Source organism: Stegodyphus dumicola, chromosome 10 (genome assembly GCF_044657685.1).
Source record: "Stegodyphus dumicola isolate Sdum_Otavi_A_Nest chromosome 10, ASM4465768v1".
NCBI lineage: Eukaryota > Metazoa > Arthropoda > Arachnida > Araneae > Eresidae > Stegodyphus > Stegodyphus dumicola.
The window spans coordinates 148,104,382-148,176,470 of NC_140777.1; the positions used below are offsets into that span (position 1 = coordinate 148,104,382).

Here is a 72,089-nt window from a genome sequence, read left to right on the forward strand (position 1 = left end):
CTTCAATTTTCCAAAGGGGAAACTTTCTTTTCAATTGCTCCTGCCTCCTAATGGCTTTCCCTTGTGATTGTCGTTGTTCCACCTCTGGAGCTTGTGCGTGCAGTGCCTGCCGTGCCGGACCCTGCAAAAGATCTTTAAATATTTGCATTTTATTACGGTCGTAGTATGGTTTTATTTGGTCAATGTTTGCGGAGCATGTTTCACCATTCCTGGCTTTTAATACCACTACAGCGTGAGTTATTTTTTCTATGACATATGGTCCTTCAAATCGTGGAAAAAATTTGGCGGTTTTATCTTCTGGTGCTGAAGAAAGTGAATGCTTAATTTTTAATACTTCATCTCCTACTTTAGAAGTTACTCCCCGTCGTTTCATATCATAATAGAGCTTCTGTTTTCTTTGTGCTACTTCAGTGTTCTTTTTTGCTTCTTTAATTAATTTTTCTATATCACCCATTTTAAATTCTGGGGCTTTTTGATGAACATAAAATAATTTATCTAACGGCGTTATAATCTTTCTGCCTAAAAATAACTCAGCAGGAGTTTTGTCCGTTGTATCATGTTTTGCGGTCCTAAGGGCGAACGCAAATTCATTGACATAGTTATCCCAGCTTTTATGAAAATTTTTAACATAACTACGGATAATTTTCACTATATTTCTATTGACCCGTTCCGCTATATTTGATTGCGGCCGATACAGGACCATTTTTAAATGACGTATGCTCAGTTTTTGGCACATGTCTTCAAATATATTACTTAAAAATTGAGGGCCATTATCCGATATAACTTTTAGGGGCGCCCCGTATTTTAAAATATATTTATTTAAAATAGAATCAGTAACTAATTTCGCGGAGGCTCGTTTTAAGGGAACAAATTCGGTCCACTTACTAAAATGATCAACCATAACAAGGAGATAGCGACTTTTATTTAACTGACTTTTTGGGAAAGGGCCCAATGAATCGATGCCAATTATTTCATTTGGAAAATCGGATTTAATACTATTTAGAAACACGGACGGGTGGAAATTAATATAATTAACTGCTTGACATGTTGGGCAGGACTGGACATACGCCCTTGTTAACTTTTGCAGTTCAGGAAAATAGACTGCGTCGCGTACGCATTGGATAGTTTTTCGAATACCAGCATGAGAAGCTAAAGGGCTGTCATGTAACTCCTGCAGGATATTTAATCTAAGACTAGCTGGGATAACAGGTCGAAATTCATTGTTGGAATTTGTAGTTTTTGTGTAAAATAATAGACCATCTATTAGTTCGTAATGGGCCGCCCTATTTCTTATCGCCACAATATCTTGGTGGCTAAAATTTTCAGGATCCTTTAAATACTCATAAATGTTTCCAAACTCAGGATACTTACCCAGTTCGGTTATTACAGTTTCTCGGGAATTTATTGTACATGCTGTGAGCATTGCCACCTTTACAGTGTTCTATACTAGTTTCATGGCACCAAAAAAATGTTACGGTTTCCTAAAGGTCTGGTACCTAAAAGGTTTCCTACTCTGTTGACATAACACTTAAAATTTTTCTAACAACAGTAATATACTAATATCAATAAGCCCTGTACATTTGCGTTGTGTTTTCGGATTAACCCTGAAATCAATTTGAGAATGAGACGGGTGAAAATCATGAGCATACACACAAAAAGAAATAAATAAACATTGATTGATCTCGAAAAGTGAGCCTATTTATTAAATTCTTCAAGAATTACTTAATCCATAATTTGTAGGCCATTTATATTCAATCAGAACTGTAACATATTGATGATTACACAATGCAGAATTAACTTAGCAAGCAAATATATTCAAGCTGAACTGTAAAATATTGCTTTCTACAAATGCATACCCCTACAGAGTAATACTACTTCTATCTTAGACTCAATAATATCAAACTATTATTTCTATTACATTCAGGTAAACATGATCAGATAAAACTTTGGATAAATTAACAATACACTCCCCGGGGAGAAAAAAAAATAATTAACAAGTTATACTTTTTAAAAAACATTTCACACAGAGTAATCAATACCAATGTAATTCAGGTTATTGCACATAGTAACTTTCTATTTTCAAAAGAATGATTTAACCGGGTAATATGTTAATTAAAATCAGGCTATTACAACCTACTAGCAAGTTAGTCCCTAAGAGGAGCAAAGAAGCTCAAATAATGACACCTTTACCAATCAATCTTCACCAGGAAAGAAATTCACAAGTTCAATTAAATAATTTAATGAAGAATATATTTCCTTAACCAATCTAACTAAGTTACATTCACTGTTTCAATTAAATAATTTAATTAAGCATATATATTTCCTTAGCCAATCTAATAATTTACTTTATGGACAAACAAAATGATTTCATTAGATTTAGGTTAATTTACTCAACTAAAATATTTTAATTCAACTAATTAAGTTATTTCAATCACTATTAACTATTTTAGTTGTTAGAATTACTACTAGAAATTACTATTATAATTTACTATTATAATTTACTATTATAATTTTTTTTTTACATCAGACCAACAAATAAAAGAAAACAAATAAAAAAACTTATCTGCGGAATCACTGGTTGCAAGTGAACAGGAGGAGGAGAAATGCCCTCATATTTAAACAATTATCAAGATGCCAAGGAGGACGGCTGCTGAGCGTAGTAGAAAATGAGAAGAGTTCATAGGTAGAAGAATTTTCAATAGAGTCCAGAAGTTACTTATTGATTTAGGATGCACTAAGGAGGTTCTCGTTACTCTGATAGTTGATTTCCAATCCAATATTGAAGTTAGCCGTGGTTTCAGTTAAGAGAAGCATTATGTAATAGCGACCCCGGAGCTAGCGATGCCGGAGACTCTTGCAGGGCGGAAAATAATTCTCAAAGACGTGAAACATCGAGGCAGATGAAAACTCTATTCATGGAGGAGAGACTAAAATTTCTTCTTAACGGCACCAGTACTAGGCATCAACCTTCGTTGCATTTTTCTATTTTAATTATCCTTGAGTAACTTACATATTCAAGCACTAAAATGATGAAACTATAATTTAGTCGAGGTCATGATGCGTATAACTAAGTCCCTCGTTCAAAACTCCAGGGAAAGAAGCCCGTAGATCCAAAGGCGGAAAAATGCATTTTCCAAAATAAAATTCAGCTGCCAGCGAGTACAGCGTCCGATGGTAAGTCAAAAGTGCAAAAATGTGACCTTGTCCCTCAAAACACCCCGTTAAAAGGGAGGACGCTGGACTGCCTAGTTGGCAAAACCCACTCTTCGCCGAAAGTTAAAATAGTTGCAACAACAGCATACCCTCATGTTATCAAACTCGCCAAATCCTCTACTTTGAAACCTCAACGGAAAATCTATGTCGCCAAACCCTCGCCAAAAAAAAAAACCACCTGTGACAGGGGAAAATAGGAATTTCAACAACCCTGCAAGGGTTCCAACGAAAGAACGCTGAAAACTCGCAAAAAGTGACTTTTCAACCGGAAAGAAGGCATTTCATCCCCCTTTAACTAAATCACAAGCAAACGAGGAAAAAATTACTAATTAAAGCTCATAACTGAAATGCTATTAAAGTTAGAGAAACGAAAGTTATGCCAAATTAAAGAACTAATTTTTCTTCAACTAATGATATTAAATACTAAGAAATCAAATTAATTTTTGACATGAAAAACTGAGTTTATTAAGTAGAAAGAAATACTTATCCATTGTTTGCGTGTACAAGATTGAAGACGCAGTTCGCGTAAACTCGGAAAGCCAAAATATATTACACTAGAATTAATAGGCCCAAAAAGAATATAACCAAACTTGTGTAGCTCAAATTTTGAATAATTACAAATTAAAATTTTGATTTTTATGAATCACTTAATTAAATTAAATTCGCTACACAACATCCCTCCGATGATCGGGAAAAAAATTTTTTTTGGCGAAGCAAAAAAAATTTTAGGACCCACAGACAATAGAAAAGTTTTACATAAGTTACTAAATACGAAGAGGAAAAAAAGAGTACATAATGGTACCACATATTAATCACCAAACTAATAATCAACTCAAAACTAGTTGTCACGGAGAGCAGTGATAAAAAAATTAAAATTCAATTACAAAGCACAAAGTTTAAATCAATTAAATTCAAAATCTAATTCCAATTCGAATAACCAATTAAACAGCAGCAGGAGTGAAGTGTCAAAAAAATCCATTTGCAGAACAAGTTAACAAAAGTACGGAAACCAAAAAAAAAATCACAAGTGAGTGAAAATTACACCTTAACAAATCAGTCAACCAGCAGTGATACGAAAAAAAAATCCTAAAAAATTACACACTGAACTGAACCAGAAGTTGAAACAAACGGAGAACACCCCTAGGAACGGAAAAGAGAACTTGACCAAAAAAAAATTAAGCCGGAAAAAAAACTAGAACGCATCTAGAAGCAACAGGGGAAAAAGAATTTAGACAAACTTACTTGGAAACAAGGAAATTAAAATTCGGACCAGCCGAAAAAATCCTTAGAAACAAAACACTATTGTGTCAAGAACACGAAACCGAAACTAAAAGAAATTCACCAAATGCAGACAACTCCTAGAGCAAACCAGTTGTAAAATGTGGAAGAAAACCTTTAACTATTCTTTCAAGAAAACAAAACTAACTCTTAAAAAAAAAATCAAATTCATAACCAATTCAAGCTCAAACCAAAAAAAAAAAATATCAAATTCTGAAAATAGCCAAAATGAATCCAACAAAACAGAACTGAAGCAGGTTAGACACAGAATTTACACGGAAACAAGAAGGTGCCCAACAAAAGGTTTGCCACAATTTTTAAAGAAAACAATGCTGCCCCAATGTTCTCAAAGTCTAGATCCTGGAGAGTAATTAAAGAAAATGAAGAGTATGCATTGCACTCTAAGTAGCAATCGTAAGTATGACAACTTCACAACAAAACTACAAAACTGCAGGCACAAAAATGCAAAAGCAGACAAGAGGGAAGTGTTTACACAGAAAAATCTCAACTCAAAAATCTCAAAATCCATAATCCCACAAAAATCAATTCTATACTTCTCCTTAAACCACTTCAAAACAAAACTCCTTGAAATACGCTAAGCCTCAAGAGCAATCACAAATTTTTCAGTAACCACACAGTATAACCAGAAACCAGAAAAGAAAAAGTTTTTGAAAGACAACCAACTTGAAAACAGAAACTCATTACAAAACTCAGTGGAGTTAATCACTCTTAAAAAACTTAAAATCAAATCACAATACTTCTCAAAACAACTTTCACTTTCACTAGTATCAAAGTTTAAATTTCCAAACACATTTCACATCCACTTTTAAAGTTACTACAACACTGCAACAAGTTCAACCAAAAGAAAAATTTTAATTCAAAATCAAAGAAATAAGCTATTAAGCTCAAAAATTGACAAACCAAAAAAAAAAAAAAAAAAAAAAACACTGTTAAAACCAATGTTAGACCACTCACAAATAACCTCACTATGAATCAACCTTTAAAACTACTTGAAAAGCCAAAACTATGAGTAAGAATAATAGCTTTTAACTACATTTCCAAAACTTCAAACAAAACCAACTCTACCTTTCCAAAAAAAAAAAAAAAAAAATCTTTGTTTTCCTAAAATTCACGATTCAAAAATTTGCTGTAAAATGCAAAACTCTCTAATTTACTGTTTTTTTTTTTACACATTTCTCAGACAGCAATAAATGTTCACGAAATTCACAAACTAAATAGAAATTCACTTACTCAAATTCAGAAAGTCAAACAAGAAACTTCACTCCGGCTGAAAATTAACTTCCAAAAAAAATAAAATTCAATCAATCCCTAAATAAACAATCACTGGTCCCGCGCAACTTTACAAATCTAACCAAAATTAACTTTAAGAAACAAGCATTTCAGATTTTTCAACATTTCAAAAATCCAAATTTTTAACTCAATTCAATTAGGTACTGATTCCATGGAAAACAAATCCAATAACACATCTCAAGAGGTTTTAAAAGAAAATTACTAAATCCTGAACAAAAAAATACTGCTCTGACACTAATTCAATTAATTAAAATTAAAATTCTTCAAAATAATCACTCAAAATGCAATACGCAAAAAAAAAAAAAAAAAAAAAAAAAAAATCAATTCATTAACACAAATGCAATTCTCACCAAAACTTAAAAGTGATGATAAATGGATATCAGTAATTGCAAGCACATAAATAGGGATGTATCCCAATGTGTGATTAACACGCGTGCCTTTTAACCTTATGTTGCAAACATACAGTTGCAAAAGTGTGAAACAGTAATCCTCGAAATCAATATGTAAACATGCAATACAAAATTTTGCACAAAAGAAAATACTTAACTAAACAGGTACTGCGTGAAAATGTTTGTGTTGGATACAATAGTTTTAAAGTCCAAATGTGTATCAGTAGTACATATCTGGTATGCAACCTCAAACAATAAGTATAAAATAAGCACAGTAATACGACCACTGTATAGGCCTGTCACTGTAACTAACTAACGAGTAGGGTTTCAGTAAAAAGCCTAGACATGTGGAAGAAAACTTTCACATAAATATGCAATAGTACACATGACAATCACCAGTCTCAAGTCAAAATTAAGTTCAACTATAAGCGCAAGCCAAAAATGATGCAAAAATAAACAGCACAACAAAAATTGTTAAGTGCTAAAATTTGGTTCGAAGGTTCACGGCACCAATAATGTTCTGTTACTAGTGTCATGGCACCAAAAAAATGTTATGGTTTCCTAAAGGTCTGGTACCTAAAAGGTTTCCTACCCTGTTGACATAACACTTAAAATTTTTCTAACAACAGTAATATACTAATATCAATAAGCCCTGTACATTTGCGTTGTGTTTTCGGATTAACCCTGAAATCAATTTGAGAATGAGACGGGTGAAAATCATGAGCATACACACAAAAAGAAATAAATAAACATTGATTGATCTCGAAAAGTGAGCCTATTTATTAAATTCTTCAAGAATTACTTAATCCATAATTTGTAGGCCATTTATATTCAATCAGAACTGTAACATATTGAAGATTACACAATGCAGAATTAACTTAGCAAGCAAATATATTCAAGCTGAACTGTAAAATATTGCTTTCTACAAATGCATACCCCTACAGAGTAATACTACTTCTATCTTAGACTCAATAATATCAAACTATTATTTCTATTACATTCAGGTAAACATGATCAGATAAAACTTTGGATAAATTAACAATACCCTCCCCGGGGAGAAAAAAAAATAATTAACAAGTTATACTTTTTAAAAAACATTTCACACAGAGTAATCAATACCAATGTAATTCAGGTTATTGCACATAGTAACTTTCTATTTTTAAAAGAATGATTTAACCGGGTAATATGTTAATTAAAATCAGGCTATTACAACCTACTAGCAAGTTAGTCCCTAAGAGGAGCAAAGAAGCTCAAATAATGACACCTTTACCAATCAATCTTCACCAGGAAAGAAATTCACAAGTTCAATTAAATAATTTAATGAAGAATATATTTCCTTAACCAATCTAACTAAGTTACATTCACTGTTTCAATTAAATAATTTAATTAAGCATATATATTTCCTTAGCCAATCTAATAATTTACTTTATGGGCAAACAAAATGATTTCATTAGATTTAGGTTAATTTACTCAACTACAATATTTTAATTCAACTAATTAAGTTATTTCAATTACTATTAACTATTTTAGTTGTTAGAATTACTATTAGAAATTACTATTATAATTTACTATTAGTATTTACTATTATATTTTTTTTTAATCAGACCAACAAATAAAAGAAAACAAATAAAAAAACTTATCTGCGGAATCACTGGCTGCAAGTGAACAGGAGGAGGAGAAATGCCCTCATATTTAAACAATTATCAAGATGCCAAGGAGGACGGCTGCTGAGCGTAGTAGAGAATGAGAAGAGTTCATAGGTAGAAGAATTTTCAATAGAGTCCAGAAGTTACTTATTGATTTAGGATGCACTAAGGAGGTTCTCGTTACTCTGATAGTTGATTTCCAATCCAATATTGAAGTTAGCCGTGGTTTCAGTTAAGTGAAGCATTATGTAGTAGCGACCCCGGAGCTAGCGATGCCGGATACTCTTGCAGGGCGGAAAATAATTCTCAAAGACGTGAAACATCGAGGCAGATGAAAACTCAAATTCATGGAGGAGAGACTAAAATTTCTTCTTAAGGCACCAGTACTAGGCATCAACCTTCGTTGCATTTTTCTATTTTAATTATCCTTGAGTAACTTACATATTCAAGCACTAAAATGATGAAACTATAATTTAGTCGAGATCATGATGCGTATAACTAAGTCCCTCGTTCAAAACTCCAGGGAAAGAAGCCCGTAGATCCAAAGGCGGAAAAATGCATTTTCCAAAATAAAATTCAGCTGCCAGCGAATACAGCGTCCGATGGTAAGTCAAAAGTGCAAAAATGTGACCTTGTCCCTCAAAACACCCCGTTAAAAGGGAGGACGCTGGACTGCCTAGTTGGCAAAACCCACTCTTCGCCGAAAGTTAAAATAGTTGCAACAACAGCATACCCTCATGTTATCAAACTCGCCAAATCCTCTACTTTGAAACCTCAACGGAAAATCTATGTCGCCAAACCCTCGCCAAAAAAAAAAAAAAAACCACCTGTGACAGGGGAAAATAGGAATTTCAACAACCCTGCAAGGGTCCCAACGAAAGAACGCTGAAAACTCGCAAAAAGTGACTTTTCAACCGGAAAGAAGGCATTTCATCCCCCTTTAACTAAATCACAAGCAAACGAGGAAAAAACTACTAATTAAAGCTCATAACTGAAATGCTATTAAAGTTAGAGAAACGAAAGTTATGCCAAATTAAAGAACTAATTTTTCTGCAACTAATGATATTAAATACTAAGAAATCAAATTAATTTTTGACATGAAAAACTGAGTTTATTACGTAGAAAGAAATACTTATCCATTGTTTGCGTGTACAAGATTGAAGACGCAGTTCGCGTAAACTCGGAAAGTCAAAATATATTACACTAGAATTAATAGGCCCAAAAAGAATATAACCAAACTTGTGTAGCTCAAATTTTGAATAATTACAAATTAAAATTTTGATTTTTATGAATCACTTAATTAAATTAAATTCGCTACACAACAACAGTATTACCTTCTTCATCTATTTTTATTCTGGATAGGGCATCTGCTCCGATATTTTCCTTTCCGGGGGTTTGCTTGATTACCAGATTATATTCTTGTAGCTTCAGTGCCCATCTTATTAACCTTGGGGATAAGTTTTTCTCTGAGTACAATCTAGTTACCGCCGCATGATCAGAATACACTGTTATTGGAGCTCTTCCAAAATAGACTCGGAACTTTTGCACTGCTAACAGAACTGCAAGTGCCTCTCTCTCAGTCGCGGAATAATTTCTTTGTGTTTGATTTAAAGTTCGACTAAAAATGCCACGGGCTGCTGATTTTGCGAAAGTACCGGTCCTACCGCATAATCCGAAGCATCCGCTGAAATTTCTAAATTCTCATCCTTTTCAGGAAATTTCAACACAGGGAATTGCGTTAATGCTTGCTTTAATTTTTCGAAAGCACTATTGGCTTCGGCTGTCCACGAGAATCTTGCCTTTTTCCTTTTTAATTTTAACAATGGTTCAGCAATAGCTGCAAAATCTTTTATAAAGGACCTATAATATGAACAAAGTCCTAGAAAAGAAGAGAGCTTCTTCGCCGTATTTGGCGGCGGATACTTTTGTACAGCGATTATTTTTGATTCGTCAGTCTCGATTCCTTTCTGAGATATTTTGTAACCTAAGTATTTTAATTCAGGGGCTGAAAATTTGCACTTTTCGACATTAACTTTTAGACCGGCCTCATTTAATAATGAAAACACCTGTCTTAAATCCTGTACATGTTGGTCCAGATTATCACTAGTAATAATGATATCGTCTAAATAGATAAATGTGGACTTTCCAAGAACAGGCCTTAGCACAATGTCCATACATCGCTGAAATGTTGCCGGTGCCCCTGAAAGGCCAAACGGCATACGCAGGAATGCATAAATGCCAGACTTGGTTATAAAAGCAGTCTTAGGCACGTTCTCCGGTCTAATCTCTATTTGAAAATAACCAGTCGTTAAGTCTAAAGTCGTCATATATTTGGTAGACGTTATGTTCCTTAGAATTTCTTCAATAATAGGTAACGGATATACCGGATATTTAGTTATGGGGTTTAATTTACGATAGTCAATCGCGAAACGCCACCTTTTTGGATGTGTTAATGGATAGTCATTGTTTTTCTTACATAAAACCACCAGGCTAGCATAACTACTTTCAGATGAGCGTTATGATCTTTTTACGTAGCATATCGCTAAGGTGCCATTCTATAATTTTTTCTTTATTCTTATCATACCGGTATGCTTTGTGGCGAACTGGCATTGAATCTCCGGTGTCAATACTATGGTTAGTAACTTGAGGAAATCCTGGAATATCACTAAATAACAAAGCAAATTCACTTACCACTTGTCGGATTCTTTGTTGCTCTTCCTTAGACAGGTGATCAAGGTTTAACATTGGCGGTTCCGTTTTTTCTTCTCGAACTGGTTTCATCGTCAGCTTAAGGGACGCTTCATTAAAATCCAGCGTTGCTTCTGCCTCTGAAAGAAAATCTATCCCTAAGATAATATGTGTTTGCAAATTCTTTACTATAAAAAACATAACCTTTACTTGTTCGTCCTTGATACGAACGTATAGCGCTAATTTACCTATGCACTTACATCTTTCTCCTTGCGCAGCTGACACTGTCGTGTTATCCGAATTATATATGCGATATTTACGAAAATACTTCCTAAAAAAATCTTCTGCCACACAGGAACACTGCGCGCCTGTATCCAGGAGTGCTGTGGCTGGGATGTTATTCACCAACACTTCAGTCTTTGGACGAGTCAAATTTTTCACCATTAGTGTATTTAACTTGAAGGAAGAGGGGTTTTCTTGGCCTTCGCATTTCCGCACCCTCCCGTCAGCAGAAATCCGTTTTAGTTTAAATCTTTTTTTCTTTCCATGCTTTCCTTCCTTTTCCACTGAGGGCGTGGGACATATGCCTGTTTACCTCCGTTAAACACCAGGCGTCCCCGTCCTCCGTCACCTGTCACCTGGCCTTGAGACTTTTTTCCTGGATTGCTATTGAACTGTCAACGTTCTCCGGCTGTTTTCGGATGCTCGTGTTTCCTTGCCCACTGATTCGCTTTGCTTCCGTAGCCGTGTGCTTGACTTTGCTGTGGTCTTGGCTCACCAAATTGGTTTCGTTGTTGATATTGGCGTCTTCTTTCAATGTCCGCCGTTCTTCTACTTTCAAACTGGATTGCTAGCTCAAATAACTTTTCCAGTGTAGTCGGATTCCTTAATTCAATAAAGTCTTGTACTTGGGGAAGTAACCTTCGCAAAATCACTTGAATTATCTCATCCGGACGGTTTCCATACAAGAGTTTGAAGACGTGAATTTTTCTTAAAATAAAGCTTGAGAGATTTTCAATTGGTTTCTGGTATATGCTGAAAAGTTCCTCTTCTAATTTCGCACGATCCCTTACGACAGGGAAGGCTTTTACTAAGGCAGTCTTGAAATTTTCGTAAGTATAGGTGGGACTTCCCGCTTGACCCAAGAGACTTTTGCCTATGCATTTGAACCAATTAAGCGCTTGGCCCATCAAAGCGCTGGTAGCTAAGGTGACTTTCTGGAACTCGTGCACGGGATACATCATGAAGTGGTCATCTAGTTTTTCCAAAAAACTGGTTACCGGTGAGTTTCCATTAAATGTTGCTTCTGGTTTCATCGCTGCGCGCATGGTCTGGACGATGTAACCAAATCCTTCCAGGGCGGCAGCTGGCATTTCTGGATTCTGAGCCGCTTCTGCAGGCAGCACAGGTTCTTCTTGAAACTCGGCCATGGTTATTCTTCTTCGTCGGGCACCACTATCAGGTTCAGTGTTCCGCCTTACTTGCTTGGGGAACATTAAATGACCTGACTCGGAACAGGGAGCTTACTAAATCTATGTTCAATAAATGTGGGAAGTAGACAAGATACACAGGAAGGGTATACGAAACCCTTTATTTTTCACTCTTTACAATAATTTCCGGACTTCGGAATACAGAGACCAACCACTTGTGGTCTGAACGTAAGAATATAAAAATATTAACTAAACTCTAACTTAACTTTGGAATAATAAACAAGGCCTACGTGGAAGATTGGCCGTATATTAACAGGAAGCCGTATGTAGTACAGAGAACTGTTAACACTACAATACGTTTAAAATTATTAAGGGGATTAAACCTCTGGCCTGGAAGGCAACCAGCAACCGAGTAAAACTGCTAAGGCAAGCGGCCTGCTTCTACTAACTCCTTCCTCTCTCTCGCTTGGCAAAAAGCCACAACTTAAGTACTTGGTACACAACTTAAGTACCAGACAAATTTGCATAAATAAGTTAAAGCTTTTAATTCTGGCCGGAAGTAGAAAATAAGAAGTGATAGTAAAGATTTAAAATAAAATAAACGTTAGTAAAACTTAAGATCCGTACTAGCATATTTTTAGAGGAAACAATGATGAATTATCAAGTTTAAATAATGGCCGTTTTAAGTTTAAATTTCAGCTTCTTTCAGGACAGCTTTCGGTTTTTTTATTAAAGAACGTATACAGTTTTTCAGAAATCTCAGAATTTCACACCTCCACACAGGTTAGCTTGATTTGAAAAAGAAGTTTCAGTTTTCATACAAACAATGTTTGAAAATTCCCTTTTTCTTAGATTTCGTCTCTAAACTTAAACCTTTCTGAATTTCCAATTAGCTAAAGAAATGAAAAAAAGGTACTTATGTGTCTGTATGACGCTCCTCCTATACTGAAAAATTAATGATTGTGTAAAGAGACAAAATACGGTCCAAACTCATTTTATAGCCCGTTAGTGATCTATTATAGCAAGATTGCAAACTTATAACCATGAGACACGTGACCATCCGGAATAATCATCATAAATAAATTCCACGCAAAATAATGAACAATGAAAAATCACTGTTGCTCATCTTATAAGGTATTTCTCCCGCCTTTTTAGCATGCCTTCGTAGTGTGGTGGTCTGCACGGTGGGCGCGTATTCCAGAGGTCTGTGGTTCGATTCCCAGAGAAGGCGTTGTTCATTTTTCATCTCGCCTGCTTCCAAAAAATGCCTAATGTCTCTACAGTGGCGCCCGAACTCAAAGAATGGAGGATGGTGATGATTCTCCGCACCCAGAATTTGGCGACTGGGTCCCCTAAACCCCAGTCGCCCATCAAAAGGGGGGTATATATGGTATTTCTCCCGCCCTCTTAGTGTGCATTCGCGGTGTAATCGTCTGCACGCTGGGTGCTTATTCAGAGGTCCGTGGTTCGATTCTCGGCGAAGGTGTTGTTCATTTTTCATACTTCCTGCTCTCAAAAACTGTACCTAATGTCTCTATGATCTATTCTTCAATCTTCGCAGAATGTGGTTTAGAAGTATGAAAAAGCCGCTCGACATTAGGCCTAGTTTTTTTAGATGACAACACGTGGTGAACGCACAAAATGGCAAAGGGAATTGTTAGCAGCATCTTTCTTTGATGAATGAAGATAATTGCCTCAGAATGAAGTTAATCGAAGACCGTTCTGTATTGTTTTTGAACTCACTGTTTTCCTGATTACACTAGTAAAAGTTACCAACTTGAAGACTTTCAATACACCATCACTACAGACATAGCGCGAAGAATCGTAGCCGGGAGAGTGACGCCGAAGCCTCCTCTTCCTTACAGCACGCCGTCGAAAAAGAAGGAAAAATCCTCTTCAGTGAGAATTCATGCACTCGGCGCTGAGAGAATTTAATAACTATTTATTGATCGCAGTGGGTTAATTAATTGAATAATGAAGTGTGAGTCCTTGCTTTCACATTTATGTTCATTTGTTTTGTATTTTGAGATAATCATTAACTGAAATTCAACTGTTTTTATTACACTTCAAATCAGGTCTCTTTTAGAACAGAAGAGAAACACGCCATTGTGACAAACAAAACTGCAATAACAACCTTGTATTTAGCGTACATATATCTACACTAAATACAAGGTTGTTATTGCAATTTTGATTGGAGGTCTCTTTTACTTTAGTTTGTCTTACAGGCATAAAATTAGAGATTTCAGTCATCTGGAGTTTGAGATTAATGTTGTAGAACTGCAAAATATAAAGTAAATATCCATTTTACGTTATGATTTGCAATTTCAGTTATGTTTTACAGTTTCAATGGAATTCTGTATAACTTGCAACTGTCTATTAACATCGTATTTGAAAGTTCATATTATAAATCACAGCATCTCCAATAACTCAACACTTCATAAAGTTAGGATTGGATTGGATTGGATTATTTAATTACGACAAAACACACGAGAGCTATCTGCCTAAAGGGAGGGATACCTTCGTGGATGACTTTCTAAGGGAAACTGGCTCGTATGCACGTTACACATAGGGAAAACCACGAAAACGCCCATGCAACCAGCCCGTTCGCGAGATTCGAACCTCGGATCGAACTACCAGTGTTCAGCGTCTTTACCGCTCGGCCGTTGGGGGGGTCATAAAGTTAGAACTGTAGCTTTATTTTATATCTCTGTAATTACTTTAACACTTTCGTTACAAAAGCGGGAACACTACTTCTCCAAAGCGAGAACACACTCTGGGTTTTTTTCCTTTCTGCACAGCACTGCCTTCTGGAGGCATTTTCTACATTTTGAAGTTCATATATCAGGGAGGTGAGACTAAACAGTATTCATGTAAAATAAGCCCTTACCTCACCAAAACACTTGAAGCAATTTTGGAAGCACTGGTACAATTCATTAAATATCTCAAATGAAATGCTGTCTAAAATTAAGAAATTCTTCCACCGATACCTGTAATGAATCAGTCAAACCTTTTCTTTTTCGAAACTACTGAGTAAATTTCAAAGTGGATAACTATGCTTGGAATTTCATACTGAACCATATTATATTTCTATTTTCGACATTTGCTTACTCACAGAATAACAGAAAAATAATTTGGAGTAACGATGAAGTAGTTCTTTTTTCCTGAAGAAAAGTATTGTTTTTCTCGGAAAACTCGTTTCTAGCAAAAGAGAATTTAAAAGGCTCAAAAAATTTAGTAGTTGCGTTTGATGTAATTTAGTACCGAGAACGAGGTAATGAAGCATAGCAATATTATAGCTTCTTCTGAACTAGCCTCTGTAAATTACTTCCATACTTTGTTGTAAATTATATCTCGCCTCTATTTTTTTAAAAAGTATTACTTTGAAAATGCTCTTCTACTAAAATAAGGATGACTAAGAATGTTTCAAGGTATTAAAGATTTGATCTCAGATTATTTAAAGTGTTAACTTTTCCACATGAAAAGAACAAATTCAACCTGAAAGCGATTATTTTTATAGTTAAGACATTTTTGGAGAGGTTTCAGGCCTTTCTGGTATAGTTATAATTTCTAAGAACATTTAATGTAATTTAGAAGCAATTTCAGTTTTGTGCTTAGATTTAGTTAAAAAGTTATGGAAATAGTTAAGGTAACAGACTGACGTTACAAACAAAAGTAAGCATTTTTGAGGATCTCCGACGTAATTTATGCCTTAAACCGGCATTCAAAAAAAGAAAATTACTCTTTCCTTTGTTGCGACCCCTGTAATACGAGTATATCACAGTTTCTTGATTTTTCTGATCTGTACATGAAGTGTACACTCTATTTATGAAAGTATTCCAAACTGCATTTATTTATTAGGGTATATCGATATATATACTGTAAGGTTATTTTAATTTTATTATCAGTTTTAATTTTGAGTTAAACTTCTTTCCTATCAAATCTTTAACTTCAACTTACGACTTCGGCCAGAACGTAGTTTTAGAATCACGTCTTAATACTTAATCTGGAGGAGCGGTATTTAAACCGCGAAGTTCTAATTGTTGAGTTAGAGAGAATCAGAGTTTTTGATTTGCACGCGTCTGCCTTTTTGGCTACCATCTCTCAAAGTTGTTATTACGCTCGGCCGCACTCAGGCCCTTGATAGCTTCGTAGTCAACTAGAGTTTTAAGTTGTGAACTCGCTTAGTTAGCTTCGGCTTCATCTATTAATTTTAGTTTAGTTCTTTATATCTTAAGTTCAAAGCCCGAGTGTTCGGCTTTATTGTAAAACTCCAAGACGGAGTTCTGTTAACATTTATCTGAATAATAAAGGGTTAGTTACTCTTCCATCTTGTTTCTTGTCACATGAACTCCGATTATTCGCTTAACAGTTCTTAAGATTCTTCACTTTTTACAATAACTGAGAAATACACAAGTGAGAATCCCACAACACATTCATAATTCATTCATCAAACATATATAAAATTTGCATGTCATTTATCAGATTTACCAAAAAAAAACTCAGCCATCTTTATTGGTATAAAAGTTAGTGCTGCTGTACCGTTCGTTCGATTCCGATCTGAATCCCGGAGAAGGCATAGATGTTTGGAAATGTACAGGATGATTCAAAAGGAACATCTCGATTGCAAAAGGCTATCACCATTTATCAGGAAGAATTGCACAGAATGTAAACAAGGAGTTCAAAATATTTTTTACATACTTTATAAATGCTCTATGTAATCCTTCTTGGTAACACGGACAGATGTTCAAAATGTATAGTCCATTTCACAAATGGTAATCACCATTTATGAAATGGACCATACATTTTGAAGCATATCTGTAGTCACCAACGCAAGTGCATTAGAAATGCCCATTCATTGTGTGGGGGAGTTATTTGAAAATTTATTTTTCCTTTCCCTACAATTTCTTTCTACGGGGTTTGGCGAAAGACCTTGTACATGTGCTTTCTTTTTCAAAAACAATTTTAGAACTTCAAATGCGCATTTCTAATGCTCTTGCATTAGTGACTCAAGGTAAGCTACAGAATGCATGGCGTGAAATGGACTACCATTTAAATTTTGTCACTGTTATCAAGGGGAGTCACATAGAACATTTATAAGGTATGTAAATAAATTTGCTCTTATTTCTATATTCTGTGGAGTTCTTATCGATAAATTCCTTTCAATTAATTACAGATGGATCCAGGTCAAATGTTGATGTTGGGATGGCATTTGTAATTGAAGATCACATAGAGGGCAGATGCTTGCACCATACTTTCTCGGTCCTAACATCTGAACTAACTGCAATATATTATGGTCTTTTGTACATCTCAAAGCTCTCCCACAAACAGTTCATAGTTTATATAGACTCGTATAGTGCTCTTAAATCGTTGGAAGCTTTTCCCAACACTCAGAATACTGTGGTAGTGGATGTTCTCCAGATTCATATAAAATTAACTTTTCGAGGATATGAAATCCTGTACTGCTGGGTTCCTGTGCATGCGGGAATAAAGGGAAACGAGCTCGCAGATATTGCAGCAAAATCTGCTGTTGAACTGTCCAGTCGCCTTATTCTTTTAGACACATCTGCCGTGTCATCAAGGGGAAGATTCGAAACAAATGGCAGCAAATTTGGGACGTTCAGCTTCACAACCAGTTGAGAAATGTAAAACCTAGAATTGAGCATTGGGATTTTGCTGGAAATCGTAAGGAGGAAGTTCTTTTGGCTCGCCTCAGAATTGGTCACACTAGAGGGACACATAACTACCTTTTGGAAGCTGACAATCAGCCTGTTTGTTCAAATTGTAATGCTTGTTTATCTGTCCGTTATATTACAATTGAGTGTCCATATTTTAATGGTCTTCGTCAGAAATATTTTAATAGCTGTGACCTACCTCTCGATCGTTTAATCGGAAGAGAGGGTAATTGTAATTTATTTTATTATTTAAAAGAGACTGGCTTTTACTACCTAATATAATTGTTTTGAAGATTGTGTCTTGGATTTTATTGTGTGCTTTTACCTTATTTTTATATGACTTCATTCTCTGGATTTGGTACATTTGTCCACCTGTTTTTATTTATTTATTATATTTTAATTTCGTGAATTTTGATCATCCCACCTTGTGTTTGGCGTTTCATAATCATCTTTGGTTTTGTGCCAAAAACCTCACTCTCACTCACTCACTCAACCTTTCAATTAATTAGTTATAGCCGTTGGTAATCTCCATTTTTTATTTTGAATCGCCCTGTATAGTGTTCGTGCGGTATGAAGCACTTTGAGTACACTTTAAACCTAAAGTCTTCTGGAGTGGCTGGTGGTAGGGGAGGAGGATTGGACGACTCTTCGGCCGTTCCATTAGGTGCTCAAAATCAAAACTGGAGCGAAACTGAGCAAAGAAGTACTGTCACCTACTGAGTCTATTCAAAGTTCATTCCGTCGACAGACGCAATCTTTCTCTCCTTATCAGGACAAAATTCGTAGATTTCATCTGATTAGATCAGATAGGTTGTCATAACAACAACCAATAAATCATATTTATCGATATATTCTATTTATGAGGACTGATTTTCTATGCACAGATTCCACTAATAATAAAGATCTCAAATTTATTTACAAATTTCTTTCGCAGAAAACATATTTATAGATGGCAATTCTAAATTGTTTTGCAAATTAGGAGGGGTGATAATACTCATCCAGATGAGCAATAATTACCATAGAACATAGGGTCGCATTCCCTTCTGACAGGCGGAAAAGAAGAATATTAGAATTCCAACCTGAACTTACTACAGTGTTGGGAGAGCGCATGAACGAGACCAAAATTTGCATAATCAGTTTAGTGAGAAACTCACAGAGAGTGCACAAAACGGATAAAACCGAAAAGTTGGCTTTCGAGTGTTAATTCGAGGTCAGATTTTAATGGCAAACACTCAAATGCACATCTTTGGTTGGCAAGGTCTCAACCTCGTCAACGATTGCAACAAGTTAATTACTCAAATTAATAACTGAAAACTATGTATTAGGGGGAAAAACTGCTACCTTGATTTCAAATATCAAGGTAGCAGTTTTTTTCTCGTTCGTTATCTTCTATCCTGTCCTTCTGGATTTATTGCGTTGCGCTCACTTTACTTGAAACGCTCTTCTATGGGACACGGAGTTCTGGCAGCTGGAACACAGCATGAACCTTTCATGCTAATCTAGGCATACAGAGGAAGTTGGAGTTAGTTGATAATATTCAGCCCTTAATTAGATAATTAACTTGTTGCAATCATTTGCGAGGTTGAGACCTTGTCAATCAATGATGTGCATTTGAGTGTTTGCCATCAAAATCTGAGCTCGAATTAACACTCAAATGCCAAGTTTTCGATTTTATCCGTTTTGTGCAGTCTCTGTGAGTTTTTTACTAAATTGTTTGTGCAACTTTTGGTCTCTTTCATTCGATTTCCCAACACTGTTGTAAGTTCAGGTTGAAATTCTAATACTCCTCTTTTTTATCTCTCTGGGTGGAATACGACCCTATGTTCTATGGTAATTATTGATCATCTGGATGAATACTATCCCCCCTCTAAATTTGTAAAAACAATTTAGAATCACCCTGTATATATATATATATATATATATATATATACATTTAAAAAGTGATATAAGTTTGTATATGAAAACATATGATGTACTGTAAAAAATTGTTTACAGTAAATATTAAAACCCTCTAAACAAGGCCGTATACATACGGCCTAGAATATCTTTTTATGATATCTGTAAGAACGTATATATACTACATATTAAAATATGTCAAAGAAATTAAGGCAATGTATCAAAAGTACACAAATACAGCAGAGTTTTTACATTAAAATCAAAAAAATAATTTGTTCTGATAGTAGTTTTGGGAAATTTGTGCATTCTTAGAGAAACCCTGGAGGGTTAAAATATTAAAAATGCAACTGAACTGAACTTTAAAATACTTTAGAATTTAAAAATTCTTTGAAATTTTAATATCTTAATTGAATGTAATTTTGGAAGCTTTTAAAATACGAAAAATTACTGAAGCTTTTAAAGTAATAATTCATTGCTAATGAATGCAATGTTATTATCAAAATTTAGATTTTAGTTCTAAAATTGCATTTAAAACGCAAATTTATGGCTCTTAAAATCCGAAAGGGTAATATGTTATTTAAAATGCTCAAATATTGTAAAGTATATCTAAGTTAACATATAAGAAAAAAAGTTTTGAACTGAAGTTCATATTTTAATATAAGATTTCAAATAAGTATAGGGATTTGTAAAGTAACCAAAACATTTACTGAACTATCTTTCCTCAAAATAGTACGAAATGAAATTTCTCAAAATTAAATTTACAGCGTAATTAAAAATAGAAATTATATACACTGTTGTTTAATATCATAAGTAGAAAAAAAATGTGTTCACGTTCTGCATCATTTGTATTATCTGCTACAAAGTAAACTTCTATCCATTCACTTCTGCTTTGTTTTACAAAACCAAAAATCATATTTACATACCTAATTATGGAATATGAGATGATAAAAATAGTCTAATAACTAGGTAATAATTTTTCAGCGAATTCTACGTACCAAAAAACGTAAATATTTATTTTTAAATATCTTGATTACTCCCAAATAATAGGCTAATCGAATTCGCCACCCCTTCTCAGGTAAGCACTGGAAGGTAAGGAAAAATGTGTCATAAATGTGTAATACGGTTTCAATTCCCAATGAATGATAAATCTATAATGGTAAAGATCCAGATATGCATAGACAGAAATGATTTCTTGGAGCAGTTTCTAGATAAAACTTGGTTATCCGAGGAAAATTATGAAATCTTCATCTAGCCATACCATTGAACGATAAAACTTCTTTAAACCCACTTTAACGATGGGCTCAATGATACTAAAAAGCCTTTCATTGCAAAAATTTCCATTTCACTTCATCATCTTTAATCTTTATTAATCAAGTAAATATGAAAGTAAATTTCTAGCGTAAAAAGAAACAAATACAAATGACGTTTTTAGAATGATGAAAAAATTACATTATACAAGAACATTTAATATTGACGTATAACTTCATTTAACTCATTTTATGGCGCAGTGGCTAGCGCATCGCGCAGCAGCACCACAGGTCCGGGGTTCGATTTCCGGGCTGAGCAAGGTCGAATCAGACTTTCATCCCTTGATTTCAATCACTTGGGTCGATAAAATAAGTATTAAGTTCACTTGGGGACTAAACACTGGGGGGGGGCTGACCACTTGTTCAGGGCATATGTCTACGCACCCCGGGGCTCATGGTCTAGAAAGCAGATTTTCGGGCACTGCAGATTTTTGGCCCATTAGGGCTGTACGACACTGAGTTTTTTTAACTGAGTTTTATTTTTGTTTACACCTTTTTTGAAAAGTAAGTATAAATTGAAATAAAACATATAGATCTTAAGAAATCTTAAAATAAGCTAATTAATACCTGCTACATGAAATAGAAATACCTTAATTTATAAATGAAAAGAAGCAGATCTGTGTTTTTTTACACAGGGAAGAACAAAAATTTGCGAAATTTTCGAACGGTGATTAATAAAGCAGAAACACGGGGGTGAAATATCTAGTGAAGCTAATGAATACAACAGAAAATGGCTTTCTTGAATTTCATGCCATAAAGTTACTTCTTTAAATTAACTGGCAAAAAAAGAACCAAAGTTTTTGCTACAGCAGCCTGTATCAGACGTTGTGCATGATACGAAGTTTTGCTGCATAAGAGCCCACCATCGGCGAGCGATAAAGTCGCTAAACACTGGTAGTTAGGTCCGAGGTTTGAATCCCGCAAACGGGCTGGCTGCATGGGAGGTTTCGTGGTTTTCTCTATGTGTAACGTGTATACGTTCCAGTTTCTCTTAGACAGCCCTCCAGAAAGCCATTCCTCCCTTAGGCAGATAGCCCTCGAGACCTTGCTATAACCACATAAGCCAAACCAAGCAATTGCCGAAGAATCTTGATAATTTTCCCTTTTATCCTAGCACATTTTTTTTTGCTGCTAGTTTCAAAATAGTAATCCTTACCTTTTTAAGTTATCTCACAAATACTACTGTTACATCTAGTATTGTTACTACAATTAATAGTAATAATAATAGCAATAAACAATAATGTAAGATTACACTCAATAAGAGCATAGTAGAGCACGACTTAACCATAACTAAACTACTTTATTTACTAATATGAAGTAAAATGAATGAAAAGGTGAATTAGGTGAACGTTATTATTAATATTATTTATATGTGGTAACCTCATAACTAAAGTTTCAGTGCAAACAGGATTCGATTCATGTAAGGAACATTTCTCACACATTATCTGTCTCTAACAGTTCTAGAGGCACGTCTGCCCTCATATGGTTAGCTCGATATAAGCATTTCAGCTTGGCTACAGGGAACTTGAGATTTTAAAGAAACACATCTTATTTCCCACCAACTCTTGGAGGATCTTCAAGCCGTCTGCTTGCCTCCGTTTCTTTCCATGTCTCGAAGCTGTCTGGGCGTTGTCTCGATTGCTCCGCGCTGTGCTAAGCTGCAATGACGTCACGCCTTGAACTCAATAATTTAACAGGAGGCAATCCTTGTGCTTACAAAACCAGCCAGCATTTATAGCTCAAAAGTAATGAACCCAAAAGTTAGATCTTAAGTTATCCCAAGGCTAAGCAGAAAGGATTAGCGCGTAAGTTCGCTCAAATCATTACCGGAGTGACAAGCACTACTGGTAAGAATAAAAAAAAACGCCGAAGATAGGCTTTCAATTGGTAACATGGCTTTCAGCAGTAGGAACACGCTTTGAATAAACATTCTGATTAAACTATCTTTAATCTCTTTTCTCCTCATTTGAATATGCGGGAATTAAAAATTGGCATTCCTGGAGGAAAACGGAAAGGGAGAAAGACAGAAAAGTTACTGAGCTTAAAATAACTAGTTAGTTAAAATAAATGAGTACTTTATACATTTTCTACCATTCCTTGAAATGATACGGTTGCCAAGTAATTGTTGCGCAGCCGCTATCTGTATTCGCGTTGTGTACTCTGCTGTCTGTTTTATTGACCCATTTGTTAATAATTTGTTGGGTTCAACATGTCCAGCTTGGATGTTGTCAGGCGAAAAAGCAGTTCGCTGGCTCTTCGCGCTTTTCCTTTTCAGAGCCGAACTAATTCTTTCAAATTACACATGTATGTGCTGATAGATTAGATTTTTACCAGCTGTAATTGAATCTATGCCAAAATGTTTTGTAAGCGACTCTACGCTGTTATTTCTTGCAATATGCCTTGGCCGCAAAGCATACTACTAAGATAATCATGATTATTAAATGGGAAGGATTGTGTATACCGTTTAGTGTTACTAACATCCCAGGCTTGGCACAATACGACTAGAAATTTCATTTTCTCTCCATTCAATTTCTATTATACAAACGCTATTGAAACAGTCTAAAAATATCCTTCAATTATCATCTATACATATGGAGAAGCAGTTTAGAAAGCGAATTTAGAGTGTTGGGGACATAGTTCAAAGACTTGTGTGTAGCCAGTATTTTGGAATGAATACTAGTAATGAGTACTAATTATTTTAAAACTAGAGGAAATACCAGGTGCTAGTTAAGTTACATTGAGAGTAATGCATCTATCAACAGAGAGAAAGATACCACCGTAATCTTTCTGTAATAAGGATGCAAAAAATACGATTCATAGTCACATATTTTTCACTCTGATGGACATGGAACCTAGATAAAAGGTTTCGATAGAAAAATAAGCTAATTTCTCTCTCATTATATCAGCAACAAAGGCAACAATAACAGTTTTTAATGATTTTCCTCTTTCTAGATAAATGGTCATAATGGCTCAATTATTATTAATATCGATATTTCACGTATATTCAATTTTAGTCAATTAAATGTGGCAAAACCTTATCATAATTAATAAGAAATCAATAACACGAACAAACAAAGAAGCGCACAAACAGACAGTCTTCTTTATATGTATAGATTTTGTAAAACTTACGAATTTTTGATTAACAAACTCTAAGATTTGAAAGCGTGCAGTAGCAACACTTTTCGAAATAAACTATTTTTGTCTCCGACGCGCGACACTGCCCACTCGGAAAAATGAGTGCGAAAGTTAGCGCTTTCAGAGGTTTTAATTAATATTTTGGCGAATTAAAGTGGTAGGGAGATAGGAATATCCGAAATAGCTTCCCACGAATTTTTGGAATCGCGAGTGATGTATTTAATATTTGGTAATGTTTTTAATTTCATCGTAAAACTTATAAGAATTTTTTTATTAACAAACTCTAGGATTTGAAAACGAGCAGTGGGCAACAACTTTCGAAATAAAGCAGATTTTCATTTCCAGCTTGCGAGATTGTTGCCACTCGGAAAAATTAGGGCGAAAAGTACCGTTTTTCCGAGTTTTTAAGTCATATCTCTGATTTTAGCTATTTGTTTTTAAAGTGTACGCCGACCTTTTCCGGGACGCAGAAAAGAATTGTAGAAAGTTTGGTGAAGATAGTTACAGTAGTGACTGGGGTATTAAGGAAAAAACACACAGACTTTCTTCTCTCTATATATAGATAGTACTTGTATTTATTTCAAATTGTTCTTTCAAAATGTTTTTCATACAGACACAAACTGAGGGCAAACTTTAAACTTCGTATGTACGATAGTCAAAATTCCATTTTGAGTATATTTTTTCCATAAAATGTTTATGATCTTAACCTTAATGGAATCCAATGTTAATTCTGTCGGACATCTACATATGTAATTGATATCTGTAATCTATATATTACCAGAAAAGCATTTATAATGCACACCTAAATCCGTTTATGATCGATATTAATAATAAATTTTGCTAACGTAGCAGAATTCGTGGACGGTATACAGCTCTTGGATCTGTTATTGGTCCCTACTGAGCTATAATTATATAACAAGTGGTCTACCTAAAATATGACAGTATCTGTATTATATGTGATGTATTTTCTTGAAGGATATGTTCTGTATAGTCGTAATTAAACTTTCTGACAACAATACATCCTGAAGAATGAATATGAGAATTTCGTATCCTAACAGTACAAAACGTGCTAACTTCCAATAAATATTTGCTGCAATCTGTAAGTTGTTCTTGAAAACACGTAGAGCAATACCTAAAATAATTATTACTTTTCTTAATTAACTAAATGACATTGTTGACTTAGTGGAAGACCTTCTGCCATCATTTTTTTCGTGGTGTTATTTTTGATGGAATAATATCGCAGGGAGTGCTCTTCAGTATCATTTCGAATCGTTATTTTGATCACTCTGCTACACATACATAATTTTTATGTCTTCCGTTTTCGGAAATTCTTGCAAATAGTAAGTCTCTCGAAATGCTTTTATTGATTCAGGTGTCAAGCCTAATCGAAAACACCTGGGCGAAAAAAAGGTGTCAATATATTAGTTTTTTAAATATTTTAATATTGCTTTCATTTTTCTAAACTGCAATGATTAGCACATTTTTACGGCATTACATTGCAGTTTGAATTTTCCATACTGCGAAAGTGATTTCATAAGTATTACTGAAGAGGAAGCTGCTTTTTTAAGAAGCAAACTAAACAGTATATAAATATTTAGTTACTAAGCATTAAAATTATCCGTATCATAGATATTGAAACATATTTTGTCTTTATTTTTAGTTTTCTTGGAAGAACTATAATGCCTTTAAGAGCTTGTTTTAAGTGGAAACGAATTGTAAATGGTAACATGTTAGTAGTTATGCATGAATGTTATAGTAAATGGTAACATGTTAGTAGTTATACTTCAGAAAAGGTCTCGATTCTGCCTAAAATATAATACTTTCATGATAGCTTTAAGAAAAACTGATAACCCATATTAGAACAATATAAGGATAAAACGTGAAACTTTCTTTTCTCAAATAGCTATTCTTTCTGTTGCAGGAAATACAAGAAGAATTTCTTATAGCACCTATCAATTAAGGTACGATGAATCAGTTGCCTGAAGCACGGCAGAATGTGATTCAAAGCTCGTGCACATCAGAATTTCAAAAATTGTGGAAATTTCAAAATAGATATTAATGGCAAATTATTTAAATCGATGAAACCTATTTACTGTTAAAAATAATACATTACTTGAAATTTCAGTAAATATAGATAAAAAGTTACTTATTTATAAAAATGTGTTCCGTCTGAGGTTATGTGTGTGATACCAATTTTAAAAGAGTGCAAGTTGCTCAAAATTCAATCTGAAGGCAAGCTATCACTGGTTCATAAGGAATGAAGCAATACATAGGGAATATATAAAATCCTCCTAAGTAAAAATTGCCAAAAGATCTTTCAGTTCAGTCCCGCGTGTTGGAAACCCAACAGTACTAGCCGTAAGTTATGATTGCATACTGAAATTAACAGGAGACGCCCTTTTGCTATTCTTTGACATGTTACTTAATGCTTTTACATTCAGGGTTACTGGCCAGCTTAAGTTGTACTTGGCAAACCTTAATTCTCTCCAATAGCCTCATAATTTCACTTTTCCTTTTAGCCTCCAATCAGTGTACATCGGTTTGTGACTTAGCTGGAAATATTCTCCTGGCTTTTAAGTATTCCAGCAGAATAATAACCTTACCGGGGCTCGATGAATCGAAGTGTTTTATAACTATTGCTCGTGAGATAGCTATCGTTTCTTTGAGAAATGTTATGCTCATATAGGATAGAAAATTGCACCTAAGCATGTACTCCGGGTCGCTAGAATCCTTACTGCGCACTGCGTTCGCTTGAGTCGTTTGTGCGATTGTTCACTGAACTTAATGCGATTGTTCATTATGGAAAAGAATAAGATTTTTTCATAGCTTTTATTATTATATGCAAGCCATTAATCTTCGCTTTTGAGACACTGGAAATATGAATGGGACAGCATTGCTTACAGAATCGTTGAACTACTGAACGTGATATTGATATTTTGATGCAAGACGAATTCCTCTCATTAGAGGACGATATTCTAAGCCTTCTTTGGAAAACAAGGTAAGATAAATTTTAGAATTTAGAAGTCATCCTAGAAAAATATCCTGAAATAACAGTTGTTAATAAAAACAACACTATTGAATTCTCTTACCTGGTGGAAGCAGGCGTTAGTCAGGTCAATAAATTACTGCAAAAACATGAAACAAGCTGAAAACTTTTGAATGAGGCAATTAAAGAATTGTGTTAATCATATTTATGTTAAATACTGAATGAAAATTGCATCCGTACATCAAGCGCAAACATCACATTAATTAAAACCGAACTTTTGTGGGAGCAGAACCATGTTTGTTCCTGAAAACGTAATTAAACTTGTTCATATTTGTAAAATTAAAAATAATAATAATGCGAAAAATTATAAAATGTACATTTAATAAACTATTTCTTTTTAATTTTTTCTTCGTATCCTTAGTTTTACTGTTATTCTTAAACTAATTATGTGAAGTTGTAAGTATTAAGTTTATATCGTATGCTGAATATTAATAAAAATTTAAGGTTATCAATAAAGAAAACAATTCTTTTAAAAACGGTTACTGGAAAAAACGGATTGGCAATCCTGTTCTATAGCTTCCTTAAAGATTGCATGATTCTGAACTCCCCAAACTAAGAGCTGCAAGGCAGCCATTAAATATACGTGGCTACTTTAAATATATTTCTTTAAATATACTTTAAATATACTTAAATATGTACTTATGGGTACCATTAAACATACCTGGGTACTTCTGGAAGGTTCGGAAAAAGCACTCCTGGGGTTTTAAAAATGTGATTTCTGGAAACTTTTAAAATATCGCCAAGTTGAAGCGAAATTGCCAAACCTCTTCAAACTTGGTAGATGTATTTCTTTCCATATATCTATTTCTGATCGAATTATCTCCATAATAAAAATACTGATTAACACGCTATTCTACTTTCTACAACATCATGCATGAAATAAATACTTACAAGCGTAATAAGTGGTTACAAACTAGATTAATCAAAAATACACAATGAAATTATTCCATACACTTCTCTGAATAAATAAATGAAACAACACATAGCAGTATAAAAATATATGAAAACACGAAACAGAACAAAACAAACATTTATTTGAATTTATAATAGTACTAGCGGAAGTACCCAATGGCAGTTACGTTAGATTGTGAGTAATGCATCTAACAGCAGAGAGAATGATACGGCTGTAATTCTTCTCTAATAATAATGCAAAATATCCGTTTCATAGTCATACCTTTCATACCTTTTTCAGTCTGATGCGATGTGGAACAGACATAAAAAATTTCGATAGAAAAAAAAACTAATTCTCTCTCATTATATCAGCAACTACGGCACGCAGTTTTGAATGATTTTCTTCCTTCTAATCAAATGGTCGTAAAAGCTCAAGTTGCGTCCAATATTTCACTTATATTCAATCTTAGTCCATTATATGTGCCAAAAAATTTATCATAATTGATCAGAAATCAAAACCGCGAATAAACAAACAAACACACAAGCATTTATTCTTCTTTATATAGAGAGATTTTGTGAAACATACAAGTTTTTGATTAACAATCTCTACGATTTAAAAGCGAGCAGTAGCAACAATTTTCGAAAATAATACATTATTATCTCCAACGCGCGAGATAGTTGCCACTAGGAAAAATGAGTGCGAAAGTGAGTGTTTTCAGAGTATTAAATTAATATCTCGTCTGATTAAGGTTGTACGAAGATGGAAATAGTCGGAATACCTTCCCACGAATTTTTGGAATCGGAATAATGTATTTGATGTTTGGCAATGTTATTTTTATTTCATTGTGTGTTGTGGTGGTGTATTTAATTATGGCAAAGCTCACTAGGCCTATCTGACTAAGGGGAGGGATGCCTCCGTGGAGGACTTTCTAAGGGAAACTGGCTCGTATACACGTTACACATGGGAAAAACCACGAAAACACCCATGCAGCCCGTTCGCGGGATTCGAACCTCGGACCGAACTACCAGTGTTCAGCGACTTTACCGCTCGGCCTCTGGTGGGCCTTTATTTCATTGTGAAACTTAAAAAATTTTTATTAACAAACTCTACGATTTGAAAGCGAGCAGTGGCAACACTTCTTGAAATAAAGCATATATCTATCACCAGTGTGCAAGACTGTTGCCATTCGGAAAAAATGAAGTCGAAAATCAGTGTTTTCAGAATTTTTAATAAAAGTCTCAGTTTTAAGCAATTTCTTTGGGAAAAAAGAGGACGTCGACCTTTCCCAGTACCTAGATAAGAGTTATAGACAGTTTCGTGACGATACCTACTACAGTGACTAAATTAATTGCGAACAAACACACAGACATTCTTGTTTATATATACAAATTACATAGTAAATTATCAGTACATTAATTTTTGAAAACGCAGCTTATTCTTTTGTCTTAATAACTCATCTTGCAATCATTTTTCAAAGCTAATATGAATATAAGTATATCTGAAAAACGGAAGTTTCAGAATGTGACTACATTTATTGTTTGACTGCTTAAAGATTTACCTTTCCGCAGTAATCAGTGCTGTTGCGTTATCGCTGAGGCTGACATTTGAAGTGAGAGATGAACGTAATAACTATTCCACGTATATTCATTGAAACAGAAGGCCATGACGCATCGTAACTCCGATTTGATAATCAGAGCCCATTTAATATGTGTTGTGGGATCAATGCCTTTCTTCAGATTATGAAACATTTATTTTACATTCTCGGGATGCAACTAGAGTGATCGTTTAATAACGATGCATGTGAAATAAAACAATCGAGGGAATATCTTTTAAGTACGTTGCCATTAAATACCCTACAAAAAATTATAACGGAAAGTATGCATTTCCTTTGATGTATAAATTGAACCCCAACGGAGAATGTATATATAATATTGTACTTGTTGAAACCAATGTGTAACTTTAAATACCATAGCAGATTTTCTTGTAGGCAAACTTTAACAATGCAAACGTTTTCAAGGAAATATCGCATAAGATATATCTAATAGTACTCATCAACTAATGTATGAAGCTATTAAGTAAATTTTTTTTTACGAATGACTCACTATGCTGTATGGAAATGTATCGCATCTGCTTTAACTATTACGGGAGGCATTATTTCTCTTCGCAAACAACAACAAAGTGTTTCTTTTTCCTAATTATATAAGCTTTTGATTAATTTTTTTAAGCTGCCTTTCTTATGTACGTTTTCATCTGCTTTCCCAAAATGAATGTAATAGAAGTCTGAGATCTTTTCTATTATAGAAAAATACGCATTGAAAATACTTCTTTTGAAAAATATACATGTGCCGACTTTATATTTACCAAATTTGAAGACGTTTGGCGATTTTGTATGAACTTGGCGACATTTTAAATGTTTCCAGATATCACATTTTTGAAAACCTAGGAACGCCTAATCCCGAACCTTCCAGAAGTGCCCACGCAATTGTACATTTAATCTTTAGTAACCACTAAATTAATGTTTAATAACCGCTTTCACCTTTTCTATTATTTAGGCATTTATTTATATCTTTTATTTAACTTTAGTATCTCAAAACTTCTCTAAAGTTTTAAGAAATCTAGAATAATAGCAAGAAAAATTAATGAAATGAACACATATTTATTTAAGGTATTTAATTGTAATTGATATTTTGTCAGAATTTGGAACTGTATAGTGTGTGAATAACTGTGTCTAAAACAACAGCATTAATAATTTTCTAAATACAATAATTAGACCCTTTTCCTAAATCACAAGTCTTGAGAATTTGAAACATTATGCCGAGTCGTTTTTATCATTCCTCGCTTAAAAACTCTTTTTAAATGGGCATATAAAATAAGTTGAGTGATGTACTGTAAAGAGGACAGGGAAGTAATGTCGGTTTGTTCATATCAATACTTGTTTAATGCTTACCAACTGACAGCATGAGCGGAAGTTGCGCAAAATATTTTTGCAAGTATGAGGTGACTCCTTTTCTTTATTTAACTCTTTATAACATTCATGTCTGAAATGTCATGTCAAAAATTAGAACAGTTGCATATTTGAATTTCAGTGTTATCCGAAACTCGAAAAGGTAGTGTCGGGCAATTTTGATCTTTATTGATCACGCTCTTGCAACAAGTGTCACTTGACGATGTTATTTTAATATCAAAAGTAGACTCACATTTTTGTCAAATGATAAAGGTGTTATGGAATAAGCTTGGCCGAATATTTAACAACATTGGATGTAGATTAATAAACAGAAAAAAACGTTATATTCATACATAGTCTTTATGGCAATCCACACTGTAAAAGAAAATCCATATCTACTACTCAAACGTCATTACGTACTCCAAAGAGAGGCTTAAATCCTAGAAACGTACTGCTAAGTATTTTTAGGAATATTAGGGGCTCAACCCATTTTGAAATGTTAGAACCAGTCAAGCTCTTACTTCAGACTATTATTGTCAACATAATTTTCTGAATTAAATCGACAGTAAAAGCTTTTATTGAAAAACATCTATCGTTATTAACAGAAAAGGCGTCATAAGCATAACAATCCAAGACCACATTTTGCAAAGTAAATTCTTGATCAAATCTAAGATTTAGAATGGGAAATGTAAAATGGCTGAAAATTCTGATTCAATAACTGCGTATTTTCTCGTATGAACTTTAGAGAAGGTAGGTATTCCTGAAGCAGGAACCATGAAAAATGTGCAATGCTCTCGCCCGGACTCGAACCTGGAGGACTCGAATGCGCGCCGAGTGTGCTACCGTTATACCACGAAGACATGCAAGAAAGGAGGGATAAAATACGTTATATACTCCCCCTTTTAAATGGCGACTGGGGATTAGGGCACCTAATCGCCAAATCCTGGTCGTGAAGAATCATTATCTACCACCTCTTAGTTCGTGCCCCACTGTAAAGACACTGGGGATATTTGAGACATGAGTCGTGAAAAATGTGCAATGTCCTTGCCGAGACTCGAAACTGGTCCTCTTGTATACGTGCCAAGTGTGCTACCATTACAATACGAAGGCATGCTTGGAGGGCAAAAAATACCTTATAGACCATAATTTTCGAGAATCAAAAGTTATAGGATCTAAACTAACATCTGGGTGCTCTTGTTTTAAAACTACACAAACAGCTTCTTTAGAAGCGTCTGCAAATACATGACAGGGATATTCTGGGTTAAATAAAGTTGAAATGGGTTTGCAATTTTTTAAAATTTAATTGAAAGTTTTAAATCCTTGTGCACCACAAAGCATTACACAAGGCTTACAGAGGTAACTAAAAAAAAAAAAAAAAAAGAAATACAACAACACAACACAAAATAAAATAAACTTACAAATTGACAGATGACGCGTAAGAGATAAATTTACAGAAGAAAGAGAAAGCCATTTTATGTTGGACAAATACGTGAAGAGGGGAGGAAATGTAATATTCACAGAGTTTCACCTAGAAATGAGTTCTTTTCGTCCTTGCTTGAGCATTGAACAATAGAACAACAAATGTCCGACATTTTGCACCCCGAAACTGTATGAACACAAGTCTGTACTAGATAATCTAAATCTCTTCAGATATGAATTGAATGTACCATGTCCAGTTAGAAATTGAGTAACTTCAAAATTATAAAAAAAGTGTTTATTATTCAGTCTGCGAGGAATGAAAGGAAAAAAAATAGTTTAGTCAAAGAGGCAGTAGTAGAATTCCTGTATAGTTCATTCCGCCTGAGTATTGTATCATCCCTATTTTTGTTCTTGTAAAAATGACTTGGGAAGTATTATTGGAGTAATTACTTGAAGATGTGTAGCTTGTTTTGCCAACCAATCAGGCCTTTCATTTCCTAGATTGCCAGTGTGGCCACGTACATGAGAAAAGATAACATCAACACCTTTATTATTAAGGTCTTTAAGAAGGGCATGGGAAGTGACAATTAATTTATTATATGAGAAGATATTCCTAAAAGAATATAAGGATGAAAGAGAATCAGTGTGAATAAGAAATTTAGCACTTAGCGAACAGTTGTTAGATATCCACTTAATTGACTCACTAATGCACAGTAATTCGGCTTGGAAAACACTGCATTCATTGTGAATTCTAAAGAGTTTGTATTCCAGTTCAGAACCGTGATGGAAAACGACATAAGCTAATCCAACAAGTTTCGGATTTGTTTTCGCCAACTCGAAGAGTTTACAAATTAAAATTTCTTTTAAATTTTGAAAGGTAGTTTGGCATTCATTTGTCATTTATAAGGCGTACATTTTTAAGTAAATTTGTTAGAGAAGCTATAATTATCGTATAATTTGGAATAAATTATAATAGGCGTTAATGTTTTCAAGAAATATTCATAATTTTTTAAATTCTTATGAGGTTGAAATTTTTTAATAATTTCAATATTTGCATTATTGGTAAGGTATTTTCCTGCTTGAACTTCGTATCCTGGAATATTTAATTTTTCTTTAGCAAAGCGGTAGTTTGACAGATTTAATATTATGTTTTCCTTCGCACGTATGTAAAATATTATTTTAAGCTGTTCTAAATGTTCTTCAGAATTTTGAAAAAGTACAATAATAATCAAAATAATTTAAATCAAACTCAATTAGATTTTTACTAAAATTTTGTCTAAGGGCTTTTTGAATAACAGCTCTGTCCTCTTCTCAGCGAAAAGGCAATCTGTTAAATTCAGAAAGAGCAAAATTCGTTGCAAATGCCAATTTCTCAGTACCTTTTTCATTTAACTTCATATGCGAATAATCAGATGCCAGACCTAAAATAAACACTTTTGCATTCGTTAATCGATCTACTACTGCATCTATTTTAGGTATGATTTCAAGATCTGTTTTAGTAATTTCTTTCAGTTTTATATAACTAGTTTCGCCTGGTGTATACATATTCAATAAATACATATGCACATGTTCGTATTTATAATGCGTATTCATATTTCAGCTTTTTTATTTATGTAATTATATTTATCGCTATCCTATAAATTTTCAGAAGAAGACGTCCATACAGCATGCTATATCTGATTTTAATAATATTTTTTTTTGTATTCAAAGCTTCTTTCTCTGCATCGCGGAGTCCATTATATTTTAGCTCCCTGTAATGTTTGGTTCACTGATTAAATAAATGGGAAGGTATAACAGAAGTTCATTCAAGGAGAGTAATATTTATTTACTTATGAAAGTATTATTTCTTGCGATATGGAAACATAGTATATATTTCCTGTAAAGGAAATTAAATGTTTGTCATATTAGATACTTTATTATCTCTTCTTCTTATATCGACATGTGTCAAAGCAATGGTAAATTTCATAAATAAACATATCAAATATATTAACGTTTCGGCATGCATTTTTTTGGAAAAACGTTTTGGAGCTTTTCTAATATTGTATGTATGTACGTGATTTCTTTGAGTGCTTCCAGAAGAAACCTGCTATTTTTAATAAGATTTTAGTAAAACAACTTGAGCTTACAGTTTTTGAGTTAAAAAGATAACATAAATACTATATATGCACCTGCTAGCCATGAATTTTAGAATATTTGAAGAGTAATTATTTTTATTGGCTAATGTTTTGTAGCGCAGATTGATCAGTATGAATGACATAATTATTGTTATCTTTATTTCTAAGAATTATTCAGCATGTATTCTAAGGAAAAAAATTAGATCTCCTATGATAAAAGTTCTCTGTTTGAAATTATCACTGAAATTTTAATATCGTAAAAGCACTACAAGACAATAAGAAGATAGAAAAAGCTCCTTCTAAATGTTATGGAAAAGAATCCGTTGCGATAATTAGCAATAAAGCAATTTCTCACGTTCATACCCCACGCAAACAACTACCATCAAAAACTTAGTACTCATTTATCTTAAGGAGAAAAAAATTCTTTGAGTTGATGCCACAAACAAACTCTCAACTTTATTTTTTGTTCTGAAGCCCAATAAAGAAAAATGATAGGGAGACGGAGATTTTCTTTTTCTTTACTCCATCTCTCTACTTACTTTGAAAAAAAAAAAAAAAAAACTTTTCTTAAGTTTGCTTGAGACGCATTCGCGAAACTCAAACTCAGCTAGGCAAAACAGAAGAATTTCTGTTCGAATATATAAATATATTTTCTTGGTTCACATACTTTTATCTGGTAAAAGTTTGCGAAAACAGTTTTCTTGAAGAGAAATCTCTTATTTCACAAATTTCGAGTTGGGTGTTATTCATTTGAAAGTTAATTTGAAGTTTATGAACAAAATATTAAGTAACTTCTAAAAGCATTTCCGTGACATGAGGATTCATTAGCTTAGACAAAATGTCATGTTACCGTCGGTAATGATTATATAAGACAAAAATCTACTTTTTGCACATATTTAATAAAAGTTGTATTGTAACCTAATAGTTGTTTTCCTGAAGTAACATTTTTATGGGTTAACGACCAAGCTACTATATATTATTAAGGACAAGACAAAAGCGAGTATTAATTTAATGATGTCCATACATTTATGGACACCTATAAATGTCTTAGGATATGTGTTCCATGGGAAAACGTGTTTTTAATCTATTTTCATGTGAACTAAATATAAAATTAACGAATTGTATTTTCAAACAGAAACATATGTATTATTTTTAGGCTAAAAACACCTATGAAGGAGTAAACAATTTCATGTTTGGGCAATGGCAAAGAAACAATAAAACGTGAGAAATTGGGTTAATTAAACCCCTCGGTACATATTTATGTAAGTCTGTGCTTGAGTAGATCTGTACTGGTAACGCGAGTTTTTATCAAGATTATGCAAAAGATCCTGAAGAAGGTCATCCTAGAAGGTCTTAGGAAAACATTTCATCTGGCTTCATATTGTTGCGTGCTTACGGATTCGTAATGGAATGAAATCACACAGAATGATAGATAGATAAAATTTAATTTCCCCAAAGAAACGCTTTACAGTTCTGGAACTTTCTACAAAAGTACACGCACAGTTCTTCGTAGTAGGACACAGCCCAACATTAGTTACCACTTGAAACTACTAATAGCGTTAAACATAAAGCAATGCAAAGTGCATTCAAAGAAAAAGTGTTTGTAGATCTCTCAAGGCACTGAAGTCGGTTCTAAACTGAAAATTGAGAACTGAGACTCTCTTCGATCGTATATTTTTTCCTCCGACTGCCGAGAAATTTCTGATACCTTCCGTTTCTCGAACTTCCTGGAAGCCATATACGATTAAAATTACATATAGGGGGCGGATGCGGTTGTATTTATATGTAAGGATCAATTACAGTTATTCTGTTTCATTATAAATTACAGTTATACGAGGACCCGACGCAATGTCGCCAAATGGTCGCCAGGTTTGGCGACTTTGGATGATTGCCAAATTTGGAGACAAAAATTAGTCGCCAAAACCATCGTAAGCTTGGCGATATCTCCCCAATTTTACGAGATAGTCATTTAACTCAATGTTAGACTTGTCCCTGTAATGTTATGTTTTCAGTAAAGCTTCCCTTTTCTTCAGACTTTTCATGTTACATTATACAAAACTGGTAAAGAATGCTCCAACAACAGCAAATGGCAAGCTTTCAGTTGCAATAACCGTCGCCAAGTCTTCCAAATTTTAACCCCAGAGTATAAAATTGATGGTTAGTACGACGCGCAAAATTTTCCAATGAAATTCTCTATTATTAAATATCTCTATTATTCTCTATTCCAATGAAATTCTCTATTATTTCATTGGAAATATTCGTAGCTGTACACAAACAACCAGTGTTAAGTGGTTCCGGAGTGTGGTTCTGGATCATTTGTAATGCCGACTGCAAATGAATAATGGATAAACGTCTTGTAGATTCAAAATACAATCTGTCGTAAATTAGGCATTTTATAAATTGATTTCATATCTGCTACAGGATGAGTCACACAAAATTTTGCGCACACAAGTTAAAAAATTTATGGAGTTTTCTCAAGTTACGTGAATAACAAAAATACGGGCTATCTATTACCGGCAAGATCATGTGAATCATTTGTAATAACCTTCTAATAATGCTTAATTCCAGCTTCTTAACCACGTATTTTGTTTTTCACTTCAGTTTATACACATTTGCATAGCACATATTCTGATTTTCATCTTCGTCTTTACTTCGGAATCTAAATATCTAGAACGTAACCTTTGCAAACTTCTCATGTTACTACTCTTAAAAGTAAGATAAAGAAGAAAATAAAGATGAGATAATACTTATTGATAAATAAGTACATGATACAGTTATGTTTTTAAATAAATAGCTGGTTATTTTTGCTTATAAATGTAAGAAGTTATAATTTTTGATGAAATAAAAGCACATAAACATGTTAAACAATATTAGGAAATTTCACACAGAGACTGGCATATATTTAAAAGAAAATATTTTTTTTATTTCAAGAGAATATGAGTCCTTTGTGCTAGTAAAATCTTAACTACGAAGATACGAAATAAAGACTCAATAGAACTAATCTGCAAGAGCAAACAATAGAACATGACTAAATTTGCAGAACTATAGTTTCGTTCTTTAAATAGTACCTTCGTATTAAGCTGCAGTTCTAATATAAAAAAGGAGCATGAGTTTATGTGACAACAAACAAAAAATGTAGGTATGAGTTACATAATATAATATAAAACGAAATCCCTGGAGCAGTCTATTGACCAAAAGTTGACAAAAAAGCAGCTAAAAACAAATCCTTTCTTGAAAGCTGACGGTGTGTTCTTTTTATTACAACCAATTATGGGCCGTTGGCTTAAATTCATAATGAAAATATATAAATAGTTAAAATATAATAAATTGCTTTCCAGCCTGCACGATATTGTTTATTATGTAAATTTAAATAGATTTCTTTTTAATTTTTACATTAATACACTCATGGTCCATTTTTTGCTCATATCTATATAAAATATAAAACAAATACGATGGCTTTGCTCTTTGCGAACCAGCAACCTTTATTTAATTTTCTGCAATTCAGGATATTCCCCCCCCCCTAGCCGGTAGGATAGTTTCCTGCAGCCTGAAACCTCAATGGAAAATTTAGTTCAGCTCTTCAAATCATCGTTTTGTGATAAATCCAAGATAATGTGAAAGAAGTGAATCATCAAATTTGTTTTTTCAGTGTTTAAAAAAATAACAGATCATTCTTCTGCTGTGGTGTTTTGCAAATGCTTCAAAAAAATAATCACGCGTAGTGTTTCCAAATTGAAGGTAATCTCTCGATAAAATGAGAAGTTCGAATGCCTAGTGAAAAGGAAATCATCAGTGAATTACCGTTTAGGAATTAAGCATTACAGCGGGTTCAAGGTCGATCTGAGTTAGTGTTGCAAGTATGTGCGACAGAAAATTATTTGCACTTCCGCTTTTTCAACAGCTCAAAAATTATTACATTCGTGTGAATCTAGCTCAGGAACTAAATTATTTAATGTGCTGCGGATTGTATAGTTTTCATTTTAATTTGGTTAAAATTTCTGCAATTTGTTTTGAGAAAATCTGAAATTCTTGTTCTATAATTTTTCTAATTTTTCATAATTATTTGTGAGCAAATTAAGTAACGAATTTTAAGCTATTTAAATTATTTATAGGAAAGGATATTAAGATAAGTTTCTATGTTTTTGAAATTTTGTTGAGAATTTTGAATACTAATTTTATAATTATTCTAAAAATGAAGTTGGTGTAAAAAATAAGTGAAATTATTACAGATACGTAATATGAAATTATGGTAAATGCATGTTAAATTTATGGGTGATTGTATGTTAAGTATAGTGTATGTCAAGGGAGTACCAGGTTCCTAAGCAGAGGCCTGTAATTACCTCTGTACAGTTGTTCTCTTCACCCTCTTCATGTAAGATAATGTTGAAAGCTCTCATTTTATGAGTGTGTGTAATTATTTTATATTATTATTATTATATTTTTTTTAATTATGGAATGTATTATTGCAGTTCTCAAAGGCCAGTTACCTTAATGCTAGGAACGGAGGCCTTTTCAAGTAAACTGCCTAGGCACCCTGGGCCACCAGTGCCTAGAACTCACTGGTTAGCTCAAGAGGACAGCCCTATTGATGGATATGTTTGTTTAGAAGTATTGCGAGGCTTCCAGTCTGGTAAAATCAGGAATTGTAAATGAAAGATAACGGTGAAACCATACATTCTGAAAATCTTAATTCTATTATTTATGATGTTAAAATATAATTTATCAATATGAAAATTAATATCATAAATATTTATGTATATTTAATTATAAGTAATGATTATCTAAATGTTTTATTTTGTGATATTCTGTGATAACAAGAACCTTCCCTGCAGAATTATGATTATGTGGACTCTCAAACAAAAAGACGTTTGGACTGAAATGCTGAAAAATTCAATAGGACTCTAAAAATAAAAAATTTATTTAAAAAAATTATATTTATAAATTATACTTTTAAGTACAAAAATTTTATGATTTTTTTTTTTTTTTTTTTTTTTTTTTTACATTTGCTAGTGTTTTAACTCTTTCTCTTTAAGAAGGCTTCTCTGTCGCTAAGCCTTTTTCTTTTTGAATGGGGGAAAAATGTAAGATAAAAATGTATGAATCAGAATTATAATATAACTATAAACATTAATTCTTCCTCTCTATTCTAAAATCGTAATAACTTATCTGCATTGCGTCATTCAAATTAATCACACGATCTTACGTAACCGTTAATACCAGATGCCTCTTGACGACCAATCACCGAATTGTAAACCAAAACTTTTCCCTTCGCGTGCTTCCATCTTTCATAACTACGCACTTCAGCTTTTGCTCTCTACTGTGCTAAGATGTAATTTCGCTGGCTTGCTTTCTATCTCAACAATATCAAAAATGTAAATCTTCTGTGGAAAGGCACGACTAGAGTGCCAAGTGATTGTGGCCACAAATATCAATTGGAAATAAAAATGGAATTAAAACTGCCTCGACTGCCAAGTTCTTTAAATACTACGCAATCAAAATTCTTCTTCAATATGGATCTAAGCAAGTATCTACAGTGTTCCGTCTTTTCCTTTGCTTTTAATATGACATCTACATTCAGTCGAGAGATCGAACTAACTGAAAGCAACACAATTCCATTCTTTAGAACGTAGGATGAATAAAAAATAATTTTACAAGTTAAGTTTCATTCCGACTTATTTACCGAATTTTGGTGATTTTACCTTCTTTTATACACTAATACCACGACTTATGCGAATTAGAAATTTGCGCAAATCCTTCTTTACCTCTTGTCGCATCCTCCTTACCGCCCTCTACGCAATCCTTTTGCGCGTGTGGCTAACCAACTATATCTCGTATCGATGGTCTCGGGTTTCAAACCCGGAGAAGGCATGGATGTGTGTAAGTAATGGATTGTTTGTGAAGCATGAGAGTACTCAAAATATTGGCAGACCGAAAGTCTCTTCGAGTGATTTGTTAGATAAGGAAGAAGGGTTGAAACAGTTCAAGCCGTTCCCCAGGGGGCTTTTCATCAAAATCCTGACGGAGGTACAAACTTAGTGAGGTGGAACTACACTTGTACTACCAACTGTGAAATTCTGTTGGCTTTTAGCACTACTTGTGTCATACGTTAAGAGATATGTACGAACGTGTTTCACTCTAATAAGTATATAAGTCCATATGTAACTCATATTTTTACAGTTCCCTTTTGGAGCGAAAATACCTTAGATGAAACGGCAGTTAAATGGCTATTGAAGGAGCCGACATTTCAAGCCCAGGTCCATCAGAAAAGCATATGAAAACTTCAAGTTCGACAAACAATCTCGGTTTAGTTCCAATTCTGATGTGGACACCACAGGACTTCCTTGTACGGTCATTAATTTAATTAATGCCGTACAATAATAATTAACAATTATGCATTATTGTTGATGAAATTCATTTTAACGTATTTCCTCGAATTTAATTAGCGATATATTTCTCATTCAATTAATTCAGTTCAGAATCCGCGGCAAAGCAAAATTGCACAAAAACTCAAAACATCTTCATTCAAAACTATAAAATGCAGAAAAAAAATCATACCCCAAATATAGTTAAAAACAGTTAAAAAAACAATTTGTACGATTAAAATTAGAGCTTCTCAGCAGAAACAAGTAATTTTCAGACGGGCAGAAAGAAAAATTTTTCTGGGCACAAAATTGGGAGTTTGCGTTTGGTCCCACTCGGCAAAAGACACTGAAGTTGGTTCACAAAGTGACTCAATTCACTTTTCTACTAAGAGTTTTAAATGAAAACAAATGGCGGCCATGGACCTTATAAGAGAGAGACTAACCCAGTGGACGAGGCGCGCGTCACCGACATGTCCGCAAGAAAGAGTAGGGATGATCTGGTTTACCTTAACACTGAAACCTGTGGCGTTTGTATCCCATAGCTATTTTTAATTATTAAATGTGATGAGACCATGAAAGTCACAGTTTTTTTTCAAATAGGATATAATATATCTCATTAAAGCGCCTTTTACTGCATTTCGCTCATTTGTTTCACGCGTAATTATTGTACAAACATCTTTACTTTTTCAAAACGGTAAAAACTCTAAGCACAAAATGTATGAACTTAATTTTGCGTAAAAATAAAGTAAAATTAGATATGATTGATAGTACGTAATGCTTTGAAATAAACAAGGTAAAATTAAACAAGATCTGATAATTTAAAAAAAAAATAACGAACATTTTCAGGCAGTGATTTTCAAAAACTATAATAACATTACAAAACGATCATTTATTTGATTATATCATCATTAAATTATTAACATTAAAATAGATTATTTATTTTAGTAATTTATAAAATTCGGAGCATAAAAAATTCTGAGTGTAATGAAGGAAAAAAATAAAATAAAATCTAAAAGCACTCAGATTTTATATTAAGCCCAAAAGGAAACTTTTTTTAACGTTTTGTGCGTTACCTATATTTATTGAATATCATATTCTTCGCTCGTAAACCGCATACATTTGAAAACAGAATATCTTTAGAATTTCTGCACTGGAGATAAAAATGTTATTTTCCATAGAGTGTTACCATTGCTCGCTTTAAACTCGTTGAGTTTGTTAATCAAAAATTTGTTAAAATTTTACAAAATATGAAATAGATTAAAACAAATTCGAAATTCGGCCGTCCAGATGCTCATGTTCGGGTGGAGGATTACATTATTCAAAATTTGATGGCTCTAGATACTAACGTCGTTTTTGTCACAGTGCGAGAAAAATACATGTATTCATGCAGATTCTTCATTATTTAATTTCTTTAAATATAATACAGGGCGATAATATTTGGTAACAACAATTTGCAAGGAGACATGGTCATTTATAGTGAAACAGCGCAAAATACCGCTTCCAGCTAATAAATTAAATTAACAGTAAATAAAAAAAATCTTACGCAGAACTAAAAACTAAATTTAAAAAAAAATGACTATAAAATATAAGCAAAATTAATTATTACGATTAAATACAATTTTAATATTAGAATTAAATGTATAAAAATTAAGGAGTCAAAAGTGTTTGTCACTATGATGTATTATGAAATATGATTGAAATAAAATTACTTTATAGAAATTGTGCTATAATACTGATCTATAATTTTGAAAAAACAGCACAATTTAGAATTTTAGACAACACTTTCAAAAATTCGTTTTTAAATATTTTAGCATTTTTTACTTATTTACACCAATAAAAAGCATAAAAATTGCAAGAGAAAATTGCTTGTTTGAAATTTTCTATTAGTTCAGATTTAAAATATTATTTTCTGAAAGATGTAGTTACAAATTTCCTTACAGCATAGGAAAAGCTAAAAAAATATCCAGCCCTGAAAGCATGCCATAGCTTTATAATTATATGGAACGCTACTCATGATTGATAAATATGCTAAATTTTTAAAAATCAATCTCAGTTTCAAAAATAAAAACGTGGAGAAATTCTAATTTGTGAAATGAGGCGCTACAACCAGCTTTTTCTTTACAATTATACACGCTGCAATAGGCAACCACTGTTAAATTTCTGCAAGTCTTCTCTACTCCTCGGTATGTGATAAAGGTGACAGCCGGGAACACATCAGACGAGGGAGAAAAACCATTTGGGTTGGTCTGTTTCTTATACGGTCCATGATGGCGGCCTCCTTAGGATCAGTACGACTTAAACAACGTTTAAATTGCTGATAATTCCACAACTGTTGAATGCACATTAAATAAGGCATAATAACGTTAACTGGAACATAAGAACAACATAATACAATCACTTTTAAAGTAAAAATTGACAATATACCGATGTATTTGAATACAAAAATTGAATGTATATATTTCTTTATATATGTCTGTATATGTTTATATTGATATGTGTTTGGTGTGGCCGATTGCAGCAAAACCAAAATGGTACAAACGTACAGCTACATATTATAGCAGTCTCATGTCTCTTCAACATTTTGAAGCTCCTCGTTTTTGAGTTATGCGAGATATATATATACGTACGTACAGACGTCACGATTAAAAAAAATATTCTGAATCCATTTTAAATCCATTTAAAAAAAATGGTCCTATATTTTGTCTGTACGTACAGATGTCCCTCAAAAAAATCGTTCAAATGAGTTCGAGAGCTGTCAGAATGTATATTTTCGTTGAAATATTATTATTATTTACGTGTTCAGCCCGAAAGTACTAGACGGAAGGGAGGGATGCCTTCGAGGAGGACTTTCTAAGGGAAACCGACTCATATTACCACGTTACACATGGGAAAAACCACGAAAACGCTTAAGCAGCCAACCCGTTCGCGGGATTCGAACATCGGACTGAACTACTAGCATTCAGAGGCTTTACCGCTCGGCTGCTGGTGAGGCTTTGATTGAAATATAATATCCGACAATTTTTTCAATTATAATACTTTATTTAATTCGTACAAAGAAGTAAAAAGTATCACACATTTAGGAGAATATAACTACAATGAGGAAAGCGTTCTACTATATGGCAAGGAATAAGAAATTTTTACTTGTTGTGAAGACATGTGAAGTGCTAAAAGTCTTCGTTGATTTATCAGACAGTTTTGTTCAATTTTTGGAGTCCATCGACATCGAAATATCTCCGCTTTATGTATGTAGCATATTTATTTTAATATTTTTTTCATTGATATGTGTAAACTATTTTCTACATTACATAAAGAAGTATTTTTAACCCTTAGTATAAAAATGCGTTTTTAACCCTTCATCATAGTTATTAAAAATTCTTTTCCATATGTAAAGTTAAATCTCGACTTACGAAATTTCCTCAGATTTACATTTTTTTCAAAAAATGCATATACAGTATAATAAACTAACAGCTCTAACAGTGTTTTGCAAAAAACTATCACCATGTGTCTTAACGATCCAAAGCTTTAGACTTCTTACCCGTTACAAAACCAACTTCTTTCATTAACGTCATTAATCGGCTTTGCATAAGAAATTTCCAGTAGAGCCCATAAAAAGTTTCTCCTATTCCAGATTATTATTTTTCTCCGTTTCTATGACATTTTACAAAAATTTTGTGTCCTGTAAATAATTTTCTTTCTCACCGTGAAAAGAAATGATGCACAGGGCATTATTCTGTAATTAAGTACATCTGAAAATGTACGACTGAAATAGAAAAATGTAATGTAGTGTCATATAAATAATACGTTTTTAATGAAATAAAATTTTTCAGTTCATATATTAATGAATTAATTAGAAGAATAATTAATGCACTAACATGAAGACATTATTATTTTAGAGGTATTTATTTTTTCGAGGTTATTATTTTAAAATGCATAAACTGTGAATAATAACTATAACAGAGAGTTTAATATTTTCTCCATTTTCTGCCAGAAGATTCGTTCTCATTAAATTTCTTTAATTATAATTTTTTCTTTGTTTGATAATACGTATAAAAGTTTCGGAACGTTGATTCAAATACTGTATCTTTAGAGACTGTAAGGGAATTTTGTATTTGGAAATTGCGTGAAAGTTGAGCTTACAAAATGTGTAAAGGTTTCAATTTTATACTTAACAAATATGTAAAATGGAATGAAAAGGTATCATAGCGGTGGGTTAGAGCAGAGTTATTTTGTAAAAGAATAATTCCTCAACACTTTATCACTCACAGGACAAAAAAAAAGGTCTGTCAATAGAAACAGGCTTCAAATAACTGATTACTTGTCTACAGAATTAAATTATATGAAAATGCAGACGTTAAAAAAGTGAAAAACGAAAACAACAGTTAAAAAACTATGAGCATTTTTTGCCTAAATTTGATTGATAAGAGGGGTATAAATTTGATAAAGAGCTGGCGAAAGTAAAGTTACTCTTCGTTATTATAATATCAAGCAGGAGAAAAAATATTGTGCTGAAGTGTTAAATTTCGTGTTAACTCAGTGGAGAAGGTAATGGATTTCTTTATTTGGAAAATAATTTTTAATTTATTGAGAAATTTGAACTCCATAGTTCTTCTAGGAAAACTCCATTTCTTAATACTTGTGGTGCTCCTTTGTTGTTGTTAGGGAAAGTCGGTACTGAACGCGGTCTAGAATACGCGCCCGACGTACTGACTACCACACCACTAAGGCATGCCAAGAAGGCGGAAAAAATACCTTATAAACTTAGTCACAGCACAGAAGCCGACCAGTACCTAAGTGTTAAAGTGGCAGAATACAGGTAGTTCGAGGCGGTTGCTGATCTCAACTAACGAGGAGGCTGCATGCAAGATTTTGCAGATTCTTCCATCAGTAACGAGACAGATTCCCTTCAAATGCCCCCCCTCACGAAGTCATCTCTCTCCTCAGGCAGAAAATATTCACGTGCTTTACCATAATTCAAACAACCAACGGAACATAATCCTGAGTTAAATTATTTGAATATAACAAAGCATGAGAAGTCTATCTGGATAAGCTGATGGATGCTTTCGTGGAGAAAGTTCTAGGAAACTGTCCCGTATTCAAATTACTTATAAACTGTATAGGAATTCGATAAAAGTTTAAGAGTTAGAATGATAAACGAAAATATTAGGCTTGTTCAATATTCACTTATACGGTATTCATGTCAGGAATAAAAGTTTCGAGCAAATATTTGTCTAGTTATAAGACATGTAAGCAACAAAAAAGTAAAAACTGCAGCACATATGTCGATATCGGACTACTTATTTTCTATTGTTTGTCACTTTTTCTTCCAAAAGCAAACTGGATAGTGATCAAATGCTTTGGAAAGCAATCCAGTTAAGTTCAGCATTTCCCAAAGGTAGAGAAGAAGGGAAAGCAAACAGAAATCTACAGTCGAAACTCAGCTAGATTAAAAGAAAAAATCCAATGGAAATTCCAGCTGCTAATATTGCTCAGTTGTAAAAAAACATGCTTGCTAGCTACTGTAATTAAAAAAAGGTCCCGAATATTATTTTTTTAATCTAAGTTTATTTTACATAATGATAATGACTAACATTCTTAATGAAGTAAAATCTTTAGTAATAGGTTTCTGAATTTCTAGTTATAAAAAATGCTGAAATTCCACAAACTTCAACCATGCAGCCAGCCCTCTTCCCTGAGATCGAATTCCCAGTGTTCAGCGGTCTTAACCATTCGGCCACTGCTGGACCTCTAACACTGGGGCAGAGTGAAGTGAGAACGAGTGAAGTAACGGTCTGTTCCGTTACATGGTAAAACTGCTCACAAATCATCGAATGAGACTTCTTTGTTTCCGATGATGAAAAATATTCTGTTAGCAAAACGAAAGACTACAGTAGACATTTGATGGAAAGGATGATGCTGTATAAGCAGTTGTTGCTGGTCTAACGAGATATTGGAATGTAACAAACTGCTTTTAGCTTACTGTTAACCCGCTTAGCTTATTATTAACTTAAAAGTATGTAAGGAAGAAAATGATGACATTTTCAAAATTACTTAATTTTCTTACTACGGAAAATTACTTATTATTTAAGAAACCATTATCCATTGGAATTTCAGCATTTTTTTTACTAGCCAATTTTCTGACTTGTAAACTTCATTCATCCGTAAGTTTCAGTGCCTTTATTTTAAAACTGTTCAATAAATTTCAGAAATTAAACCTATTATTAAAGATTTTACTTCATTAAGAATGTTAGTCATTATCATTATATAAAATAAACTTAGATTAAAAAAATAATATTTGGGACCTTTTTCTAATTACAGTAGCTAGCAAGAATGTTTTTTTACAACTGAGCAATATTAGCAGCTGGAATTTCCTTTGGATTTTTTCTTTTAATCTAGCTGAGTTTCGACTGTAGATTTCTGTTTGCTTCCCCTTCTTCTCTACCTTTGGGAAATGCTGAACTTAACTGGATCGCTTTCCAAAGCATTTGATCAGTATCCAGTTTTTTGGGGGGCTGCTTTTGGAAGAAAAAGTGACAAACAATAGAAAATAAGTAGTCCGATATCGACATATGTGCTGCAGTTTTTACTTTTTTGTTGCTTACATGTCTTATAACTAGACAAATATTTGCTCGAAACTTTTATTCCCGACATGAATACCGTATAAGTGAATATTGAACAAGCCTAATATTTTCGTTTACCATTCTAACTCTTAAACTTTTATCGAATTCCTATACAGTTTATTTAATATAGTATAAGGAAGAAATAAAACCTTAGCACAGTAACTCATAAATTTCTCTATAAAGATATAATCTGCCATATATTAAGAAAATTAGATCTAAATAGCATCAATTTAATTATTTCCTTTTAATTTGTTATCTTACGTTTTGAAGAAATAAACATACTCCTAACATGCTTTCTAACGATAGTTAGTTATCTGTTTGCTAGTGGATTTTGACTAGAGCAAGCGTTGTGAATCTCCAAGAATTTTCACTCCAAATTATCATTACATCTTCCCGCTCTCGACTCATAACGTTCGTGCGACAAACGTCATAATGTCTGGGGACCTATAACTTTTAATTAGTTTAAGTATTCCTTATTTTAAGAAGATTCAAATCCCAATTAACATTTTATTGCTATGTATTCGTAAATCTTGGAAACAAATACTTCGTTGCAACTGAACACAATGGCCTACTTAAAGTAGAGAATGAACAAGAGCTGTATAAGACGTTGTAAGATTTCTTAAGTATTCCATTGTATGATGCGATGCATATTTATGTCATACTTGTAAATACATCAAGCGCGATTAGAAATACCATAGATTCTTATGTCTTATTGACATAATGTTACATGTTTGCTGTTCGTTTTGCTTAGAATAAAATTACCATTGTTCTTATCACATGTGTGATGTTCTGCATTAAGTCTTCAATTATTTGTGATTTATTATAAACTTGTAAACATGCTATCCTTAACGCTATGAGAAATTTTCTAGTTTTGGGGCGGTATTTCTTTAAATATCCACTATGGGATCACCGAGGATTTAAAGACTTCAAATTTTGCACAAATCTTCATCTCACTAAACTGACAGAAATATCTTTAATTCCTTACATCTCACCTACCTAAGGGTGATAAAATCTAAGCAACGTTCAGTCAAACATTCCAAAGTGTTGACGAATTAACATTCACACTTTTAGTTCGAGCATCACTTTAGAGAAATTAACAGTTCCAGACCGAAATTGGAGAATTTCGACTTTCACCGGAGAATAAATACGTCGGTGAAAGATCGAATATTGCATTACATTCTTGTACATTCGGACCCTCACCGGTGTATGTTGTCAATCACAGATATGCTCTGGTGTACGCCGAAAAGAGAGGAGTACATGTACACGCTGTCATTGCAAAAGTAAGTGTTCCACAAATAAATGTAACTGTAAAAGCAAGGGCCTCTTGTGCAGTTTAGTGTGTCATAATAGTTTAAGTTGTTACAATAAATAAGATTTGAATCACATAATTTAGTAAGTTTTTAACTTCTATTATTTTCCTTTCGCTTTTTGAATGTACTGTGTGTTTTAAGTTTTTATGTTCTTAAGTTCTTATTTTAAGTTTCAAGTGCGTTTTTTCGCGACTGAATTGCGGAGAAGAATATATAATATTCTTATATGTTCAACATTCACCATTAGTACGTGGTGAATGTCGACATTGACCTGTGTAAGTCAGAAATAAGAATAATTTGGAAAATATTTCGGACATACAGCAAGCGACTATGTGAATGTTGACACTCACCGGTGAAAGTTGACATTCTCCAGATTTCGATGTTTCACCGTTACATATATACTGCTCATTACACCACATCATATCGGAAGAATGGCATTCCTTATAAGATCATATCGTTGTTCAAGACGGTCAAATTGAATAACCGTGGAGCCACATGGGTTTTGACTATATGCAATTGTTGTAATATATGTGTACCATGGCATCTTTTGTTGAAAACAAAACAGTTCAGCATTCTTAATTAAATTCTACTTATGCTAGTGTTTAACTGTCGGATTGTTCCATAGTTCCTGAGATTAAAATTATACAGTGTTTCTTCAATATCTTCTTGACAAAGGTGTAAAACCATTATAGCATTTGATGTGGTGTGGGCATATTTAATGTGCCAAAGTATAATTTTTCAAAGGCTCTTCTTCTCACCAGCGCCCGAGCGGTAAAATCGCTGAAAATTAGCAATCCGACCGAGGCTCAATTCCCCACGAACGGTATGGCTGACTGAGATATTTTATGAGTTTATCTATGTATAACGAGAACACTAATCAGGTTTTCCTTAGAAAATTCCCTATAAAGGCATTCCTCTGCTTGAACAAATAGCCATCACGTGCTTTTATCATAATCCAAGTAATCCAATTCAATCAATGGGTTACTTTAGTATTTATTGCGATCTTTTTTGAATCTACATTGAAAACTCTGGGTCTAGATTCTTACGAATCTTTTATATTCATATTTTATATTTTATTAATGCATAACTTCACAATATATTCAACATTGTCGGAGTATTTGTTTGTTTCTTGTCGGAGTATTTGATTTGTTTACCGACTTACAGATCTTTATATGAGAGACTGTGACAATTTAAAGGTACTATTATGAAGGTATATTTCATGGCATTATGAGACTCTGTGCTGTTGCGACGGGACCGAAATTTATTCTGATATATTTTAACACCTGTTCACATGCAGCAAACTCGCCCCTTGAATACCTCGAAATTTAAGTTCGCGCGAAACGAATATCTCGATGCCCTTAAATAGACTATCATCGCCCAAGTATCCCTCAAATTGTTCTCAAGACGTTTTAAATTGCCCCATTAGAGGAATGGCATTTTCTGCTGTCTGGTGTACGTGACCATTTAACTGAAGATGTGTAACATCGCTATAGAGCTTGTATTAATGTGAGAATAATTTGACAAATTTAGTTGATTTTAAATATCGCCTAATGCGAACATTTTTTTGGTAATATAATGAATCACATTATGCAGGATCTCGGTTGTAATGTATTTATAATGAATGGATTTTTTAATACTAAAAAGGAAGGTATTGTGAAAACAAAAAGGTTTCTCCTATGTGAATTGTTTTATATAATAAACTTTCCCAAATTGGTAAATCAGAAGCATAGCGTTCGTGTCGCCATCGGAGAAGAGCTGACGATGGGATACAAAATTCTGGATCTGGGAGAAAAGCCATTTTACGTTAGCGCTCAAATACTTGTAAATTCATATTATAAACAGATAACACACTAAAGGAAAGCGTTAGGAGATATGTAAAGTATACGATAAAAAAATGTATAAAATATGATGATACTAAGTATCGGGGGGAAAACCAAAGCGTATAGAATGAGCACATTGGACGTCACAGGTAGAAAATATGGATATATGAGATGTGTAATTTATGGAAGAAAAGGTGATATTCTTCTAAAATGAAATAATCGAAGATGAAAATCAAATGGATTGATGAATGTCACTGGCTCTATTGCAAAATCATTTAAATCTACAAAAGGTGTTATTAAAATTGCCCATTCACTCCTAACCTTCAGTTCAGAATGCTCCCAATAGAAATCACAGAGTGTAAAAATATCTAATAAAAACAGTTCCCCAGAGGAGGAAAGTACCCTAGTTGGAGTATTTTTATTCTAGTAAGACACACTTGCGAAACGCAGAGCTAATCCTGCTTATTATGATTACAGAAACTACGCGTATCAGAAAACATATTACATCTGTAAGCCTTGTATGCACAATGTGGTGCATAAGAAACTGTTTGAATATTCCTAAATTAAAAAAATAGCAAACATAGAAACAAGCAACTAGTTCTCTGATCTCAGTGCATTTGCTGAGTATTGTGCATTAAATCATCTTAAGAGGCATACCACTAGCCCTTTGCTCCCAAAGTGATATTCGGGATACTACAACTCTTGATAGGTAGCAAGGGAAACTTAGATCTGATAACCAGCGGTAGAGAGCTGGTGTCCTACGTACTAGTACCAACAGCTGTGATTATGGTGTCTTTAAAGAAAGCAGGCATTTAAAGCCAATCGAGAATTAGGCCGTTCAATGCACAAATCAATTAACTCCACTTTTTGGAACGTCTTTAATTTGAGTCTCAAAGCACTTGCTCCAGCCATAGCTTTTTTAATTTATAACAACATTTCTCAAATAATAAATATTATCACCCATAAACGACAAATGGCCAATGAATAATAAACAACATATTTCAGAAGCCAATTTAATTCCCTCCGTTCTCTAAGTCGTAAAAACATTTCCACTTAAATTCAGTAACAAATGCTGAATGGTAACGATAAAATGTTGTGTTATTTTATTAGAATTTCATTAAAAAAATAGTCAATCACAGCCTAGTTACCGCAGAATCAAGTATTGAGCTTTAATTATTATAAATAATTACTTCAATTAGATAATTATTTTTAAGAATACCGTTATAATCAAAATGAATGAGACTAACAACAATTTGAATTTAACTTTATTTCTTATTTCACTTGCCAAAACGATTAACTTTCCCAGTCACGTAAAAATTGTTAACATTACTAACGATTACTTTTTGGCTTTTCTTTCTTAATAGTTTTATGTAGCGTCAGATGGAAGCTACTTTTGTATTTATGCATTTTACAATTTTTATTTGAATTTATATTTTAAAGCGAATTTAAAAAAAAACAATGTACAGTTCATCGATTTGTGTAGTGAATGCTCATTTCATCTTCCTGAGTTTGTAGTAGGGAACGATAGGTGCAAGAATCCCAGATTCCATTCGCCACGAAAGGTTATGGTAAAATTGAAACACAGACTCGAATTTAACACTATCACGGGCTTTGCTAAAATAGTAATTTAATGCACTTAGCTTTATAAACGGTACAAAATACTCTGAAAAACATTGTGCTGCATGTGAAAAGTGATATCTTTTAGAGTTTTAAGCGCTCTTAACTACTTGATTTCTTTGTGACACTGTGTTGTAATATAGCATCAAATATAGAACTGTTAGTTTTAGATAATACGTATTATGCGTACAACAAATTACTAATCAGTGTGTTTTTTGCGTAAGGAAAGTCGGATCGTTTAACTTGGTAACCGTGATGGGCAAGCACAATCCGAAAATTAAAAGATGAATTACATAATTTTATTTCTTTCAACTGTACAGAACGTTTGACCATTAGATTTAGAATTGCAAAATGCATTTTAGATGAACAGTTTAAGTTTTGAAACTTACACACATGTTGTAAATGATACAGATATTCAAAAAAGAGTACAGATTAGTTTAATTGAGAAAAGAAAATTCTTCACATATCTATATAGACAATTACTAACCCTTATAAGCTACATAAATGGTAAATAATCACACTGGAAAGAAATTCACGGGACTGTCTAGATGAATATCACAAATTTTATTTTTTTCCGGAGGTTTCTGAACCTCTTGTTTGAAAACTTATCTCTGAATACATTAGCTATGTAAAATATTTACGCGAAATAGTCCTTGAGAATGATTAAAATGGTATAGAATTCTTCAAACCTACTTGAAAACTTACAGCCTAAATCTTTTAGAGGGTAATAATTAAACTAATATCACATATGCATAAGAACCTCAATTTATTTGACGATTTTATTGAAAATTAGTATATTACTGACATTTAATGCGACGAAAATTTATTTAAATTTTTAATGAAGTGCTCGAAATATGATCTACATATTCAGTTCACTACGTGTTCTAGTAAGCGAAAGCAGACTAATAAGCTAGCAAAGCCAAAAGTGTTGTTTGTTAATCCAGATACGGTTGCATGCAAAATAAAAAAATACTTATTTTAAGGTACAAAAATAAAATTAATTTTATAATTCGGATATGATTTAGTTTTAATTTGTGTTTCATAAACTTCCTTTTTTCAAACTCTTTTTTAAAGAGTTCACGACGCATAGGATAGCATTTTTTTTTTGTAAAGTAAAAGATGAAGATGATTTTTTTTCTCCTCGTTTATATCATTAAGTACGTGGTTTAAATAAAAAACTATCGATACTGCATCTGAGACTAAATTTCAAAGACTCACTTCTGTAGATCCTACGCTCGTAATTTTAATTGGAGTAAAAATCATTAAACACTTTTTTTAATTTTTTTGTCAATTTAAGAATAATTAATTACAAAAACATTTCCGGAAGCTGAAATAATTAAAAGATGAAATACAAATTTTTATTACCTGAGGCAAAACTGTTTGTTTTCCAAGATAAAAAAATAAGCATTGAAATTTCATTAACGTATTTTCGTCAAGTTGCTAAAATGTCTATGGTATGTATTTAAAGACGCGATATTAATTATTTTGCTCAATGCTTTCTGCATTTGAATTCTTGAACGTTATGAAATAATTTTAGCTTCTTATCTTTTCAACATACTATTTCACATGGAAATAATACCGCAGATGTAATGACAGGGTGAAGAAATAGTTAATAAAACTTGTAAGGATTATGTTAATTTTATTAACAGAAAAATTTTGAGTTAAACTTCCTTTCCTATCGCTTCTTAAGTTCAACTTGCCACTTTCAGCCAGACCGTTGTTTTAGAATCACGTCTGAATGCTAATGAGGAAGAGCGGTATAAAACCGCGAAGTTCTACTGTCTTAATCAGAGAGAACCAGAGATTCTGGCTAGCACGCGTCTGCCTTTTTAAGCTACTCTCTCCTAAGCTATTATTACACTCGACGTACTTTAGGACCTTGATAGGTTCGCAGTCAGGTAGCGTTAAGGGGCCAACTCCGTTAGGCCCTTGATAGCTTCGGGTATATCTCTTTAGTTAAGATTAGTTTAGTTTGATTCTTAGTCTCTTAAGTTCAAGTCCAATTGTCGGCTGTATTGTACAACTCCAAGACTGAGTTCTGTTAAATCTTATTTGAATAATAAAGGGTCTTTTAAGCCTTTACAAATTTATTTATTGTCTCACGAACTCAAGCGATTATTCGCTAACTAGTTCTTAAGCTTCTTCTCTTTTAACTGTAACTTAGAATTACACAGTAGGGAATTCTACAAACTCATAAAAATTTTATGCGCATTACTGTAAACCAACGGTTCTCAAAAGTGTTTCACTGGACATTCTTCTCGGGATATAAATATTTCGCTGCACAACTGCTCTTATAGCGGTTTGAATACAAAAACAGAAGCAAGACAGTTGAAACTTACCTCCCATTTGTATTGGTCGGAATGAATGAAGCTATTTAGATGAATTTTTCATTATTTCCTTTATGTTTTTGCAAAGTTAATTTCACCTTCAAATAATTTGATCCAGAACGTTTGCTCCAGTATCTTTTTTTTAAAACTAAATACACTTGAATCCAATACTACTTTATGACTGGCATTCTTGAAAGTCTAGTTGAGAATCGAACTTTTTTACGTATTAAAAGCACGTTTTATGAAGTTATAAATAAAAATTAAAAAAATATCACATCTGAACAGAATTTTCGCCTACTACGTAGGAGCAGTGCAAATGGATAATTCAAAACAAGAAAAATACTTTTGCTCAGGCAGTCATCTATGTTAATTAATTAGAGTTTCGAAAATGCCCTGTCTTCAGCTTAACGGGAGCCGGAGAGGAAAAGCAATTTTAATTTGTTTACATTCTAAATCTTTATTTATTAACGTTCCATTTGAGAAAGCATTAAAATATCTTGAAAAGAGACTTCAAGACGTCCGTTCTCCACATACAAGAAATTGACGAGTTAATTTCTCACGCTAAATTTGTTTGAATCAGATCCATTAAAGACTATGTTTTAGACTCTGGAATAGCTAAGTTGATGTTCACATTCGCACTTTCTAAATTAATAAAGAAGATTTAACTGAAAGGTTTTTATATGCTATTAATTCGATTTACCCAGCCATCCCACATTTTCTCAAATGTTGTTTCAAAGAAAATTCTACACAATCACTGAAATACTTGAACTCCTATTGCTAAATCGACAGAGAGAGAGAGCAACCAAGTTAGGTGCGCAAGGAACTTTCATTAAAGAATAAGCATTATGGAAGCGGTAATGGTCTGATGAATACTACACGATGGTAATATTTCATGACCAATGTTCAGTTGGGGATGTACGCATCAAATATGAACAAGGTTTTTTTTGTACTTATAAGTATTCCATTTCTACATAACCAACTATGCTCATCTTTCATTTTGCCTTATAATGACTTATGCAAACAGAAAAACCTTAAAGTTCTTTAGTATACTCTACTTAAAATGTCATAAATATTTTTATTACTTTTGGATAATTTCGTCTTCGCGTGAACAGATATAAATTACAGTTTTCTGGAAAAGATTACCAAGAACTAAATAGGCCCATTCAAGTGTATATTTGGCCCACCAGCGGCCGAGCGGAAAAGTCGCTGAACACTGGTAGTTCGGTCCGAGGTTCGAATCCCGCAAACGGGCTGGCTGCATGGGTGTTTTCGTGGTTTTCCCCATGTATAACGTGTATACGAGCCAGTTTCCCTTAGAAAGTCCTCTACGAAAGCATCCCTTCCCTTAGGCAGATAGCTCTAGTGTACTTTGCTATAATTAAATACACCACCACCATCAAGTGTATATTCTAAAATTTATTAAACTACAACCTCAACAAGAATTGGGAAGTTTAAATAAAAATCACTAAATTTCAACTTTATCATCGAAACACCAGTTTCTTGGAAACAATAATTCTGACAGTTTAATGTACAACCGTAACGAGGTTACGTGCTGATGAGATAAAAAGACTTATGGAAACTAAAATATTTATTAGGTTATGTATTTATAATCAGCTTCCTTAATATCGTCACATAGTACAAAATTTTAAATTTCTGTTTGGAATTCTACTCATTTGGCTCAGTTGTATAAATAATTTATGCTTTTCGCTTTATTGAGAATCCTTAAAATTTAGAGTGACGCATTTGCTCTTTAACTGCATGGTTCACATTAAAAGATTAATAAAGATAAGAACGATAGCACGGAAACATGTATTAAAGAACTTACTATTATATACACTAAGGCAAAAATATAGCATATTGGTGGGGCTTCGAGATTATAGTTGTTAAATATTATGTTCAGAAAAGAGACTGAATAACGGTAAAACGCATGGATCGCAATTAATTCATTTTTCAAGAAACTATTATGAAACGAACATTTCAGATTATTGCTTCTTCTACGGTCCATACAAGTTTTTTAATTATGTGTCCGACAAAAAAAGTGAAAATCACATTTCATTAGTATGTGAAATGCTTATAAGGAATGATCAGAAAAGGTATAACTAATAAAGATTGCTTCTGAAATAGGCGATTTTAGGTTATTCCTCTTCCTCTTACTGATCAATTACGATGCTCGATTCAAAATCCCAATGTAGTATTTGTTGGCGATAAGTTTATATTTTGCACCGAATTCTTTTGTTAATTTTGGCCGATCTAATTTTAATTGAATACTTTCCCTATATATATATTATATAGTGGTAGAATTCGACGTTGTAAAATAACAGACCCATTCTTGTACAGATGTTTAAAATAGGAAACCTGCGCATTCAATAAAAATAAGCATCCCTTAATTTCATTTACGAGTATAAAATATATTTTGGTGCTCGGATATTAACAAACACTTACGAATATAAAAACTAAAACTTTATCTACGGTTCTGTTTTCTTGCGAGATTTGCGGAATTCTAAAAGCTTTTCCAGATTCTTCTAAAAAGATGCTATCATTTTTCCACCTGACTTAGGTTAAGCTGTCTTTCCCATCAACCATGTAAGGAAAGAATATTTGTTTTAAAGAGTGAGATATTTTGATAGTTTAGTATACATTTTCCCCGGGGTGCTGATTTTCGGGTAGCCGTTGCAGTTACGAACGTATGTGATTGACACTCTTGCTTTTTATATTATGACTTATTCAGAAAAAACGATATTGATGTTGCTAGGCGTAATGTTAGCTCGTGTGACAGAGTAGGGTATTATCTGAACATCATTGATGAACATATTGGAAATAAGGATTTTTCTGTCCTCATGGCTGTTATTTTGGACATCTAAAGGATTTAAAGATTGATCCTCTAAGAAAGCCTGGTGATATCTGTGGTTCTATAAATTATGTTAGCGCTTCGTTAGCACGGAAAAATTCGACCGTTCCACTAATTCATAGTTGAGTGAGTGAGTGCACCGCCGCTGAGATGGCTTCCGACGACAGATGAAACAAACAGAATTTTACGCCATCACAGCAGAGAAATCTACTAACTGTCAAAATGTGGATAAATCAGTGACAATATTGAATACTATGTTCTAATAGTAGTTTTTATATTTTACAAAGTCTTTCTTGCCCAAGGGTACTTCATATTCATACATGTTCTGAGTGCCTTGTAAAAACGATACAGTTTATAATTCTTGCTAAATGAAAACGAGCCTTACTATTCTATCACAAAATTACCAGTAGTTCGGATATTATTTAGCTTGATGACCGCAAGCTTGACCCTCGCCGGGACTCAAGTCACGGACCTCTCGAATACGCGTCGAGCGTGCTGACCACTACACCAGGGAGGCATGCTACGAAGGCTGGAGAAATACCTTATAAGGCGGGAGATATACCTTTTAAGCTCTTCTTTTCCTAAATTCTCTCATACTCCTAAATAATGATGCTTGCCTTTCTTTGCTTAGGCTTCCGAATTTCAAGTGTCTGTAGTAGTGTTGGCCTGTATTCGATTGCATGTTTGAGGCGAAGCACATATGCCTGTTATCGACGCCTGATGAGAAGTTCTGAGGACCTTGTGGGTCTAATTTGAACTAACCCTATCGGGTAGAGCTTCAAGACTGCAGTTAGCTGAGCTCAAATTCCTTAAAGCTTTTGTGTGGAGTTCTTTGACCTTAATAAGAGAAAGCGCTTCGATAGAACTGGGGAAGAGCTTGGAGGAGGTAAATTATTCTACTTCTTTAGTATCACCTCTGTGAAGGTATCTTCTGCTGAGTTCTGTTCTTCCGGGACTGAGGATTCTGCTGCTGAAATATGTCTGAAGGCTGAGGAATCTCACGAAAAGGCAGTATAATGCTTTCAAGTTACGGTTATTGCAGAGCCAAGAGTTGTCCGTGTAACCGGGCGCAAAATAACTCTGCTTCCGCCATAGTTTTGTGAATGGCGTTCACAAAAGATGTAAACTGCTCCTTTTCAGAGAGGATTAGTCTACGAAATTCCTTCGCTTTTAAGATAAATATATGGAGTTAGTTACAGATTTGATTAATTTCTTCTAAACTGGAGACAGGTGTTAATGCACTAACTTCACTTTTAGCAGTGCAAAGGAACTGATAAATTAGGTTAGTTTATTTAATTACGGCAAAGCCTCGAGGGCTATCTGCCTAAGGGGAGGGATGCTTTCGCGGAGGACTTTTTAAGGTAAACTGGCTCGTATGCATGTTACACATGGGGAAAACCACGAAAACACCTATGCAGCCAGCTCGTTCGCGGGATTCGAACCTCGGACCGAACTACCAGTGTTCAGCGAATTTTACCACTCGGCCGCTGGTGGGCCCCGCAAAGGAACTGAAATCTCAATAGATGTAACCGTGAAACCTCAGTTAATGTTAGCCCAATTACTAATTCAATAATCCGGACTAGGCTAACACAAATCTGAGCTACTACTTATCTTTTCCCCTGAAGTGCTTTGCACAAATGATGGAAAGCAGATCTTTGACTTTGGCAGTTGCTGGCCAGGAGGTCACATATTACGATTTTCGATGTCAGACTTGGACAAGTATTACTGAACTAAAATTAAATGTAGTTAGATTAACCTAACGGCTCACAGGATAGAGTAACACGCAAGAAGGCTCTAGTTTGTGGAAATCCGGTGAGACAAGCTTACTGGTTAGAAGCACTCAACGCCAAAGTATCAAATCGCTATTTAGGCACGGTAACAACGTGGCCTCTAATAGGCAAAACACGCTCCAAAATCAAGTGGTACTTGGTATAAATAGCGCTTCTTTCTCCCTCAACCTGAACACACGCTCACTACATCATTTACATTCTGGCATGAAAAGTATGGGTGAAAAGGACAGCGACAGGAAAGCTACTTGAAAACTAATAATAATACGTAAAATTAAATATTGGTCAAAAATAAATAGATAAAGCCTTGCAATTACATAAATACGTTATTGCAAATATAAATTATACATATCTATAAATATAAATTATATATAAATTCATAATGGGAAGAAAGTGGGAGAAATGGAACTATCGGAAGAAATCTCTATGAAATATTTCCAAAGGTGAAAGTAGAAAGATTATTCTACGATAAGAAGATAATTTCCAGCAGCGAAATAGAAATGAGAGGAAACTTTTACTGATGCACTTGCCTCCGCAAGCTTGTTAATGCAAATAAAAGTGAACTGAGTGTCAATTATTTACTCCTTTCTGTTCATAATTTTGAAATTTTATTATATATTAATTATTATTGATATCATTCACATCAGTATACAATAAACAGTGCTTACCTGAAAATTTAGCAGTGATAAGATATTCAGCTAACAGAAGGAACATAACTAAAAATAGGTTGCAAAGATTATAAAGACACGCACAAAAACAAAACAAACAAAAAAAAAAATGCTGAACTTTTTGGTTTTCCTTTTTTCATAACACTAGATGTGAAATATACTGAAAAGCTAATGTTACCTGATTTGCTTTATTTGATTTTACGAGGATTAAAGCCCATATTAGAAGAATTATCATTTGTTTTACTGGGCATAAACATACCAATTTGCAGCATGTTCATTACTTGCAGGTAATTGAATTGCTAAAATTGCTTTTTATAACAATTTGCACTGTGTTATACACAGAATATTTGGCGAGTGACTAACTCCTGCTTCTGGTAAGTCAAAATACCAGAGAATTCTCTCGAGCACTGTAGTATTGCAAGTGCTGGAAAATATTATTATACGTATCCCCTTAACATGTAGTGTATAGTATATTTTCTTAAATAATGTTATGTTGAATAAATCAAGATGGAAAACTATAATAGTAACTATATGTTTATCTAATAGCCGGTTCCTCGTGATTGCCGCACTGAGTTTTACATATGGAAAAACTAATGTTATCTTTGCACTATTTGGTTTTATAGGATAAAAGCCCGAATTAAAATAACTACAATTTGTGTTATTGCACATAAATATTCCGATATGTTGCATTTGCATAGCTTGTAGAGTTTGAATTGTAAAAATTGCGTGTTATAATATTTAATAAAGAACCATAATTTTCTTAGAAAACAAAAATATTGTAAAATCGAATGATACAAATTTTACACAACTCGAAAGATTTGCATAACTATGATTGAGCTCAGTCTTTAAACGCAAGCCTTAGTCCCTCGAGTTGAACATCCACATTTGCTAGAATATTATATCAGCAGTTTCAACGATATGGCTTCAAGAAGAAAGTTCAGAAACTGAGAATTTGATTGTAAAGCTTAGAAATAAAGGTTTGGTAGGGTTTATTTGAATATGGTAAAGCTTTCTAGGGCTGCTTGTCTTCAGAAATAAAGGGAAACCTTATTTATGCCCTTTCTTATATATATTTTAGGCCCACCAGCGGCCGAGCGGTAAAGTCGCTGAACACTGGTAGTTCGGTCCGAGGTTCGAATCCCGCGAACGGGCTGGCTGCATGGGCGTTTTCGTGGTTTTCCCCATGTGTAACGTGTATACGAGCCAGTTTCCCTTAGAAAGTCCTCCACGAAGGCATCCCTCCTCTTAGGCAGATAGCCCTCGAGGCTTTGCCATAATCACACACACACACACACACTTTTATATTCTAGGCGGGTAGCCGCATAAACCAGTAGTCTCTTATACATATTTTAAACATTTATAGGCAAATACGTCTCTTACCGAAACGTCCAGCAAACACGAAATCTATTTACAAGAACTAGTCATCTATAGATAAGATCTGGTGATGTATAGATAAGATGTTATGCACTTTCAAAACTTTGTGAAAAGCAATCCAGAAGAATCCTGAGGTTACCTAAACACATTTGACAAAATATGGAGAAATCTTGTCATCTTGAAAACATAGAATGTCTTTTTAAATTTTCTGAAAATCCCCATACAATGACAAGGAAAAAACTGCTGATATTTTGAAACTTCTTTAAAGGTTTCAACTGAAAAAGTAAATATAAATGCATGTATGTAAAGTTAAAATATTTGGAGAATAGTGCTTTATACTTAGAAATCTCATATATTTTCTTGGAAAGGCCGAGGTAAAGATTTGTATGAAAGGATGTAAGAAACGAAATCGGTAAATCATCTGTTTATAGGCAAAACAAGAGATGTCAAAAAATCAGATTACGAATCAGCAAGTACTTTCCAGTTAGAAAAATTAGATGGTAAACGAAACGAAGGTATTTGTACGGTATAATATTCGAATATGGTGCAATGAAATTTGAAATCTTTGTATGGAAAATTTAGATGTATTCAAAGTTTGTAAATTCTTTGAACAAGTTTGTAAGGTACGTATTATTACAGAAAATTGTTGTTACACATTTACCTATCATATTGTTTTTGTAAACGTTAATAATATGTTTTTAAAATTTAGAATAAAAACTTAGCTTAGATTTTTTAGTATTTTTCCTATTTTATTTGTTATCAATTAATATTTTTTTTTACTTTAAAAATAAAAATAAAACTTCAAGCATTTAAGAGTTTAAATTTATTTTCATTCTATGTCAATTATAATTAAACAATGATGTCGCTTGCTGGAATTAATTGTGTTTAAATTATTAGTATCCAATTATGAAAGTTAGTCAAGATCAATTATCATAACCTGCAATTAATTCCTAGTAAATGTTTCTCGAATTTAAACAAGCTCATTTTAGATAGTCGTTTCATTATTCGATGATTTTATTAACGTAATTCCTTTAAATCTCATTTGATTGACGGCTAGAGGAGGAAAATTTTAATTAAAAGCAGTTTCGACAAAAAAATTTTAGTATTATCGTCAAATTATAATAAACGTTTTTTTAAAGGCTCTCTGATTAGTTTACGTATTGTCAATCTTTTATTACTCTACTCTTACTGATGTAATAATTTGAAAAATAGGTATCTAAGGAACTTATTTTTAAGTACATATAATTTAAGAAGAGATATCTACATGCAGAAAAACAATATAAAATGAAAAGTGTATCTCTTATGAATAAGCTAACGTTTTACAGCATTTATTTTGAGTGTAATCGAAAAACACGAACCTTGATTAATTAACATTTAACTGTTTTGTATTATATTAATCAGCACGCAATATTATAATATGATTTCTGATCTAACGGCATATTTATCTTCAGCAGAAAAATTAATCTAAATAGTTTACTTTATAATTAGTTTAAATTAGGTTTTTAGTTTGAATGCATACTTTTGCACGTAGGTGGCAAGCATGTCGATTCCAAATTTTCTCTCATGCATAATTCAAATTTATAAATTTAGGATAATGATGGTTTCAAATGAAAATTGCTTGCATTTTGAGGAAAACGACATGAATACATTTTCATCAACATGCAGAGGTCTTTTAGTATAATATTAATGTAATTTTCCAATTTAGGTTTCACAAGTAATTAACGATAATTTCACAAGTAATTAAAGGTTGTATTTATCCAAATGTGATTTTTGTTTTGAGTTAGAACAATAAATTACAAAATTTTCTTCCTTTACATTTAGACTATTTAATATTTTCAGGTAAGTATTTTATGTGTTGCACAATAAAGACGAATTCAAAGACCTTTGTTACCAGTTACCAAACATCATAAAATGTAATAGGCTAATGCGAATACTAGGAACCCCTTAACCTGTTTCATTGACAACAGGCAATATGATTTCAGTACAAACCAATCTCTTAGATCCTTTAAATTTATATACTAGCCATTTACGGCCAATTTTACACAAACGCTAGTCACTTCTAATAGATCTTAATTGCAGAACACGTACACTGCTTAATCATTGAGGGCTTTGTATAGTGGGTTAGTTGCCAATAAACGTTACGCTCTCTCAATCGGAGAACTGGATTTCAGAGAGAGGAAGAGGAAGCGTACATGTATGCTAAGGTGAGGAAACTGAAAATAAAGTATCTTGTCGCTCTTTATCGCTTCTTTAAATTTACGTGAATGTAATTACTTAATTAGATTAACAAAACTTCTATAGAACAGGCATAGCAAGTTCTTTTTGTTACCATCGAGAGATTCCATACGGGGAATTTAAAGCTGTTTGGAATTGCATTCTTGCCATACGGGAAAGAATGTAAGAATTATTTAAACCATATATCTTAATTTATTTTTGAAGCTTAAGACGTAAAGTTCCCATTTAATAATTTTGCTCAAAATGAGTACTTCAATAATTGTTTCATTGCGTTCTTAACTTTCCAATATTTTGATTGGTCTCAAAAGCCAAGAGGATTTTGCACATGCGTAATCATGCTGAAGAGGATACTGAAACTCGTTAACCAGGACTACTATACAACTATACCCTCCCACTAAGTTTACAATTTGCTGGGCAGTATAACCAGCTGGCGGTTAGAATTATCGAATCAGCATACATTCCGATACTGCTGAACACTAATCTGCTCCCTGGTGCATGGAACAACTAGCTGTTCTAATGAGCCTCAAATGTAATTATGCACAAATGGTACCACTAACTGAATTAAGAGAACAGTGTGATATAAATGGAAAATGACGTATCTATGACAGTTTATAGGATAGGGTGAACCACACTTTCTGCAACTCTCGCAGTTAAGTGAGCATATTACATCGTTATCACTTTATCTGGAGGATTTGGACAGATTTCAGAAGTATTGCTTCATAAATTGTTATAAATTCAGTAAGAAAAATAATGCAGCGCGTTTTACGAAACTATACGTTAATTATCCTTTATACATAATTTACATACTTTGCATAAATTTTATTTGCTATTGAAACAAAATAATGTTTTTAATCCAGGAACATTTTAAATAAAAAGTGCATATGTAAAATATTTGCATGAGGAGTTCTGTAAATTTATTTAGAAAGCATTATTAAAAATGCCGTCATTTAACAAAAATTTCTATTTTAATTATAAACCATTTTTATATAATTTATTTAGTTTAATCTGTCAGGAGACTGGAAAATTTCTTTATAACCTCTAACGAAGGGATACGTCCATTTTCTTAGAAAATTTTTTTATATAAATAAATGCCCACAAATCTCATCCTCTGGTGATGGAACAATACTGTTCTATATTGTGATTTCATTACACTGCTCTATGATGTAAATTCATTATACAGTTCTATGATGTAATTTTATCATTTGCCAGGTAAAATTTAAATAGAGATTTTGGGGTTGAAAAATAACTATTTAATGGAAATTAAAAATGTCTGTTAGGCACTAAGCATATGAGCTGTCCTTTCACCTCTATGAGTGTTTAGGCACATGAAGCCTGGATAATATAGTGCCGTATAATATTGCTATAATTATTTAAAATTATATTCTTCCCTTATAGAAACGCTAGGAGAGTTCTTGGAAAATCTCTAAACATTTTTCATCAAAGTGTTAGGTTATCTCACTCGGGTCCTGGCTTACGGTCTAAGCGGAAGAATTATTATATGATAAAACCGTAAATGGAGCTCCAAGAGAAATGTGTTCAAATCATTAAACACTTCCTCTTTGCTATCAACAACTGAGAAAGACTGAAACATTCCATCTAATGCAGTTGTTAGATTATTATATGAAACTGCCTCTATTCGCATTCTCGGTAATTAGACATGTTAAACATCTGAAAGGTTTTGTAAGCACTGTACATTTAGAATACATATTCGCCTCTTTATCTATGATAAAATGTCGAGGAACCTAGTGAACTGTATAGCGACTTATCGCTGGGTTCAAGTAGACAACGTAGACTTGAGGAAGATTAAAATATCCTCTTATTCACTCATGTAAATGATAACAGTTGGCTCCTTCTCGGGCTTACAGGAAAGCCTCCACTTGAGCTATTAAATCAGGATAAGAAAATAAGAAAATAAATCAATGCTATCTAAAATAAACTTAGCTGAAGCTAGACACAAATAACTAACGTAGTAGGCCCTTACTTTTAAACTAGCCAACGATTATCAACAAGCACGTACAGTACTCTCGAGCCCAGTAGATTCAAGAATGAAATAACCAGAAGGCAAATATGCCCCACTGTCTCTTTTTTAAGTAAGTAGAACTTATTTTAAATACTAAATCTAACTCATTTGCATTCAGTGCGATTCTGAAACATCATTCTGGTACGGAATTGTAAGTGAGAAACAGGAATTGAAAGGAAACGGTTCCAAAATTAAAATAACTATATAAAATGTAAATGCACTTTACAATTGATTTGTCGAACACACAGTTAGAGGATCATACTTTTCTATATTTTGATACACAGACTGGAAATACCACCGGACTGAAATTTTTATTTTTATCATTTGGCTGCTCTAGACAGAGTCATTAATGAATTTTTCATATCATTCCCAATCTTCTCGATTTGTATGTTGACTACCAAACCCAGAAAGACTTTTCACATATGTAAAAGCTCTGAATAGGATACTGAATGTTGAACAAGAGTTTTAGAGTAACTATTCGCTGTCAGCCCATATACAGTTTGCTACACAGTGCAACAAGCTAATGATTAGAATATCCAATCTACGTACATTCCGATACTGCTTGACACTAATTTACTGTATGGTGTATGGAAACATACCAGATCATGTACTAGAACATGTGCTGGTCATTTGTTATAACGGGTATGGAAGACATCTATGTAACGATGAGGGAAAGATGTGAGTGGATTTTGTTTTTAATTTAAGAAAAGTCATAAGGAAATAGTTAAATATAGAGAAATAAGTATTATAGTATATATATATATGGTTATGAAATACTATTTAACGTATATTATCATTTTAGTGGCAAAAATAATTCAAGGCACAACACGCAGATGATCAGTCACGTTGCTTTGGGTTACGAATCACTGCAGTTGCGAACTTTAACACTGACTGCACGCAAATGGGCAGACAGGGAACAGTGTTTGTTTTCTAAATGTCCTGAAATCATGCTGCTGCTGTTGCATTAGCAGCATAGCCTGTAAGCTCCAGAATGACTTCTATATCTGAGCATTTTAGCATTGAATGGAAATTTTCTCGAAGAAAAACGTTCTCTTCAGAGAAATAAGGGTCTAATGATATGGACCACCAGCGGCGGAGCGGTAAAGTCGCTGAACACTGGTAGTTCGGTCCGAGGTTCAACTCCCGCGAACGGGCTGGCTGCATGGGCGTTTTCGTGGTTTTCCCCATGTGTAACGTGTATACGAGCCAGTTCCCCTTAGAAAGTCCTCCACGAAGGCATCCCTCCCCTTAGGCAGATAGCCCTCGTGTGCTTTGCCATAATTAAATACACACACTAATGATATGACCGGGAGCTAAACAAGATGATATCAAACCATATTTTTCATGTTTTTATTCATTTATGAAACACTGAAAGACAGTCAGTCATTCTGAAAGACTCAGATCTGGAAATAGTAAAGATAGGGCACATAAAGATAAATGACTCTGTATGAGAGATTCAATATTAACACTTTTCAGTTAGCCTAAGCATTAATAACATACTCTAGAAGAAAATGAATCTACAAAATTCTTGTTCAAAAAATCAGCAACAAAGGTTTTTACGGAATAAGCAAACACTATTTAATGGGAATGCGTGAAATTGATCCAAGATGTTGATGGGATATTACTAGACCGCATAGAAAACCATAAAGCAAAGGCATAGAAAAACTTATATATTACGACCATGACATAGCAAAAGACCAAAAATGACGAAAACGTGGGGAATGGAAACATCACTTTGATAGCGGGTATGATACCTTCTGGCTGAAATGCAAGCTGACAACGGCAACAAATAGACAAAAAATCGTAGACATATGTGGAACCCGTAGGCCAATCCTCGTACAAATCGTAGACAAAAACATGTAAAAAGCAGTGCAAAAAATCCAAAGACTAGTATGGGTACCCTTTTTAGTGAAATTTCCGCAGAAGATAATAGACAAAACCCATAAAAATCCATTGAATTATATGGGTACCCGTACATAGAATCCCTATAAGAAACAATATACAAAAATAAAACTGTAGATCGAATTTCCATAAAACCTAGTGATTAGAAACATAAATCAGTAGAAGTACAATATTGGCTTTGATTGAAATGTACAGAACTGTAAGTGCGGAAAAGCATGTAGAATAATTTTAAATAAAATTCAATGAGAATAAACTTAATGCAATTTTAAATACCTAGAAGACTACAGCCCTGTCCTTCTCTACGCATATTCGTACAAATGTATTACAAAACATTTTTATAAATTCTCTTTACAAAATTTTAAAATTATTTAACTCCCTTTGTATAATTTTTAAAATAAAATTTGTAGAAAGATAATAATCAAAGTCATGATTCGCAACCATTGAGTGATATATATCATTTGATGGTTGCGAATCAGGATTTTGATTATTATCTTTATATATTATTAAACGTAAATTATTGGTTTGATTATATGTATGTATACATAGTATTATAGCTTATAGGTTATATTTATATAACATAGTATTTCAGTTCTCTTATCGGGAAATTAAGCAATCAAATATCATCACATCAGCTTATTTAACAATTTAGTACCTAACAAGAAATATATTGCCAATCGATGTTATTTCCTAGCATCTACTTAAATTTTAAGTTATCTACAATGCACTGAATACAACTAATATAAAAATAGACAAAACAGTAGTTTTCAGGTACAGAAATACTATTACAAATCAAAATATGAAATAAACAAGCACGCAAAAAGAATAAGGGCTTGAAAATCAGAAACTTAACAAAGAGTTCAAATTTAATATAGTTCAAATTTAATATAGAATAAGGGCTTGAAAATCAGAAACTTAACAAAGAGTTCAAATTTAATATAGTTCAAATTTAATATAGAATAAGGGCTTGAAAATCAGAAACTTAACAAAGAGTTCAAATTTAATATAGTTCAAATTTAATATAGAATAAGGGCTTGAAAATCAGAAACTTAACAAAGAGTTCAAATTTAATATAGTTCAAATTTAATATAGAATAAGGGCTTGAAAATCAGAAACTTAACAAAGAGTTCAAATTTAATATAGTTCAAATTTAATATAGAATAAGGGCTTGAAAATCAGAAACTTAACAAAGAGTTCAAATTTAATATAGTTCAAATTTAATATAGAATAAGGGCTTGAAAATCAGAAACTTAACAAAGAGTTCAAATTTAATATAGTTCAAATTTAATATAGAATAAGGGCTTGAAAATCAGAAACTTAACAAAGAGTTCAAATTTAATATAGTTCAAATTTAATATAGAATAAGGGCTTGAAAATCAGAAACTTAACAAAGAGTTCAAATTTAATATAGTTCAAATTTAATATAGAATAAGGGCTTGAAAATCAGAAACTTAACAAAGAGTTCAAATTTAATATAGTTCAAATTTAATATAGAATAAGGGCTTGAAAATCAGAAACTTAACAAAGAGTTCAAATTTAATATAGTTCAAATTTAATATAGAATAAGGGCTTGAAAATCAGAAACTTAACAAAGAGTTCAAATTTAATATAGTTGCTATCTCCTAAATACTTGTTTACCACTCACAGCAACACACTAGAACTTATTATGACATACATACATATATACATTTTGCATGGAAGAAAGGAAGAATTCTAGAATGTAATGCAGTGAAGAAATACGAATATCGTGCCGACCACCTCTTTACTGTACTTTGAATGTTACCTGTATTTCTCAGAATATAAATGAAACATCGGTATACGAGACATCGGTCGACTCGTAAAATTATAATAAACGTAGCACTACACAAATGTAATAAATCATATTGTAACGAAACAAACTTAAATTAAAACTTAACAAAAAATTTACGTAACTCAACAAATAACGATTCTCAACCCACAGTTTACGAATCGTCAATATAAAAGTATAACACACTTAATAATATGCAAACCACCTCCCTATTTGATCACCTCTAAAAGAGATCAGTCTTTCTGAAAACATAAGTATATACTAGTATTGAACATCCGATTTCCAAGGCGACTACCCGCAAAGAAATTTCTGGAAGTGTGGCTGGTACCCTGAGACAGACGCAACCACATGCAAAGAAAAATTTTTTTATAAGTGGTTGGTTGCCCTAGAAAAACCTCACTGTGTGCGGGTGCATGTGATTAACTATTATTGATTCCGAAAATGGTTTTTAGAAAATGCATAAATGTTCAAATATAGTGTACCCTCTCTAAGGCGACCACCTACGTTTCCAGGTTAGTTTGGTGGTCTTAAAAGGGTCATATTCAATGCTCATATTTATTTGTATTCTTAAAAATAGAGTGTTAGGGAAGTGGTGGAGACGAAAGGGCTCACTGCATGTTTTTTAATTTTAAACGTTCATGTAATTACAAAATTGAAATAACCTTAATCTCAACAGCAGCAAATAAATAAATAAAATTAAAACAAGTAAATAAATAATTTAAAATAATCAGTAGGCAAGAAGAATACCAATGAATTTTGGTTTACCGATACCAGTACTAATTTTATTGTTTATAAGAGGTATATTGACGTCAGGTTGAAAATTCGTATAAAACCAAATAAACTGACAGAAGATTGGCATTTATTTTCATTATTATTGGTATCAATATCTACTGAATTACGAAAACCAATGAAAGTCAATATAAATGAATACAAAACAGTAGAAAGTACTGACTCTGATGTAGATTATATGGTTGTCAGCTGATACTAGTTAGAAAAACCCAATAGAAATCAGTAAAAGTCAGTAGAAACCAAACGAATTTTGTGGGTACCAGGAGAAAACTGGTTTCTATGGGGCATTTTGATACCAGTAAGAAAAACCAGTAAATACCAATAAAAACTAGTAAAAGTCAGTAGAAACTCATAGAATTATGTGGAGTTTCATAAAACGTTTTACTGATTTTATGGGACATTTTTAGCAGGGAATGAATTGAAATAAAAGACACACATATAACAAAAAATTAATAACTTTAATAATAAATAATTGCTGGCAGTAATGTGTGTTGCTGTATAGGCATTATTCCGGCATATCTAGGAATGTTTCGTGCAATTTAGATAAATGCATTTATATGTTTAGAGTAAAACAATATTTGTACGTGTTATCCTTCTAGGCATATACGTAAGCGAATAATGCGTTTTAAATTTGTTATCTGCTATAGACTTTTGTGGTGATGGACTGAAAGTTTCCCATAGAGCAATAAACGAAGTAGCACGTGTTATGATAAAGCAAACAATACAAACTGTAAGATTATGCAGCATATTTTGAAAACGTTCAGAACCATTTTTGGCAGTATGAAGATAAAGAGCAATATAACGAAAAAAGTGTATAAAACATGAAATATTTACCGAGCTATAGAATTTTACGTTTTAACTCTAATTCTAAACACTCAGAATTATAATGGAAAAACATTCAGGAGAATGTTGACAAAAATATCTGCTTAGTAAAGAGAAAAATAATTTCGTTTCGGCGAACAAGGCTAAATTATTGTCTTCTAAAATTTATCAACCTCTTAACTACCAATTCAATTACCGACACGTTAAAAAACGGCTTAAGAAAATCTCTTTATAAATTAGATTACGCGCTGAATCGATAAAACAATTTTACCCATCAAAACCATTTAATATAATTATGAGGTCATTAATGTAATTTTTTTAAGTAGAATTTGAAGAAATTAAAAGATAAGTAAGATATTAATTTAATCAACTATATCAACCCATCTGAATCAGTTTCATTCTTCCATTCCTGTAGTAGATTTCTCATACTATCCCAAAAGAAACAGAAGGTTTATTTGAGGAAATGGGCCTTGAAAGCCCGCTTCAAGTGCCGCTTCGGAATTATACGCTTTTTGCATTAATGAAATTTTGCATTCTTCAGAATAAATGATAATCTTCGGGCAAGATCAAGATAAAAATGAGGATGCATAAGCCTTTCACAACCAAGCTCCTCCACCTTGACACATGTGATTCTTTCTGTATGAAGCCTACTGTTGTGGTAATGGAAAATGGCATCATTTAAATTTACAAGAGAGCCCCGTTTTCTGTAAAAGTTTCATTAAATCTATCGAGTTGTTTTTGTAATAAGGCTTCGAAGAGTATTTCACAAATCATGTCTTGACAAATACTTCAGAGAACTTTCTGATGATGAAGATCTCCTCTGGGAATAAGTCTTATTTTTTTTATTGAATTTAGTGTTCCTGACATTGGTGTTTAATATTCTTATTAAGTATTCTCTTTTCATAAACAGACAATAGATGTTTTAAAAAAGAAGGTGGATGAAAAGAAATCCGATATTAACACATTATCATGCAATAACTGTAAAACTTTACGTGGAACCCACGGGATAAGCTTAGAGAAGATTTCAAATTCCTTTAAACGAAGATGGACACTTGCTAATGAAGAATTGACCTCTTCTGAGCTCACTTTAATAGTTGTATATTGATTTGGTTTAAATTTAGCTTTCAAGCATCATTATCGAAAAACAGAGGGTCTCCACAGGCTCTTGCTCGACATCTTTCAAGGTAAGATCGCCTACTCGAAAGCTAAAGAAAATTTCAAAGCATCTTTATCATCAACAAACGATCATCATTTCTTTCTTTTTTTATGGAATTTGCTCCACTATTACCATTTTTTATGTTCATTAAGTAAAAGGACTCTGCGTTTCTCTTCTGTGACTTTGATTTTTTAGAGGGGCTATTAAAGCAACAAATTAACATCCGGGATTTTGCAAGCCACAAGTTAGTT

General features: G+C 33.2%; 1 long non-coding RNA gene across 1 annotated transcript; it reads left to right on the forward strand.

The window, feature by feature from the left end:
* The first annotated feature begins 26,334 nt into the window (after positions 1 to 26,334).
* LOC146995134 (uncharacterized) lies at positions 26,335 to 39,895 on the forward strand. Its single transcript, XR_015043707.1, has 2 exons — positions 26,335 to 26,963; positions 38,850 to 39,895. It is a non-coding gene; the product is annotated as an uncharacterized LOC146995134 (long non-coding RNA).
* Positions 39,896 to 72,089: the final 32,194 nt, after the last annotated feature.